The sequence below is a fragment of the Camellia sinensis genome, chromosome 4 (assembly GCF_055761805.1).
Source record: "Camellia sinensis isolate YWXY chromosome 4, ASM5576180v1, whole genome shotgun sequence".
Classification (NCBI taxonomy): domain Eukaryota; kingdom Viridiplantae; phylum Streptophyta; class Magnoliopsida; order Ericales; family Theaceae; genus Camellia; species Camellia sinensis.
Genome location: NC_138964.1, coordinates 194,760,890 through 194,832,978, shown reverse-complemented (window position 1 = coordinate 194,832,978; position 72,089 = coordinate 194,760,890). Strand labels below are relative to the sequence as shown.

The following is a 72,089-nucleotide window of genomic DNA, read 5'->3' as shown; positions in this document are numbered from 1 at the left end:
CAATAAAGCCATTTGAGTAAAAATTTCTCACAGATAGAAGTACATGACAAACTTCAGAAAGAAAGATTACCAGAAGGAGAATCATTATGCAAAGCCGGAGCAACTGAAGGGCTCCTAGCATCAACAAAGTCACTTGGCCGTACAGGGAGCGCCTAATCGATCTCAATGTCTAATGAAGCCTGAACAGTAACAGTTATCCCTGAAGAAAGAAGAAAGGCCGAAGGATGAGAATCACCATAAGTTCCAAAGCGAGTCTCAGAGATTTCTAGCACATCAACTTCCACACCATTCCCAGAGGCGTATCTCATCTCTACATTGCTTCTAGAAGCATGGCCTGTGGCATCAATTTCTATGGTATCAGTCCCTTCAACAATCTCAACATTAGAACGGTGAGCCCCGATAACCTCGTCACCAAGATAGCGCTCCTCCTCGGTTACGATAGGACGGTGACGACACATGCGTGGGATAAGGTCATAAAAATGATCGGAGGACTCAGCCTCATCATCTTCATCATCTATAACTGCTATACGAGGGGTGCGCATATTCACAAGTCTTGCAGACAAATGGAGGGTGTCGTCCAAGTCTGAGTCCGGACTGGTGGAGGCAGCATGGCCAGTAGCCACGGTACTGAGAACGGCAGCAACCGCAGGGTCCTACACAACAGGGAAAAATAAAAAGTGTTCATTTAAGAAGGTATAGTCGCAATAAGGAAAGTAACTTCAAATCAAAAAAAAATTCGGGTACCTGATGGAGCCTTTGGGAAAGGCGAGGAGTGAAAGGACTGGCATCAGAAGCCCTCTTGTGAGCCATCTTCTTAAGGCGGGTCGTCCGAGGACCAAAGGCCTTATTCAAAGGGACTGGCTCTGGAGAAGCAATTGCCAAGCTAGAAGCAGACGCCCGAGCCGGAGGGTCAGTTGGAGCAGATGAAGTGAAAAAACTCTCGTACATGTGATCAGATTTTCGGCTCTCAAGCAGCCGAAGAGAAGAGTCCTTCTTATAAATCAGCGGAGGCAAACATATGGTCGGTCTGCTTTGGACAAATTCAATAAATGCATCAATATTCTTCCGCCAATATCGCCTGAAAGAGGGGGTGAAGCCCCCTACTCGGCTCAAGCCTGGCATCGTCAAAGAGCCGGATATAGGAAGCATGGTGTGTACGAGTCTGCGAGTAAAGTGCCCGTAGCTCTCCGAGAAAGATAATGAAGGAGGTGCTGGCCCCGGGGCACACTGGTCAAACCCGAATTGGCATGCCACTCTGTCAGGTCTCTAGACAGCGCTATCAACACCTTCCTCATGCCATACCAGTAATGAACTTGGACGAATCATTATCAGCATATCAACAAGGCATGCAGAGATACCCTTCGGCAAAGGAAAGGACACTAGGCGGGAGGAACCATGATAGATAAGCGGTGTTGCCACACCCACCGGCGGGCATACATAAGGACGTGCCATAAAGCGCTGGGGATCATCCACCAAAGTATTCAAGGATAAGGTGGAAATGGCACGTGACCAACGTGTGATCAACGGCTGGCAAGACTTCGCTTTCTCAAATGTGCGAGACTCGTCAGTATCAAGCACGGAGATACCATCTTTATCCACTATCTCCCAAAGAACCTCTGCCTCGAATACAGTTGGAGTAGGGGCAAACTTTGGGAACCTCTCGAAGAAAAAACAAAGCAGGAACTGGCTGTAGATGAAGGAGACAATCTCATATCGACCCACGGAATGAACTATGTCTCGATGTAGTAGATACAGTCGGTAATAAAGATTCTCAAGAAATAGTGGAGCCAAAGGAATCTGATCCCCTCTAAAGAGCCTAACTGCCAAGGGGAAGACAAAAGGATTGAGAGAATCCTAAGGTGTGCTCGGAAGACTGAAGAATGAAAGGAAGCAAGCTAGAAATTCCAAAAAATAGAGCCTAGAGCCATACATCGGGCCGACCTCATACTCCCGAGAATCAAGGTTAGCATCTCTAGCCAGGGGCTGAAGATCCTTGAAGAAGTGGCGGATCCATGCGGTATAGGAGGCACGGTTCATCCTTACTCGATTTATCCTCCTCGTTGAACCATCAAATACAGAACTCCACCGGCCATAAGCTTGAAGATTTAGCTTTAGAGATTGGATCAAAGAATCATCCTTGGGGGGTGTCCGCTTAGGGTAGAAGGCATTAGGGCCGATCACTTCTAGACGCAGCAGCATGAACACATCCTCGAGGGTGGGCCCCATCTCATGCTGGCCAAGTATGAAAGTGTGTGTCTCAGTGCTCCACCAAAGAGCCATGGCTTCAAGGATAGCATTGTTGCGGCGGATGGATAGGGATCGAGATATTTTCACTGGGATTAATAGCCGGGCCTCCTGAAGTCGCTGACAGAGGCCCCTGTCCGAGAGGACATCATCGACCCACTCCTGCCAACCAAAAAGAGGGTTTGAGAAGGCCTTGAACTGGGGATAGCAGTATGGAAAGTCCCCTCGCTCAACCCTAAAGTGTAACACCGAAGAAGGAGAAATGAGGGCCTCATGTCCGGAGTCAGTGTCCTCAGTGAGACATAATGGAGCCCCCTTCGGAGATAGAAGAGAAGTGGCAGAGATGTCCGCTCGCCAAAACGGGTCCTTTCTACCAAAATAAGGAGATTTCCTCCACTCGAACGCCGGAGGTACATCCCTCTCTTTCATGAGAGCCGATTCTGATGAACCTGGGACAACAGATTTCTTTTGAGAAGACATATGGCTGAAATAACAGGTATAAATAGCAAGGAGTCGACCGTATTAAAATTCAGAATATTGGAATTGAAGCAACACATTCAAATAAAATTTCAGCATCAACTATTCGTTTCTCAGAGAATCCATGAATTCAACAAATTCTACGAGGAATTTTTTTGCACCAAGAATTCAGGCACGATGTCTACTATTCTAAGGGTCGCAACAATCAGTCATTTGATAATAAGATTTACATGCAACATGATGGCCTTATTAACAAATTTAACCTCGGACGTCATCAACAATTCATTTTCTTGGGTATTCTTCAAGCTCAACAAATTGCAATACCAATGTGTATATCATCAACATACAGATTTCAAGTTTCTATCATCAATAAGAGGTGCAATGTCATAGGCCGTTTTGTGATGAAATTCAAGCGGGTCATTTGCTCAAAATCACCATGTTTCATGTTAAAGATCCAAGTTATACAAGGCTCAAAAAATTTGGATAAAGTGAAATTCAATGGCAAATTTCAGATCCAAATCAGAAGTATTTTATATTTCTCATCCGTAACAAGATTCAGTAAATTGTCCTACAAGTTGCAAGAATGTTCCTCCCAAGTCAATGTTCACAGCTCAAAAATTTCTTCGGCAAGTTTCAACTCAAAAATAAAAATCATTCATAGCATATTCCAAGAATGTAAAGCCCAAACAAGTGTTAACTTATCCAAATTCATGAATTAAAAAAAAAAAAAATTCACCATCGGGCTTAACAATTTCAGCATGAGTGGGATTTAATTTCACAAGCATTATGGCCCAGTAGATCTAAATTCATGAACGCAAAAGTCCATCGAAGCAAGAAGAGAATGTGGATTTGAACAAAGCCAATAGCAGGTTTGAAGCAATAATGGACAAGAAAGAATTTGGGAAATATTACAAACCGAAGCTGGAGCGAGCCGCGGCTAGAGGCAATGACAGAATGATAAATATGAGACAAGCACCCACAAGGCCAACAACAAGATTGAGCTAGGCTGGGCAAGACCACACACGTTGCTTTGAGTGGGCGAACGTGCGTGGTCGACGTCGAACAAGTTAAGGCCAGAGTCAACAATGGTGTCGGAAAGAAGTTGGCAACCACACATGTCGTGTTGAGTGGGCAACATGTGTGGTCGGTGCTGGAATAGTTGAAACTGGTGACGGACTTGCAGCAGAGCGAAGCTAACCGTGTTCAACGCTGGACAGCCGAGGCTGGCGGCATAGATTGCAACAGAGGGAAGCCAATAATGGTAAAACACTGATGGTGAGGTGGAGTCAGCGTCACAGTGACGTTGCAACGACGTTACAGAGGAGCAGTACGTTGCCGTTAGTGGCTCGCGAAAGCTGGAGTTCACAAGTTCGTAATGTTTTAAAGCAAGAGCCTTGTAATATCAAGGATTATTTTTGAAGTAAAGATGTACAGATTCTGAAATTGCGTTTTCCACATAAAGCTTCCACCAAAATAAAAAAAATTAAAAGAGCTTACCCACAGATTTATACCAACAGAGGAAGAGCACGATTGAGTCAGAGTCAATGCATAAAGTAGAAAATAGGCCACATATTGATAAAATCAGCAGCAAGGATAACCGGAATAGATCAACGACAGCACAAACAATAGATGAGAATGAACATGGACGGACCGACGCCGCGTTAAATGGGCGGCGTGGCCGTCACTACTCAGTTACGGTTGACAAATACAACAATGGTGCAAGTGCTGGGCATGAGACGCACAAGCTACACAAGTTGAGGTGGTTGCGTGCAAGATAACGCCAGGGTTGATTCTCACGTAAGCCGACAGTGACACTCGGAGGGTTGAGACGACAATCGACACATAAGCAGAGGTGGATTTCAGCGACTGTGGGAGCGAAACCAAGATCCGGCGTGCCTGAATGTCTGAGCTCACTAAGCTGAAGTGAAGCAGCGATGGTGAGCAGTAGCTTGAATCACACGTCTGCGGCAGTCGTGAAGCTGAAACAAGACAGTGGCTGGGTCGCGACGCTGGGACGGGTTGGCGGCGTTACTTGAAGCCACGATGGAGGTCTGTGCAAACGACAGCAGCTCTGGTTTGTTGAAGAAGAAGGCCGGTCTCTCGATCTAGAGAGAGAGTAGGCTGAGAGATGGGTTTGGCGGCTGAGCAAAAGTTTGTGAGGTTTAGGGTTTGGGCCCTTTCCTTAAATAGAAAAAAAAGGGGGATATTATTCTTTGAATATTCCTATTCCCTCAAATATTCTATATACATGCATATATATGTAATTGGTCTGCTGTGCTTGCCAAAAAAAAAAAAAAAAAAAAAAGGACGTGTGTGAGCCATGTGTTCTCTTTATTAAGAATATAAAAAAAAAATAGGTGCTTTGTTGCTATTCACTTGGATTAAAAAATATATATATATTCTCAGATGTTATAAAAATATATATCAGTGGGACCAAAAAAAAAGTAAAAAAAAAAAAAATTTGCTTGTCAATTTTATTCGTAAATTACAGTGCATCATCAACTTTATCCATAGACTCTGTCAAGACAACATATTTTTGGGACGTGATGCGAAGCAGGGCCGAAGAAATGACAATATGTGCATTCGAGAAATTTAAAATTTCGCATACACGCAAGGGGCAAATGTAAGAGGAGCTAATTTGAGTCCGCTAAATTAATTAGGCCCAATAGCCCAAGATTAGTGGGCCCGAATTTATCGCAAGTCCAAGATTGGTGGGCCCGGATTAATCACCATCAAACGGGCCAAATCGCTCTAAGCCTCGAAAGGGTTCGGATCCACGAACCTAGAGATCTGAAGCACTTGGCTTCGAACGGATTTAGACGCAATCTAGGAGCCACTCCATTAATGAGTCCCACAACACTTGCGGGCTCGGAGCTTTCCGGGACCTACGCACCAGAACCATGGGCGTAATGGAGTTCAAACAAAGGACCCGATCCTGAGGACGATGAGTGGAGATAAATTCACTCCTCAGTTAAACTAGCCTATACCCGGGTCGAGGTGACACGACCCCGGGGGGTCCATGAGACTCGGCAATATTTAGCGGCGGGGGGTCCTCTAAGACTACCTCGACTCTTTGGGATGATTGGGGATCATTGGTTAGGTGTGACTAAGAAGAAGGGTTCGTTGAGAGGTTGATTTCCTCTTCGAGGGTTTTCCTCATCCTCGGAGAGGTCACCTTCTCGGACAAGGTGGTTAGAATATTCCCTATGTGCCTTGCACATGGGCTCCATCCTACATCATGAGGTGCCTATAAATAGTACCCACCCATAGTTTTACAAGGAATGGATTATGGAGAGATAACTCTTGGGAAAGAACTAATTTCCCTTCTCCATTATCAACCTTGAGAGTAAAAGTGGGAGATCCATGGAAGAGCCTTGTCATTATTCTCTTTCTAGCTACTTTGACTTCTTCTTCACTCAATCTCTTATCTCCATCATCTCTTTGCTTTTGTGTTCTTAGTTGAGACTATTGAAGAATCTAAGCCTCTCATCATCTTCTAGAGAATTCGAATTTTCCTTCAAGGATTTTCGAAGATCTTCAAATTTTCCAACAATTTTCTTGAACCCTCTCATACAATGTTACTGAAATTAGAAGTTTGGGAAGACCTACTGTAATATATATATTTTTTATATTTTTTAATCATATTATCTTTTTATTTTTTTATATATTTTTTTATAAAAAATTAAAAAATATAATTATTTTAGCACTTTTCAAATAACTTCTTAAATTATAAAAGAAAGAGAAGCTCGAATGCTTCGCAATTGCTTCAACATCCCCATCAGACAACAAAACGTTAATTTCAGCTCTATCTCTCTCTCACACACACATAAAAACACATTCATACACGCACACAATAACAATATAATAATATTATAAATTCAGATTTAATTATTTAAAAATTATTTAAAATTATCATCTTATAATTTAAATTTATTTACAAATAAACTCCACACTACATAAATTTAATATCTACCACACAAATATTCACTTAAATTTTTTTTGAGTAAATACGTATGATTTCTAGACTTTTCCATAACCATATTATAATGACATCCCCTTCAAAATATTTTTAATATTTTTATTGTTTATTTGTTTTTCAAGTACAGTGAAAAATAATATTTGTTTGGTTCTGGTTTTCAGAAAACAATTTTCAGAAAATTATATTTTTTTCTTTTCCATATTTTAATGTTTTCAATAAATGTTTTTAATATTTGAAGCAATTTTTTTTAGGAAAAATTGGTCTAAGGTCCCTCTTTCAATTTTAGTAATGGAAGAGATCCACAATATTATATTATGATGTCTAAGGTCCCTCAACTTTCACGCCAATATATTACAGAGAAAATTAATTCTCTCAAGTCAATACTTTTTTCTTTTTTTTTCCTATCTGTCTAAACTTTGTCTTCTTCGCGGAGGCAGATCTTGAGTTGGACCGTGCCATGAAGGTGGTCGGAGGGGCGCTTCAAATCCAGGTTGCAGGTGGCACGCTCGCCGAAGCCAACGTCGCGGAGGGGAGGGCGAGCAACAAAATTGAAGAAATCAACAGTTCTCACACATTGCACGTTGAAATCTTCACAATAGTTAGGAATCCATCGATACAGGTTTGGTATACATCTTCATGCTCTGCATGGTCAAATATCACAAAGATAGCAACAATGGTTGGACTCGACATTATAACAAATATATCATGGTCAAGATAGGCTTTAGAATCTGACACAATGAACAGAGCAATTTTCTTGGATTTGTGCAATAGATCAATCCAACGACTTGGGTTCATTTCAGGGAAACTAGCATCTTATTCTAGGGCTATGCAGATCTCATTCTTGAATTTTTGCTCATTTCCCTCTCTTTGGTACACTCAGTGAAATTTACTAATTGTAATTTGTGATTGCTAATTGTAATTTGTGACTTCTATTAATTAGATTTAAATAATTAAAAAAATTGTTGCATGCTACTATTTGTTTTCCGAAGCACTGGAGCACCGAGCCACCTGTAGCATATATGATATAGCCCGCTGTTTCAATAGTACATGATTAGGGATTTATATTCATTTAATTATTAATATTTGATTTTGCATGCTGTTTGGTTCTAGAGAAATTTGAATTTTCTCTAGTTTATAAACGAACCCAAAGAAATTTGAATTTGAATTTGAATCCAGAGAAAATTGGTGAAAATGAACCCAGAGAAATTTGAATTTTCTCTGGGTTGAACCCAGAGAAATTCTTTGGGAAGTCCAGAATTTCTCTGGATGAAATTTCTCTGGATGAGAATTTCTCTGGAGGTGAATTTTTTCTGGACTAATTTTCTCTGGGCCAATTTTCTCTAGACTAATTTTCTCTGGACCAATTTTTTTTGGATCAACTTGAAGGACCTTAGACATTATGAAAATATTGAGTGTCCATTATGCTGTAAAATCTTAATACCAGGGACCTTAAAAAAAAATTTCTTTTTTTTTAATTCTCAGACACACCTAACATAAATATACTTTAAAAGTATAATATTTGTGATTTTTTTTAAAAAAAATACACTAAATACCACAAAATACAACAAAAAATATGAAAATTTAGTATTTTTTTTGGTATTTTTCGATATTTATTAATTTTTTAAAATATTTTTTTACAAATATTTTACTATTTAGATACATTTAAATAAGGTACATTTAAAAAAATTTAAAAAAAAATATTTAAAATTTAAAAAATGTTTACTAAAAATAAAATAAAATAAAAACTCGAAAAATAAAAAATTTGTTTGCACGGTGCATTTGTTTGTTGTCTTGTCACATATGTAACAAATTTGTTTGCTTGGTTTGGACGATTCAAATTCAATTCAATGCTAGGCTGGCTGTCAATTTATTTTCTTTAGCCGTGACTGTTTGTCGGCTCATGTTATAATTATAATAATAAATAAATTAAAAAATTCTATGCTAGTTATGTTTAAATTAATGTTTATTAGAAATTATTATGGACCATAAACAATAAACGAAGCACATAATTTATTGGAAAACTATAAATCAGGACAGTGGTAGAGCCAAGAAATTAAAGGTAAAGGGGTACTTTATAATTTTAATTTTTTTTGGTGATCAATAATAAAATAATAATAATTTTATGAGTTAAATTAAAGTATAAAAAACTAATTATTTATTATTAATAGTAAATAATCAAAATTCTATAATAATGTGGAATAATTTGGACACAATAGTAATGCAAGTATGCAATTTTAGCACAAAAAAATATAAATTAAAATTCTAAATTTTAGAAAATAGAAGCAAATCATTTATAGCACAAATCATTATAAAATTTCTATAATTTTTATTTGATAGAAAAATATTAGAGAGATAGTATTGATAATAAAAGTGTTTTGAATAGAAATTATTAGATAATCTCAGAATATTATGTGGTGTTGATGACGTGGTGTTTTGGATATAAGAAATCAAAACTCACACTAAGTGATTCACCTATTATCTTCCAATTACCTAACAATAATGAGTTACTATGTTTCATTTATAAAATTTGATACTATATTATTGATTTAGACTACCACATAAATAACACCACATGGCGCTGTAAGAGTACTAAATAAACTACATATTGTGTGTGAACAATGCAAAAAAATAAAAACTGAGGAGGGTACGTGACCCTCCTAACCCTGCTGTGACTTCGCCACTGCATCAGAACTTTTATAAAATATTTATAAGTTAATAAAAAAAATAATATAATTGTGGGGCGTGTATGGTAAAATGAATCAAGTAAAGATATTGTATCAACTTTAATTATATTTTTTCATTAATCAAAATATTAAAAAAAAAATTATACTTTTTATTTTACCTAATTTTTTTTAATCTATGTCTTCTAATATTACTATTTATTACATATATGTACTAAAATTATTAAAGAACCTCCTAAGACTTTTCAAAAATATAACTAACCTTTTGTTAACATAATTATTATAAAATAAATAAGTATGTGATACTAATTATAATAACTAGCATGTCTCGATTAAAGAATTCATTAGAAATACTCTCAAATAATATGGAGATAGCAAAGTTAACCCATTGTTTAATTTTAGGCACATCTAAATTCATAAAAATTAATATTTTTTTAAAAATATACTTACTATTTATTTTATTTTTTAAAATATTATGATCATTAAATATTTTTTTAATAAATAATATATATATATATATATTATATAAAATAAACAATTTAAATAAGAAAAAATTGGTAATAAATCCAATTTAGGGAGTGTTTAAGGCATTAGGTCTATATTTTTTTATTGGCAAGAGTTCTACCATTTGTGAAATAGTTTAGTAAGAAATCCTTTCACCTGTTTTGAAGGTCATTTTATTTTCAATTTTACATTTATCTATTGAATTTTTTTATCTGATGATTTTTTTCCTGTTCAAATTATTTTCTATCTATTCAAATTATTTTCAATCTGTTCAAATTTTTCATCTATCTGTTCAAATTATTTTCTATCAGTTCAAATTTTTTATTTATCAGTTCAAATATTTTTTTATGGGGATTTTTTTTTAAGGTCCTTGATATTAAGATTTGGGTGAATTACACTAATAGTCCCTATAGTTTGGGGCTTATGTCACTTTGGTCCTTAACTTTTCAATTGTGACACATTTGACCCTGAATTTTGAATCTTGTTTCAAATAAGGATAATTGAAGATATCATTAGATTTTTCAAGGGTAAAATTGTCAATTTGATAAAATATAAACTAATTTAACAAAAATAAATGTCAAACAAATATTTTTGAATTTTTAAAAATTATTTCTACTTACTAAAAATAAAATTATGTAAAATTGATAAATCTTTTAAACATTTATTTTTTTTTTACCAAATTAATTTTTATTATGTGCTTGGATGATGATCATTTAAAATTAATTTTTAAAAATTAACCATGTAATTTTTATTAATTTTTATCAATTTTACATAATTTTATCATCGGTGGATAAAAATAATTTTTTAAAAATTAAAAATATTTTTTGACATTTATTTTTGTCAAATTAGATTATATTTTATTAAATTGACGATTTTGCCCTTGAAATTAAACAATGGAATCTTCAATTGTTCTTATTTGAAACAAGATTCAAAATTCAGGGTTAAATGTGTTACAATTGAAAAATCAGGGACCAAAGTAACACAAGTCCCAAACTATAGGGACTATTTGTGTAATTTGCCCTTAAGATTTTATAGCATAAAGGACACTAAATATTTTCATAATGATGGGTCGTTGAACACACCAAAAATAATCACTAAACTACACCAAATTCTATCAGAATAATGGCAAGTCCAGGTATCGATCCACAGGGACAAATGTGAAATTAGATTAATTCAATCGCAAAATTTCTAAATTAATTTTGATTAAAAAGATGAGATTGATTTTATACCTAAACAGCAATTAAGTAAAATTGAAGAATTAAATTGACAATTAAAATTAGGGTTTGAGATATTAATTTTCGGGAAAAATCCTAGGGTAGAGAATTCACCACTAACCACATGAATGCGGCTTAACATCAACTACCAATCGCAATTCGGTTTGAACTACCCAATATTTCACAACTACAAGTTTGAAATATTGATCAAGAGGGTTGTTGCATTCAATGTACAGGCACGAATCATCTCGAGTAGTACGAGTCGTTTGCTCTAAACTATGTTAACAAAACGGCCCGTCTCTTATAGCATAACTCGTCTCGTACTTTGAATACAAACACAAAGAATACTAATGTATGGAAAGCATTAAACAATCACAGAGGGTAAAATGCTTAAAGAGATGAACGAAACAATGATTAAAAACTTCTAAAACATCCATACATTCATTCAAACCAATTTACAATTAAAGCTCATGAAAAATTCCATTACATGGCTAGGGTTTCATCAAAACCTTAGAAAAGACGACTAGCCACTGATGGAGGAGTGGAAAGAAGAAGAAGATGAGGAAGAAACCTCCATGGAAGTGTCCTTCAAGCTTTGGTAGAAGCTTCTCTCTTTGGAACCCTAGCCTCTCTCTATTCTGTATTCAATTTTCGAACCCTAGGTCTGACTGATTTTCTGTCTTTTATTCGGAGCAAAACAGACCAAAACGTTCGTGCACGCGTCCTTAAGTGGGCCACTCGTGCAGTGGTGGGCCGCACGTGCGGTGGTCTGGTGGGCTCGAATTTTTTACGTCTCGCTCAGAGAATCTGATTTCGCGCCCCTTTTGATTGAATTTTCATATTTCCTGTCAAATCTGTACAAGTGCACGAAACACATCATCTCCATCAAATAAATAAAATTAAAAGGCTAAAAATGTAACCTAAGTGGCCTAAATGTGGTACCTTTCGGCCTACATCGCACCCCCCAACTTACATTTTGCTAGTCCTCAAGCAAAACAAAAGAAATAAGAAGAGTAAAATACTCTCAGCCACTTTCGTAGGGAACACAATTGCATTTAGCATATGCAACAAGCCTTTAAACCACAAGGTTACCCCAAGTGGACAAGTATAGTCTTGTGAGGGCTTTCAGAAATGATACCCACAAACATCAATATATTCATATCCGCTCAACAACAATTAACCACACTACTCCACACAACAACCAACTTATGTGCCACTATAGTGTGATATTAAGACATGATGAGTCATTGAAGGCATAGTGGACAAGTATGATGGAATCTATTGAGTTTAAACCACAATTCAGTTAATACAAAGGTAGAGTCCCCTGTACTTATAAATGCTAGTAGACACATCATTGGTACCCTCGGTGTAAAGTGCAATCTCCATATTAGTTAACTATCCACTATAATAGCCCAGTGTAACTCATAATAACACTCAACATATACAGAAAAACTAAATTGTTGCAACCAAGCTTCTCAAAATTTTTTTTTTGTTTTTTGAAAGACTGTGCAATGTCCTGATCCATTAAGCTTTCTAGTCAGCCCATGTAACAAGTATTGGGCCAATGACTCCCAAACCAGACGGTTTTAGGGCACTTAGTGTAGAGACGCCCCTACGGGCTTAATAACTCGAGCTGAAAAGGCTACGAATCCGAACCAGTCATTCTCTTTATTTTTCCTTAACTGTGCAATGTCTAGGTCCCTTAAGCTTTCTAATTAACCCATGTAGCAAGTATTGAGCCAATGACTCCCAAACCAGACGGTTTTAGGGCATTAGGTGTAGAGACACCCCTACGGGCTTAATAACTCGAGTTAAAGAGGCTACGAACCCAAATAAGTAAAGGGGTTTTTTTTTTTTTTTTTTTTTTTACAAGAATCTTGGCTACTCATTTATTTTTTTCTGCAACCTCAACCATTATCAATGATGTACACCAAAGATTATAATAAAGAGGTCACTGCTATGATAGTATGTTCATGTGAATTAAGGCATACTCATAACAAGTGTACTAATACCACAAACACAAACAACTATCCTAGTGCAAACATCACAAGTGAGTAATTACTCAATAAACCCTTTTCATACAAGCCCACTAAGTTCCCCAATTAACATATGTTCATATCATTACCATACTGGCACAAAGTAAACATTAAGTGAAGTGGTGCAAATCAAGTGCAGCAAGTACAGACATGAATAGTTATTACAAATACCCTCACCCCCCAACTGGAATATAACATTGTCCTCAATGTAAGCAAGTAGACATGAGATAGTAAAATGAGAAAGAGGATCTTACCAGACAGCATGGGCGCACATCCAGCGAGGCAAGGACACCCAAATGCACTTTTGGGAATTTTTTTTGTTTTTTTGTTTGTTTGTTTGTTTTTTTTTTTTTTGTGTATAGTAGAAAAAAGAAAGAAAAAGAAAATAAAACAAACAAAATGAATAAGGAAAGAAAATAAAAGAAATATACAGAAATCATTGATGGGGATCTGGCGGTGGTGGTGGGAAATGCTGCTCAAATAGGGCATGCATCAGTGTCCGAGTCTCGAACGCCTTGTCATGAACCCTAGTGCCATGCTGATCGAACTGCCGATCAAACTGATCAAACCGCTGATCAAACTTATCAAACCGCTGCTCACTCGAATCTCGGTATGCATAGAAGTCAGTGTGCAGAGAGGTAACTGACTGTTGATACCCATCAAATGCTGCCCGTGAATATCCCGGTCAGCCTGGTAGTCGTTCCGGAGATCAACCATAGATTGCTGAAGGGCGGCTTGATTATCCATAATAGCCTGATATTGCACCATCGTCATACGGAATGGCGGTGGTGCTGGCGCTGGTGCGGCGGCGGGCTCGACTAGGGCATCATTAGGATTTGCCGGGGCCTCGGGAAGAACTAGTGGAGGCGACAGGCGAGCAGTGGTTTGACGCCAGTGAGTTCTACCATAAAATAGGGGCGGCGGAAGCTGAACCTCATTGGCCTACGGTGGGTATGTCCCTTGGGCTTTGATGAGCGTTGTAATGTAGAACTACCTCGAGTATTGCATATTTTGACTTCATTAAAGACTCGGTGCATTTGGTTGTAGATCAAAGTAGGGATGTCCACCCAAAATCCGAAGTCAAAATGATGTAAGGCACGGAGGAAGTCCCTTCGCCGCTCTTCCTTGTGGCCAAGAGGAATAACATTTTTTTTCAATACCACATCGAGGAAGAGAAGGCGGCGTGGTAAATTAGCCCGCCGGATGCTTGTACGGTTGTCATCCTTCTGACGCCCCTCATAAAACTCAGTCATCAGTTTCGGGATAGTGAGTTCCCGAGTGAATACTGGGAACTGTTCTACAGTGATAGGGTCCATGGAACAGTGGAGGACCTCGGCAATTGAAGTTGGAGTGACCACTAACTCCACTCCGTCAACAATGGAGCAAAGAGCTCCCGGGGCCTCGTCGCTAACGTACATATGCTGATAAAAGAGGCGCACAATGCGCGGGTATGCCAATTCAGTGGCGGTGCAGATACCCAGGAGGCCCCGGTCTTCAAGTTGTTGAATACTCCATGTAGTGGTTTGATGGCGACGAAAGAAGTCCACATCAAAGGATGTATCACATGCCACTGGTTTGGTGGCCCAAGCATCTGTTAGCATATCCCTGAATGTAATGTTGGCATTGCGAGGCCGTTTGGGTGCTCGGCGGGATGATGAAGCCATATCTGCACAAAATAGTTCAACCAACACAACCAAAAATTTGGAACTATTATATTAACACTCATCAGAAATAGCATGTATGCATAAATCATTCAAAACCGCATCATCTTCACACCACCGAATTGATTTTATTTATCTACAGACTCACAGTGGAACTACAAATATGAAATAAATAAGAAAATAAAATAAAATTAAACAATCAAAGTTAGTAGAAAAGAAAATAAAATAAAATAAAATAAAATAAACTGAAGTAAAAATACAGAAAATTAAATAAAATAAAAAAATAAAAAACTAAACTACTTAACAATTAAAATAAAAATAAAAATAAAAATCACTAACTAAACAAGCCAAATAAAAATAAAAATAGAAATAAAGATAATCCACTAACTAAATAAACTAAATAAAAATGATCTACTAACTAATTAATCTAGCCAGAATCACTAATGAAACAATTTAAACTAAGCAAATATAGGCAATAAAAAGAAACTAAATTATTATTAGTATTATAAACTTTATTGCTGAGTTTTTTTTTTTTTTTTAAATATATATTTCGGCATGGACTGCACGTGCGCCGGAGAGGGCCGCACGCGCGGCGATGGTGTTCTTGCCCAGATTCGCAATTTTTTTTTTAAGTAAGAACCAGATCTACTAAAAAAACAATAATAAAAAACAAAGGCTCCACAAATATACTCCTATACCTACAAATCTACACAAAGAAGGAAAGGAAAAGAAAATTACTTTGAAAAATTGGAGAAAGAGAGAAAAGGAAGATGATTCGCCGGAAAAAATGGTGGTCGCCGGAGATTCGACGGACGGGAAGGTAATAGGACACCGGCGGTGAGATGGTGGTGGGGAGAAAAGAGGGTGAAAGTTGGTAATGGTGAGGTTGGTGGAGTTTGTGGGAGTGTGTGGGGGGGTATAGAGAGAGAGAGAAAATGAGAAGAATGAAACTGAGATTGGTTTGTGAGAGGGAGTGTGTGTAGATAAGGATGTGTGTGTGTTTTTTTCTTTTTTTTTTCTTTTTTTCAACGAAATAAAATAAATAAAAAATAATAAAAGAAGTTGACAAAATAGAATTTAAATTCTTTTTTTTTTTTCAAAAGGGCCACTCGTGCGGCTTTAGTGGGCCGCTCCTGCGGCGTTTAGACAGTAGCCAATTCGCTTGGGCCGCTCGTGCGGTGAGCCCAACAGCTCGAGCGGTCTGGGCTGCCCCTCTTTTTTTTTTGTTAGGCCGCTCGAGCGCCACCATGGGCCGCTCGTGCGCCGAATTTGGGCAGCTCCAGTGGCGCTAAGCAGTGTGCTTCTCAAGCTGGGCCGCTCGTGCGGCGAGCCCAACCGCTCAAGCGGTCTGGGCTGCTTCCCTTTTTTTTTTTTAAAACAAGTATGACACACACACACACACACACATATATATATATATATATATATTTTAAACACAGAAAATAAACATGAAAATAAACATACATGTGGTTGAATACTTGATTTCCCATATACCACAAAGTAGAAATCAAGGTCTTACCCAGGCTAAGGAGGGTCCCTTCCATGCAATGACCTTTTTCTACTACATTACAGCAGCATAGTTTAACAAAAACAAGAAGCACTCGCAAGCGTACATGCTTCAAGAAAATGGAAAACTAACTCCCAGCACCTAACAAAAGGCACCAGAGTTATGGCATAAAGTTGCCACTTCAGAATCCTCCAGGTAATAAAACCTAGCGTAGTTTATAGCCTTCAGGCTAGTACAACCCAAAGTATACTTAACCATTTCTACCTTCAATTGACATCCGAAATAAATATAGCACTTAAGAAAATAACGGAATACCCACTAAAGGTATAATCTTCACGCAAAAACCATGGGTACTACTTTTCTCCCTAACTGTGTTTGTAACTTTGCCTATTCTCCAACAGGGTGACAGACTAGGTTGATTCGGTATCCAGATGCGCATAAAGTTACCTCAACCTATGGGGCTACCGTACAGAGTTCAAGCCGAGGTAGTTTTGAAACAATCTCCACACTCCTGGGTATTTGAACCAGACTCTAGTCTTGGAAATCCTAAACCTTTGTGTTCTAGGCTTTGCCATTCGAACTCTAGTTTCCACTGTCTCGGTTGGTCTCCTAGGAACTCACTACAAACACGGTTAGGTGGCTATACCAGACCGTCAGATGCCGTTCGGGCACGGCTAACACCAAAGGAATTACACCTTTAGAGGATTTAAAGTCTCCAAGACGCAAGTAAAGCATAACGAGAACAAAGAAAAATAGAATAGCATAGAAGGGAAAGAAAAGAGAACAAGAAATCAATCATAGTAAAATGGGTCCATCAAAGCAATGGACTCAATCATATCCTCATTCCCAATCTCCTCTATATTTGGTTTTAATCTTTGGCCATTCACTTTGAAAGAGTGGCCAGTCTTTAGATCTCACACCTCAACGGCGCCATGAATAAATGCTTCAACAAACTCAAAAGGGCCATCCTATCTTGATCTTAACTTGCCCGGAAAGAGTCCCAATTTTGAATTAAAAAGACACACTTTTTGGCCAGGTTCAAAGGATTTTCTATTAATGTGCTTGTCATGGAATTCTTTAGTCCGAGCTTTAAAAACTCTCGAACTCTCATATGCATCATTCTGGATTTCCTCCAACTCATTGAGTTGCAATTTCCGGTTAAGCCCAGCCGCGACCATATCGAAGTTAAACTTCTTTATGGCCCACAATGCTCGGTGCTCAAGTTCAACCGGGAGATGGCAAGCTTTGCCGAACATTGCTCTATATGGTGACATCCCAATGGGGGTCTTATAAACAGTGCAGTAAGCCCATAATGCATCAATTAACCGTTGCGACCAATCTTTCCTATCCGGCCTCACCGTTTTCTCAATTATGTGCTTTACCTCCTTATTTGAGACTTCCACTTGGCCACTAGTTTGAGGGTGGTATGGAGTGCCAACTTTATGAGTGATAGAGTATTTCTTAACTACCGACTCAAAGAACCGGTTACAAAAATGTGTACCCTAATCACTTATTATGGCTCTAGGAAACCTAAAGCGACTAAAGATGTTTTCATGCAAAAATTTGATTACCACTCTATGATCGTTTGTTCGGGTAGCTATTGCCTCCACCCACTTAGACACATAATTTACTGCCAAGAGAATGTACTCAAACCCGAATGACGACGGGAAAGGGCCCATAAAATCAATCCCCCAAATATCAAATATTTCTACTACAAGAATAGGGGACATTGACATCATGTCACGTCGAGACATCGAACCCATTTGCTGACAACGCAAACAAGCTCTACAAATTTGATGGGCATCTTTAAAAATTGTGGGCCAATAAAACCCGCACTGTAAAATCTTGGCGGCCGTTTTATGCCTACTAAAATGACCGCCACATGCAGAAGAATGACAAAATGTAAGAATGCTATGCACCTCACTCTCCGGCACACACCTTCGGATCACTTGGTCGGAGCAATATTTAAACAACTCCGGATCCTCCCAAAAGTAATACCTGACCTGCGAAAAGAATCGGTCTTTGTCTTGCTTAGACCAATTCTGCGGAATTTGCCCAATGGCCAAGTAATTCATAATATGTGCAAACCACGGGGGGCTCACTTGTGACAACTCAAAGAGTTGTTCGTCCGGAAACGAATCATGCAAAATAAAAGGGTCACTAGTATACTCAATGAGGATTCGGGAAAGATGATCCGCCACCACATTGTCAGATCCTTTCTTATCACGGATGTCTAGGTCAAATTCCTGAAGCAACAAAATCCATCTAATCAACCTAGGTTTGGTCTCTTTCTTAGATAGTAAATACCGCAAAGCGGCATGATCAGTGAAGACTGTGACCTTGAAACCTAGGAGATAAGACCGGAATTTGTCTAAGGCAAAGACTACAGCTAGCAACTCTTTCTCGGTGGTAGTGTAATTCAATTGTGCATCCAAAAGAGTGCGACTAGCATAGTATATAGCAAATGGTGCCTTATTGACCCTTTGGCCCAACACAGCCCCGACAGCATAATCGGAGGCATCATACATGATTTCAAAGGGAAGCGACCAATCTGGTGATTTCATGATTGAGGTGGTGGTCAAGGCCATTCTCAGTGTTTCGAATGCCTTTAAGCATGCTTCATCAAAGACAAAAGGCGCGTCCTTAACCAGTAAACTACACAAAGGACGTGATATCTTACTAAAGTCTTTGATAAACCTACAATAAAAACCTGCATGCCCTAAGAAAGACCTAATTTGACGCATGAAATTGGGTGGAGAAAGGCCTGCAATGAGGTCAACCTTAGCCTTGTCAACCTCTATACCTCGAGGGGACACAATGTGTCCCAACACTATACCCTCCCGAACCATAAAATGGCTCTTTTCCCAACTCAAGATTAGGTTTGCCTCAGTACATCGTTCTAACACTCTAGTCAAGTTCCTAAGGCATTCCTCAAAAGACGGTCCAAACACCGAAAAGTCATCCATAAAAACCTCTAAGAATTTCTCCACCATATCGGAGAAAATGGCCATCATACACCGTTGAAAGGTCGCCGGTGCATTACATAGCCCGAAGGGCATGCGCCTGTAAGCAAAAGTGCCAAAAGGGCATGTGAATGTGGTCTTTTCTTGGTCAGCGGGGTACACCGGGACTTGATTATACCCCGAGTAGCCATCAAGAAAACAATAGAAACCCTGCCCCGCTAACCGCTCTAGGATTTGGTCAATGAAAGGTAAAGGAAAATGATCCTTCCTAGTCGAGGAATTTAGTCTCCTATAATCAATACACACTCGCCACCTAGTAGTGGTTCGTGTGGGGACTAACTCTCCTCTCTCATTCTCAACAACGATGATGCCCAATTTCTTAGGCACCACTTGTGTAGGACTCACCCACTTGCTATCTGAGATGGGGTATATGATACCCGCATCCAACAATTTTAATACCTCCTTCTTCACCATCTCTTTCATATTAGGATTCAGTCTCCGTTGCATTTCGCGAGAAGGTTTGGTGTCCTCCTTTACGTGTATGTAATGCATGCACACAGAGGGATCTATCCCTTTCAAATCAGCCACTAACCATCCTATAGCACTCCGATGTGCAACGAGAACACTCATTAACTGACTCTCCTGCTCTACAGTTAAGTCAGATGCAATAATGACCGGTAAAGTATCTTGGGGCCCTAAAAATGCATACTTGAGTGTGGTCGGGAGTGGCTTCAACTCAAGTGTAGGTGGTGTGACCAAAGATGGTACGACAGGCTCTCTCGACAGAGGAGGAAGTGACTCAAACCAGGCTTTCCATGGAGGAAAATCCGGTGTAGAAGAAGAATTAAGCAAGACATTCACCTCCTCAACTGACCCATCAATATCAAAATTTTCAAACCCAAAATAAGCTAAACAAGACTCTAAAGGGTCCTCTACAAGAATGGAGGGCCAACCCTCCTCAACAATCTCATCCACAATATCCACTAATAAGCACTCCTCTCTCTCATGAGGTTGTTGTGATGCTTGGAAAACATTAAGTTTCACTTGCATGTTACCAAATGAAACTTCCATAACCCCGGTCCGACAATTAATGCATGCATTGGCTGTAGCCAAGAAAGGTTGACCTAAGATCACCGGGATTTGTTTCCTAGAACTGGCTACCGATTCCATATCTAACACCAAAAAGTCAACAGGGAAGTAGAACCTATCAACCTTGACTAGCACATCCTCAATCATGCTACGTGGCACTTTGAGGGTCCGGTCAACCAACTGAAGAGTAACAGTAGTGGGCTTCAACTCGCCAAGCCCAAACTCCTCGTACACAGAGTACGGCAACAAATTGACACTAGCCCTTAAATCTAATAAGGCCTTATCAATGAAATGGTCCCCTATAATGCATGCAATGGTTGGGGCACCTAGGTCCTTAAGCTTAGGAGGTGTGTCATTCAACAAGATAGAGCTTACTTGCTCCGTGAGTAGGACCTTTTGGGACACATGTGTCCTAGATTTACACTTTTGCGTACAAAGGTCCTTCAGAAATTTGGCATATGATGGTACTTGCTTAATCGCATCCAACAGGAGGAGGTTGATTTTTACCTGTTTAAAGACCTTCATCATTGCCTCCATAGATGTCGCATTCTTATTAAAAGGGGAAGGTGTATCGAGGCATTGGAGAAAGGGTGCCTTAGGCACATATGGTGCCTTGGGCTTAAGTGAAGTACTAGGGACTAAGTCATCCCTCTTAAGTGTTTCCCCCTTACCCTTGCTCTCACTAGGTGAGCCACCGTGGTCACCCTTCCTAACTCTAGTTGCATTAGACGCAACTGACTGAGGCTCTAACTCCCTACCACTTCTCAAAGCAACCACCGTCTACACTTGCTCATGTTGCTTTCCATTCCCACCCGAACTCCCTGCCCCGTATTGTCCCTTAGGGTTGGCCACAGTTTGACTTGGTAATTTTCCCTCTTTTCTTCGATTCATGTTGTTAGCCATTTGACCCAATTAGGTCTTTAGCTTGGCAATAGAGTGAGTGTGGGAGTGAACTACCGGTGCTAACCCCTTAAGTTCTGAAAGAACTTCCAACACCTGAGTCTCAAAGGTAGAGTTGCCCTGAGGAACAGGCGGGGATTGTGGTTCCCGGTATGGTTGTGGGGGCCTATAAGGTTGCGGTGGTCGGTAAAATGATTAGTTGGCAAAATTATTGAAATTCTACCTTGGTGGTGGAGGATTGTAAGAAGTGCCTTGTGAAGGGGGTCTCCATGAGAAATTAGGGTGATTTCTCCATCCCGGATTGTATGTGTTGGAGTATGGATCATTACCTAGGTTGGAGAATCCTTGAGCCGCATTCACATGCTCTTGGACTAACTCCGAAAATTGTGATGCCGAAGGGCACTCACTCAAGTCATGAGCAGGGCTCGCACAAATAACACATGCCTCGTGAAATTGAGGTTGATCCTAGGGTTTGAAATTGAGGTTGATCCTAGGGTTTGAGATATTAAATTGAAAATTAAAATTAGGGTTTGAGATATTAATTTTCGAAAAAAATCCTAGGGTAGAGAATTCACCACTAACCACATGAATGAGACTTAACATCAACTACCAATCGCAATTCGGTTTGAACTACCCAATATTTCACAACTACAAGTTTGAAATATTGATCAAGAGGGTTGTTGCATTCAATGTACAGGCACGGATCATCCCGAGTAGTACGAGTCGATTGCTCTAAACTATGTTAGCAAAACGACCCGTCTCTCATAGCATGACTCGTCTCGTACTTTGAATACAAACACAAAGAATGCTAATGTATGGAAAGCATTAAACAATCACAGAGGGTAAAATGCTTAAAGAGATGAACGAAACAATGATTAAAAACTTCTAAAACATCCATACATTCATTCAAACCAATTTACAATTAAAGCTCATGAAAAATTCCATTACATGGCTAGGGTTTTACCAAAACCCTAGAAAAGACGACTAGCCACTCATGGAGGACTGGAAAGAGGAAGAAGATGAGGAAGAAACCTCCATAGAAGTGTCCTTCAAGCTTTGGTAGAAGCTTCTCTCTTTGGAACCCTAGCCTCCCTCTATTCTGTATTCAATTTTCGAACCCTAGGTCTGGCTGATTTTCTGTCTTTTATTCGGAGCAAAACAGACCAAAAAATCTGTGCACGCGTCCCTAGGTGGGCCGTTTGTGCACCTATGTGGGCCGCTCGTGCGGTGGTAGGCCGCACATGCGGTGAAGCTTGGCCGCACGTGCAGTGGTTTGGTGGGCTCGGATTTTTCACGTCTCGCTCGGAGAATCTGATTTCGCGCCCCTTTTGATTGAATTTTCATATTTCCTGTCAATTCTGTACAAATGCACGAAACACATCATCTCCACCAAATAAATAAAATTAAAAGACTAAAAATGTAACCTAAGTGGCCTCAATGTGGTACCTTTCGGCCTACATCAATAATGTCTAAGGTCCCTCAATATTGATCCAAAGAAAATTCGATCTAGAGAAAATTCAATCTAGAGAATTTCTTTGGACAAATCACAGAGAAAATTCCAAATGCTTCTGGACACATCATAGAGAAAATCTCACTAGAGAATTTCTCTGGATTCAAACCAGAGAAATTTTCTTCTCTACCCCAGAGAAATTTACTCAACCCTAGAGAAAATCCCCGCCAACCACAGAAATTCACTTGTATTGTCTGTAGTTTGATAGCTTCAGTGATTTGGATGCATATTTACAGAGAATATCAATGCAAACAAAAAGGCATATGGGTTTTAAGTGAATGGCAGATCAAAGTAGTCAACAAAAATGATTTCCAATTAATGAAATAAGAGGTTCAAAAAGCATTTCAAAGCATGATGAGAATTTCAAATGGGGTTGTTAAATTTTTTAGAAGGTTGTTGAGAATATGGTAAATTCAAGTAGCAGGAAATAGGTTTCTTGGAATAGAACTTGAAGTATGGTATTGAACCCCAACTTGGGCACAAAAACTAGGAAAATTCAAGTAACTAGAAATGTATAATCAATTCAATGTTGCAAAATACCAATAAATTTACTACAAGTAAATCATATAAAAGAGAATATACAACCTCTGAGAGTCAAGATGATCAAACGCTCCAGATAAGGTTCTCTTGAACAAAAAAGCATCAAATGATAACACCAAGCAAGCTATAGAATTGGGTCATAAATAAATCAAACAACAATAGCAAGATCACCAAAATAGGTGATTAGAAATTGCACTATAACATTCATAAACGAATTTGAAGGATTTAGCATAAAACAAGTAATGATTTCAGCAACTGTTGGCAACAACCCAAGAACCAGATGTCTGTTTTGATCAGAGAAAGAGAGAAACCCAAACATGAGAGGGGCTTTTACACTGTGAAATCAAAGCAATTGGGATTAAACACTATGGATCTTCAGAGTGTTATCCACCCAAAAAAATCTTCAGAGACTTCTGGGTTTGTTTACATGGTCCAGAGAAATTCTTTGGTTTAAACTGAATTTTCTTTGATTTGAACTGAATTTTCTCTGGGTTAGTCCAGATAAATTCTCTGGTTTGAACTGAATTTTCTTTAGGTTGGTCTGAATTTTCTCTGGGTTGGTCTAGAGAAATTCTCTAGTTTGGACTAAATTTTCTCTGAGTTGGTCCAGAGAAATTCTCTAGTTTGAATTGAATTTTTTCTAGGTTAGTCCAGAGAAATTCTCTGGTTTGGTCCATAAGAGAAATTTGAACAACCAAAGATATATACCTATCAAAATATATAATCATACACTACATCAGTTTATACACACATACAAGTGTATATATATAATCATAGTTGTATATACATAATTTATACATGTAGCAATTGTATTCCCCAAAACTTTTGATCATATACCTATTCTATTCTTGTTATGTAGTTAACCTTCTATTGAACTGGTGGGCTCTTCATTTTAATTTCCCAGACCTTTTACTAATGACTAATTTAATTACTTGCAGAAGTATCAACCTTATGCCTCAGATCCAAATCTTAGCAGTGCCCTAGCTTTAGTTCCTTGGGAACTCAACCTTCTGTCTAAGCATCATCATCCAACTATTTTAACGCTAGTGTCGACCATTTCAACGTTGAGTAGTGCTCAGAACCAGGTTTATCATTCCAACATGTTGGCGATTATCGAAGGAAAAAGTGACGAAGAGACGTCTTTGGAGTGGCCGACAAAGTGGCTAGTAGTGATGCCGATGGAGAGGTCCGAGAGACGGAGCTCGGAGTCCTAGCTTCCGGAGAGAGCGAACTGGCCGTCGGAAGAAAGGATGATGTCTTCGACGAAGTGAGAGTGGCCAGCAAGCTGGATCGACAAGAGAGAGAGAGAGAAAAGAGCAGCAAAGAGAGAAAGAGAGGGGGAATGAAGGTTTGAAGGTGTAAGATATATCAAATTTATTTGAAGGACCTTAGCCATCATAAAATAATATTGTGGATCTCTTCCATTACTAAAAATGAGAGAGGGACCTTAGACTAATTTTCTTTTTTTTTATTTGTTGAATTTTTTAACCTATTTGTTAGATTTTTTTTTACCTATTTTTGTTTTTGGTTCAAATTCACACCATTTTTAAACTCTCTCTCTGTTCCTCTTTTTTCTCTCTTTTCTCTTTCTATCTATTTCTTCTTTATCTTTTCTCTCTCTCTCTCTCTCTCTCATTTTTTCTCCCTATTTGTTAAAATTTCCCACCACCAATAGTCAAATATAATCCAATACATACACAAATATATCTATTCAAATTTTTGTTTTTATCTGCTAAAAAAATCTCTATTCAATATAGATAGATCAAAACCTTTTATCTATATAATAACAATAACAACAACAACAACAACAACAACAACAACTGCCACTTATCTGTAGTTCGGGGAAAAAAACACAACTATTTGTTCAAAAAACAACACCACAACAACACTTTTACAGACCTAATAGCTAAATCCAACAACTATATCTGGTCAACAAAGAAGAAGAAAAAATCATTTGGGATGATGATGAACAACAACAAAGAAAAAAATCAACACACAAATCTATTTAAAACATGTCCTAATTTTCCTATCTATTGAAATCTGTCTGTTCAAAATTCAACAAATCTCATACAAATTCTTTTAAACCTACATGCTCAAAATTGAACAAATTTGTGCAAATGTTTTTTTTTTCAATAAGTTGCAATATGTTTCATCATAATCATCATCATCAAGAACAACAACAACAACAACAACAACAAAAAATAAGAAAAAAAAATCCAAAAAGATATGAAGCTAAACAAATAAAAATTACCTATTCAAATTATTTTTACTCTACAACTAAAAAAACCTTTATCTGTTCAATTTGTTTTTAATCTATTCAAAATTGAACAGATCATCACCAGATTTCTCAATAGATTATCACCAGATTTTTCAACAGATCATCATCAACAATGACAAGAACAAGAACTAGAGATCAACAACTACCCAAAACAAAAAAAAAAAAAAATGGCACCAAATGAAAATGTTATTCAGAATAGAGATATCAGTAGGAAAGAATTGAAGATTAGTGATCTTCCAAAACTTGATTGGTTTTAAAATCAAAACAGATCTGCCATATATTTTATCCACACATCATATCTGCCACATATATATTATGCACATCAACAATTGTTGGAAAAATGGTTTTTAAACCATGATTTTTGGCCAACTTTGAGCCTAATTTGAGATAGGATCCAGATATCGATTGAGATGTATCCAGTTAGAAACGTGATCTATGTCGGGTGGTGATTCACATTGTATATTTGGTTGATCAAAACCATTTTTCAAGTGAATGTAAAATTGACTTCGAAGAAGGTTTTTGAATTTGTTTTTGGTTTCTTTCAGAAACTCTGAAGCCTTCAGTGGAAATTCAATTTAATTGTAATTTGGTTTCTCTCTTCTTCTTGAGAATTCCAGATGGAGGTGTGATATGGTGTAGGCTAAATTCTTCGCCGAATTTGGTACAGGACACCACGTTTCTCATGACATTGCTCACTACGTTTCTTACAACGGACAGTCGAAATTGGAACAGCATTTGAGGTTGTTAACACATTCCTCACACCACTATTTCAAGTCTATATATATACCTCCTCATCCTTAGTTGTTGGTGAAAGAAATTTGAATCGAATTATAATCAAAATTAGAATCAGAGTTGCATTGAAATTTTTTAGAATTTCATTGCTCTGTTTTCTGTTTCATCTTTATTCAATTTTGTGTCTTTGAGTCAAAGAGAGTGCAACACAAGTTTGGTTCACTATATCTGGGATCGTCGTGCTACTGTCTTGGATTCTAGTCGTTGTATCTTGTAAGGTTGGCGCCGATAATCCGAGCACCTAGGTGGAGGCGAATTAAAACTTAAAGAAATTGTGTCCAACATAAGTCTTGACTAATTTGGTATTGCATTTCGATATTGTATTATTTTATGATTATGGTTTCCAGTTTAATTTCCCAACAACAACAACCAAATTATTTTCATGAAACATATAAACATACACATATACATATATATAGAGAGAGGGAGAGAAACAGAGAAAAGGATAAGAGAGAGGGCGGCGATGAAGGAGGTGTGGCGACAGCAGTGGTGGTTGCGGCAGTGACGAAAGAGGAAGAGGTGATAGCAACGATGTGAGAAGATCGACGACGGAGGGTGAAGAGAAGAGGAAAGGAGAGAGAGAGAGAAAGAGAAAGAGAGGGCGGCGACAGAGGTGGTAGCGGTAGTCACGATGGCAATGGCGGAGGCGATAGAGTCATCGAATTGAGGTGATGATCTCAGATCTAAAGTGGTTGACGCGGCGGTGTAGTGGTGAAGGATTTCTTGACGGTGGCAGAACCTCAATCATGATGATAATGACCTCCAGAAGAGACGAGAACGATGATGTCTTCTTGTCGTCAGAATCTGACGACGTCGACTAATCGTTTCCGCGAAGCTGCTTGTGGTGAATAAGTGACTGTGAGAACTAGAGAGAGAGAGTGTTTTTGATTTTTGTGAACGATGATAGTGTATAATATATATAAAAGGCATTTTAGTCATTTTATTTAAATTTATTTCTTTGAACAAAGTATTTCAACGCTTATATTTTCAAGTAAACAAAATTATAATTTAAACTTTTTCAAGTAAACAAAATTATAATTTAAACTTTTAAACCGAGTGTGCTTTACATAGTCAAAATAGACTCGATGGAATTCACTAACCCATAAATCATGTGAATTTTGTATCCATTATTATATTTGTATCGAATTTTTAACACTAAAAAAAATGTCGAGAGTAATCGGTGGATTCGATGGCACCAACTCGTTGCGAGTGTTTTTGTTTTGTTTTCTTTGGTTGGATTCTGGTTCGTTAATCGTAGTCCTTCCATTACTTCATTGTTTGCGTAAATTGATTCTCCTCCATCCCTTTCTCTCCAACGGTCTTAACCACTCTCTCTCTCTCTCTCTCTCTTAGAGGAGTTCTACTCTCATTGCTTTCTCCTATTTATTTGTTTATATATATATATATTGACGTAGAAGAAGAAGAAGCAGATTCTAGAGAGAGAAAGCCGAACCCTAGGATTTTGTACGCCCAGCAATGGAGGCTGCGAAAGCAAATGGCCCCAAAAAAGAACAAAACCAGCGTCCTGTTATCCCAGGACCGACCAATCCGATGGTGACACCTCTCCTCTCCGATTTCTATCAGTTCACCATGGCCTATTCCTACTGGAAAGCTGCCAAGCATAACGAACGAGCCGTGTGAGTCCATTTTCCTCAATTGTCTCTTGCCATTCTTGTTTCTTCTTCTTTTTTTTTGTACTTTTTTAATGTTGTATGGTGTTTATTTGATAGCATTAGTTGAAATTTTGGTTGTAATTGAAAGTGGGTCGTTGTCCAATAGTCAATTGATGAAACCCGGCCGTTGAATTTAATCCTAATGAAGTTTTGTGAAAAAGTAGCATTTGTGGTGTTCAAGCTATGAACTTTTAGGAAGCTACAGAACAAACAAGGAACCATAGAAAAGGAATCTCATTAACATGGATGTTGTGATTTAGCTGAGAAAATGATGAGCTTGGTTGAATGAATTCGACAAACATAAGAATCTACAGGGTCGTTAATATGTTTGGATTGCCGGATGAGAAAAGAAAAGAAATGATTGTTGTTTCTCTCATATAGGTAAGAAAAAGAAAGAAATGATTATGTTTTCTTACTATCATGTTTGGATGAGTAGGAAAGCAAAGTATGTGATATAGGTATATGGGTGAAATTTCTTTTTCTTTCTTTGCAATGGCCAATCTTGGTATTATAAAAAATCAACTACCAATCAATTTGTTTTTCATTAAATCTCACCACTTATGGTGAGAAATGAAACCTATCATTTGTAACCTTTAACATGATTAGAATTTTCATGGTGATTTCTTCTTGAAATTTCATGTATGCACTGACTTTATATTTTGCTGGTGTGCTTTTCCTCTCGCTTTTGAGCTTCTAACTTTGTTCTTTCCATATTGTGAAGCAATCCTTTATGAGGCCATATATACTTTGGATATTTCTAATATGCCTATCACTTGCAACCTTTAATATGTTTCAGGTTCGATTTATATTTTCGGAAGAATCCCTTCGGCGGTGAATATACAATTTTTGCTGGTCTTGAAGAGTGCATAAGGTTCATTGCTAATTTTAAATTTACAGCTGAGGAGATCGCTTTTATCCGGGCATCATTGCCTAAAACATGTGAGGTAAACTAGTTCATCTTTGCTGTCTATGGATAAATAGTAAAAGCCTTCAGAATTTTTCATATGATGCATACATGCAATTGGGGGAAAGATTTTTCATTTTTGAAATATAAAAGTGAATTGTGTTACGTCATGCATTGTCCTAGGGTTGTGCAAAAAAATTCCTTTTTCTTTTCAATATTTGAGCAATATTTGCACAAGAAGGCTTTGTTGTAGAACATGGATGACTGGATGCCAGTATAGATTTATATTTGTGGGCATATGCCATATATACAGATGAGAATAAGAGGTTGTGACTTGGATCGATGGCAAGTGTTTTTCGCTCCCAACTCTGTGGCACGCATGGCTGTTAAGATTGGAATCCTACGTGGCATCAGTGAGAGGGTCTCGCGGATTGGATTGTGGATTGTAAGATTCCACTTTCTATAAATAAATAAATAAAAAGAAGGTAAAAACAGCGATAAGGATGACACATAGTAAAAATAAGGTGAAAAATCTTAAGACCAAAGATGCTAGTTGTAATCCTACCCATGATCCTACTATGATCCCACACTGTCCCACTTGAGATCCCGCTATAATACCAATTTTACTACAATTTGGACCGTTTTGGCAATTTAATATTGTAGGATCATATGACACAATGATTTGGATCACAAGCCATGGTGGCACATAGTCACATGAATTATCCTCTCTGCAAAATAAAATGTTGTATCCAACACATTGTTCACAACTTTTAATGCGCCTTTTGTGTTTATAGATTACGAGGCAATGTCTAATGTTGTCTGATGTATGTACATGAGCCTAGGGCTACAAATGAACTGAGCTGTTCATGAACAGCTCGAGCTCGACTTGTTTATAGCTCGTTTGAGCTCGGTTCATTTACTAAATAAACGAGCTCGAGTTTGATTTTTAGGCTCATTATGAAGCCAAGCTAGAGTAGCCCCAAGCTCAACTCAATAAGGCTCGCGAACATAAAGAAAATAAATTAATATTTATTTATAATAATAGATCAAATAAATTTTCATTAATTTTATTTTTCTACTGTGTTTGGTGTTATGTGTAAGTTTACGTATTTGATTGATTTTTTTATTAATATATGCCTTCTTGTATATTTTGCTTGTAATTTTTATTTTCTTTTTTTTTAATCTTAATAAGTAAATTAATTTAAGTTTAATCCTTTTTTCAAGATTGAGCTCGGCTCGTTTATGTAGTTGAGTTGCCTCAAGCTGAGCTCGAGTTTCTCAAATATTTGGCTAGCCAAGCTCGAGCTCAACTAATTCTTAGTAAACAAGCTTGAACACTCAAATGCTTGGCTTGGTTCAGCTCGTTTCCTAACACTTGAGAACTTTTTGAAATGACTTGTTCTTGCACAAGGGGCCGTTGCTTTGTGCAGTGGTAAAATGCTCAGACTGCCAAGCATGGGAATGCAGGTTGGAGTCGCATTTAGTTTTAGCCATTTTGTGCATATATGTCAAAGGTTAGGTCCATATCCAATCTACGTTTCCCAGCACCCTTGATTATCGGCTACCAGCATTGGGAATGACCTGTTGACTTGTTCTTGCACTAGGTTGCAGTGGTATCTGATGTACAAAATGAACAAGATTGTAGACCACTTAATCTTTCAGAGTTTTAAATTATAGCAGAGAAATTGCCTGTGTAAATTTTGCTATTAGGGCCTGATGAGTTTATGGAATCATCAAGGGTACACTAAAATTAATGCATATTGGAGCGAGTGAGATGTGGATTTATGAATACAAATGCAACATTACAAGAAGCTAAAACAGTTTCTACTATATGCTAACTCTATAATCTATTTTCATTCTCACCATTGCACACTCTTTTACGAAACCTTTCTCACATTAGAAAATTAAGCAAGTTGTCTACTAATATGAAAGAATTTCACATGGTTATTTTACATTTTTTTGCTACTGGTATATTAAAATTGCAGTTGTTAGATACTATGCCTATGTTCGTACTGTATAGAATAGTGGTTCACTAATTATTATTGATTGATGAAATATAGGATGGTTTCTATGATTATCTTCGAGGAATTGACTGTTCTGATGTTGAAGTACACGCTGTTCCCGAGGGTTCTGTTGCTTTCCCAAAGGTACCTCTCCTGATAGTTGAAGGGCCAATTGCTGTGAGTACCTACATACTGTTTCTTCTAATTTCTGAAATTTTTTTCTCTTTGTCCGGCATTAAATTTATGAAGTTTTTTAATTGCTTACATTATTGAATTGTGATCATAATACACCTTAATACTCTTATTGTTATTCCAGGTAGTTCAATTGCTGGAAACTCCAATTTTGAATCTTATAAATTATGCATCACTAGTATCTACAAATGCAGCAAGGCATCGTTTTGTTGCTGGAAAATCAAAACTTCTTCTTGAGTTTGGGCTTCGTCGTGCACAGGTTGTTGAGATTTTTTCTTTGATTTGAAGAAATTATTAGCATTATTCATTTTCGATAGATTCTATATTTATTTTTTTTAATTTTATTTTTACATTTAGGGGCCGGATGGTGGAATAGGGGCTTCAAAGTACAGCTATATTGGAGGATTTGATGCAACAAGGTGATTCTTTTTTAATATTAAATTATTATTTAAATTTGTGGTTAACAAACTTATGTATTGGGATTGCATATATTTGTTGGAGTCTTTTTACTCTATTGGTCAGATCAGAAACTCAGGTTCAAAACCTGTTGTTCATGTTAAGAATTATTTGGAATAAGTTAATGTTTTAAATTCAAATTGATTGCAGCTTTAAACTAAAGCCACTCTTATTTGAGAGATGGGATTGATTTAGATTCTGCATTTCTCAAATTTTTGGAATATAGGGTTGGTTTTCTTGTAGTAATTTGAGAAAAAAGTATTGCAAATGAAATATTTTTTGTGTAAAACTTTACATTTGTTCATGAAAATATATTGAACTTATTATTACAAAATCCATGGACAATTATAAATATCACGTTGCTGTCTTAGATGGTTGCTACATGTTGCGATATTTACAATGTGATCTGCCCACTTGAACATGTGTCCACCATAACTGTACTTGGAGTTATTCATCATACCTGTCTGTGTGCTATGTTTGAGATAAGGGAAAATGCTGCCATACTATATCTCTTCAGCCAAGGTAATGCTTGCCTTTTGCAACTACACGGCACCAGAGTAGAGGGTTATAAAGCATTTGACGAATATATGAAAGAAAGGGAAGTGAAATTTTTTGAGATAAATGGCCCATTGGTTCACTTATAAGCTCTTCATCTACATATTTCTTTGGTTAATGAGGTTTTAGAATGTGGACATTAGAGGAAATCTTGATGATGAGGGGGGGGGGGGGGGGGGGGGGGGGGGAGGAATTGAAGGCTTCTAAATTTGATCTTATTATGTGAGATGCAAAAAAATTTAGTGCAAGGCCGTACATCTTAAGCTATTGTTGGCCTCACCCCCTTCCTATTAATATGTTTAGTTTTTTTTATGTATTTGTGTGTGTGTGTGTTTATGTGTTTCGAATGTGATTTATGATTTTTTTTTTCTTTTTCCCTTTCAATTTTGATGCCTCACTGGCACTCTACGCAGTATGTTCCTTTTTTAGATAAGTATTGCTCAACTTGCAACCACAAATGAAGTACTACTACAAAGGAGGATACAAGATCACGAGAGAGAAAACACTAGGATTTATTAAGCTCACAACAGGATACAAGCTTATGAACCCAATATGTTACTTGGCAAACATCCATTGCTAATCTTCTACTTTATCACTGTGGAGTATGTTTTAATGTACTTAGAGATTTAAAACCAAAAGGTTAGACATGGAATGACAGAAAGATATATTGTGCATTGCCGTTTTTGAGTGATTTATGAATAACTTGAACTTTACATCCTTACTGTTTTCTAGTAACTTCTTGATGAAAGTAGATTTTGGAGTGGCTCATTTTACTTTTGAGTTGTGTTGACAGCAATGTTGAAGCTGGGAGGTTATTTGGAATACCGCTCCGAGGAACGCATTCCCATGCCTTTGTTAGCTCATTTATGGTTGGTGTAGTTTGCAAGAAATTTCCATACAGAAGCTTGACATTTATTAAGCATATATTATAAACAAATCCTTTGAAGCAGCTCGTTAATTTTGTTTGTACCAAAATGATGGTCCAAAACTATTTTTGTATTTAGTATTTTGCAGTCTTCCCTCCATAACACAGCTTCTTCTTTCAACCATGCGTTTTTATTCGCTTCCCATATGATTAACTTAATGAAATTTGATTTATGATTATGTATATTGAGTTGATTTAGTTGTGGAAAGTTGCAATTTGATGTTAAATAATCTTTTGTATATTGAGTTCATTTTTTTATTTTTTATTTTTTGTTGGAGGAAGTGTTCATTGTGAGAAAAGTTTTTCCTATCTGTTTAGTATTTGCCTGGAATAACTTTAACCAAGTGTGATGTTAAAGTTCTATGAGCATGGAATCACGGGAGATGCCAAAGTCCTAATGACTAAGAGATTAGAAAACCTACATAAATCTTAGGTTGTTGTTGGATCTTGGATTTGAGTAGGGATTCTTGGAGGGAAAGGAAAAGAGAAGTTTGTTACTTTTCCCTTGCGTTTTCCTTTCCATCAACAAATCCCTACACAAATTTAAGATCCAAACACAACCTTATGCAGAAAATAGGTTTCTTCATTTTTACTTATTGATATTTATGGGCATTATGTACTTCCATGGAAACTCGATAAGCCTTATTCCCAATCGCCTGATGTTGGCTAACATGGATCCATTTTCTTCTTGTCCTTTTGCCACTCTCTACTTGTATGATATCACTCCTTATTAGCATTATTTAGATCACATCACTCCTCATTATCATTGCATTATTTGGTCAGTGTCATACATGGTCCAGCCTCTCATTTTATTTTTAAGGGGTTGGCCTAGTGGCAAGGCCTTGGGTCTTGGGGGTGTGCTCCCTCCAAAGTTCAGGGATCAAAACCTCTTAGGTGTTAACAATTCCTTGGGGCCATCGGACTGAGAGAATACCTTTGAATTAATTGTGGTGCAGTTGTGGGAAACTCCTTGTCGAGGGCTTGTGCACCCCTGGGGATTAGTCAAGTTTTGATCCGGATACCCCGGTGCCAATCCCAAAAAAACAAAAACAAAAAATTCACGAAAGTACTTGTTCCTTGCTTCAAATTTTTTTATGACACCATTCATTCATCTCAACATTCTCATTTTGGCAACATCCATTTTTCAAAACGTTCTCCACATATAATGTATTTGGCATTATAGTTCTATAAAACTTTTATTTCAACTTGTCAAAAATTCTAAATGATCACACAATAATATCTTAAGCACTTTTCTATGTCATCCATCCTATTTGAGCAACATTCTCCTCATTTTCATTAAGTTTTACTTGGCTCTCATACTTCTAGTTTTGTTGAACTTACACTCCATATGTTCTATCTTGCTCCAATTTAAACTAAGAGTCCGGATCCTCTACAGCGATTTTTCCTAGAGTGATCTTAGAGTGATTTTTTCTATGGCTGAGATTTTTTTAAAAAGTGACTGTCGATACCATTGTACCCTCAACTTTGGTAGACTTAAATCTCATCCATACAAAAAATACTAAGATCACTCTATAGGATCCAGATTCTTTAACTAAAAGCTCTAGGTTTTAAAGTATTTCTCCACAATGTAGGAAGTTTATCTATATGTAAGGTTAGTCTAGTTTGTCTTTATTAAAAGTGTCTGAAATAATTTGTTCCATGTAACAGAAATTTGGACATAAATTGATGGATTTGGTGAATATTAAGAAAAACAATTATTTGATGGAATAAAGAGAAGAAGAATGTTGGTATAATGCCCAGTGTTAGGAGTGTTATCAAATGTTTTAAAGTAGAAATGACATCTGATTAACTTTGAAATCTAGTTTGGCTCTTGGTGTCAGTGAGTCTACAAACACACAAGAAGTTGCCCTTATCTTGGAATATTGAGTGGATTTTCTACTTTTCAGCTACTTTAAACTTCATATTTTGCTTATGGGAAATGGAGATGATAACCTAAATAATCCTTAGCTTCGCAGGTCGTTAGGTGGTTACTTGTTTCTTTTATCTGTTTGGAGGAGTACGGAAGTTTGTCAATTGCTTGCAAATGCATTAGGATCCTTAAAAGCATACCCAGATCATAAAGCAATAGGAAATTTAAGATGCTTTGGGTTTTCTTATAAGGATATGACTATGCCCTCTTATTTGCTGATGTACGTATTCAGTTCAATCTATCTCATAAACTGAATGTTGTGAATTTCTTGCTCAAATATTTACGATATTCAGCAGCTACAAGGGGGCATGAAATTGTCGAAAGATTGAGTTGTTTGTGTCAGTGTGTACATCTTGATTTGCATTTTTCCTCTTATGTTATCAAATGTTTGGTCTTCTTCTTTTTTCTTATATTTTTTTTCATGTGAACTTCAGTGTGTATGCCACCATGATGCAAGTCATGCTTAAATTTTCCTGCTTTCTATTATCTAGTTCAATTAGTCATTTTCCAAATGTGTCATTGTTGTATTTCTACATATAGGACATCATATTTTCAACAATTTAGAGAAAACGGGAACAACACGTCTTTATCACTCTATTGGGGTACATACTCCCTGTTGCATGAGTTTTTTACTCTCTGTTGCATGAGTTTATTTTTATCTGATTGATTCAGTGATTTGCAGAGCCCTGATGAGATTGTGGAGAAATCACTTAAAAGCCATGATGGTTCAAGTACTTGTGAGGATTTCGTTAGTCTAGCACAGACATGGCTAAGCAAAATAAAGGTGCCCTGATTTTACCCAACTGTTCAATTAATTTCTTGTTCCCTCCTAGATTCACTAATGTTTGGATTGTCCAGCAATTATTGTTCTCACTATTCTTTAATATTCATGTAATATTTTATCTTCAGCTGAAGACACAAGTTAATATGATTTGAGTTACTGTGTGTTTTTGAGCTTAAGATATTTCTGCTTGTCCTTTTCCATTCTGTTCATATGGTTCTGGGTTACTTTTCTGCTTTTGAGACTACCCTTCTGCATATCCACTTCAAATGTAAGTTAGCAGACTGAAGAAACCTTGTTGCGCATGATGAATTTATGCAAGATGCGTAATATGTTTTTTCATGTGGAATGCAAACTATGATAATCATGCACAGTAATTTTGGACCAATGGACCTAAGCGCTGTGAACATTCACACATGACAGCATGAAAATGAGAATTTTCATCTTGTATGATAACACACTGCAATGACTTCATGTAAATATAGTTTGTTTTAGAATAGCTCTTGTGCAGAAAAAGTAGATAGTATGAATGTAACCCTGTCAACTTCGAGTTCTGTTCTCCAACTCGTGTTTCTCATGCCAATTGACCATTTTCTAGTGCATTGGAGTATTCATGAATGCAATCATGTCTGTTCATATATGTTCTAAGATATTCACCCATGGATATCTCCACATCACATACCATTCCAATTTCTGAAAAGTTCCATCTACCATGCTTGTGCAAGAGTTATTTCATCTGATGTAGGACTATTTTGTAAATTTGGCCTAATGACGCTTACAATTGGATTTTTGGTGGGTTCAGGGGTAGGAATAGATTCGAAGGATAGGGTTTTAAGAGCTAAAATTGTTTGGTTATAAAAGTGACAGGTTGCTGGATTTTCTTAACTGAGGCTATTTGAAGGCTTTAACACTGAGTATTTTAGGGTTTCAGTAGTTGAATTGAAGGCTAGTAGGTAGGGGAAGGTGTTAGGTTTGATTTAAGCTTGATTGGATGGGGTTTTTGGGGTTGAAAAGTGCACTTTTTTTTGGGGGGGGGGGGGGGGGGGGCATGAACATTATAAAAAGGAAGAATTAAATTCTCATTAACTCAACTCTCTATTGAAAAGCAAAACCACAGGCATACTTATAGGTTGTTAGAATTCTCCGTTTTGTATAAGAACTTTAACTCACAAATAGGAAACTAATAAACTTTCTCTAATTAGAGTATTCTAGACCTTCTAAAAACCATATAAAATACCCAAAAACATTGCTTGAACCTATAAATTTGTGTAACAACATTCTAACCTACAAAATACATAAAATAAGACTCAAATCGCAGGAATCGGCTTCTCTGCAAAAAGTGGGCGCAAGGCTGCCTACCTACTGCCTTTCTCAGACCCTGCTGTAAGGAGCCTTGTGCACTGGGTATGACCTTTTTTTTTATTATTATTAAATTGACCCTAAGCAGTAATTATATAATGTGCAAAGCATGCTCCATATAAAGTTTCAGATTTACCTCTCTTCTTATTTTTTGATAAGACTTCAATGCTCTATATCATCATCCCCCTCCTCTTCTCTTGCAATTTGAGGTAGGCATGCATTTTAGTGCATTGAATACAAATATGATCAATTTATGTTGATACTCTATACCTTTCTTTCTTTCTTTTTGTTTTGAATTTTAGGATGGCTTTTTGGCATCTGCAATAGGCTTTTTAGTGTTGTATGTGTTTTCTTATCTTTACATGTTTGATTTTTGAATTGTTTTGTTTGTGGATGCTTTTCAGCGATCACATTCATTACATGGCATTTTTGGTGAGACGAATCAGAGTGAGTTAGCAGCCTTCACCTCATATGCCCTAGCATTCCCCAACAGTTTTCTAGCTCTTGTAGACACATATGATGTAAGTATGAGCTTGTTAGATTAACCTTGTATCATGTGGTATAATCTTTCATCTAACCGGCCTTTTTTGTTTATCTTTGTTGTTTATAACCAAACAGATGATTTTATCATATTAGACAAAACATGTATTACAAGATGATTGACCAACAATTTTTTTTTACCTAATCATTATTTTCAGTTTGTTTTATATCTAAAGGGCTGTTAGATAGGGTGCAAAAGATTGTAAATTCATTTTCAAATTTCAATCTCTCTTAGATTGATTCATTAAACTCTAGAGATCTGCTACTTAAATCAGGGTCTTCATCATTTAGTGAGTTCTAGTCATGTGGGGTTGTTTCCTTAAAATGCCCATTCCTCCCAAGATACTTTGTTAACTTGAATAGTTTTAAGCTTTAAGGTTGCCTAGATAAGCCATGGGTACCATATTTTGAATTTGTTACAAATCTCTGAAGCAACTATAAAGATGGAAGACACTCTTCTTAGTTCTTGCTCTTAGTGTCCTTTTCTTCCTTGGGTGCTTTTAGGGGATGCTAATTATGGGGCATAATTGTCATTTTCCAATTTGTTGATATCTTTGGCTTTCTTTGCCTTTTTGTATACCTCCTGTGTTCTTGGTTCTCTCTTCTTTCTTATCTAATGCAATTTTCCTTTATGAAAAAAAGGGAAAAAATTCCCGTTTATAGATATCTTCAAAAAATAACCCTTGAATTTTGGCATTTACAATATGATCTTGATATTTGCATCTCATAATCTACTAGCAACCAATTGCTCACATCGTAACTTGTGGTCATACTTTTAGTAGTAGATTTTACTTTTTCCCGGTTACATGTGCTTTATGTTGCTTCGCATTTGAAGTCAGGTGATATTGCTTCGTTTTGTTTATTCACAAGCATGGTTACTACTTCACTCTTGTGCAAGCCATACTGTCTTACTTTCATATCGGTACATCTACCATTGAGTCAATCAATCTTTGGTTTCCCAACTATAACAAAATTGCGCTCATTTTACCAGGTTATGAGAAGTGGAATTCCTAATTTCTGTGCGGTTGCTCTGGCACTCAATGATTTAGGGTATGTTCAAAAGGTTTACAAGTGTATATACATCTTTGCTTACTATGATTGTTTCTCTTTGTGTGAACGTGGTTTCACTATGATGACCAAAGTTTTCCATTTATCAACCTTTCTCTTCGTTTTTGTGGTATCCTCCCACTTCAATTTAGTTTGACATGTGGATTTTTTCTTCCCCAAATAACAATCTTCTTTACCAAGACCAAATGGTTGCCTTTACACACTTACAATATAGTGATCATGGTGGTGATTAGTGCGATAGTGATATTGAATGGGAGGTATAGTTTAATATATAAGGTTACCAATTAACTATTGTTAAACTATCAGGGCCTTATTACTTATAAAAAGTAAAACATATTATGGAAAATATTTTATTAGACTTGAATGCAAATGTTTTACATTATGGTAGCAATTCCTTCATACATCAGATAAGTTGCTAACGTCTTTTGTGAAGTTTGAATGTCTTGTTCAAATGAAATGTATTTCACTTTCCCACTCCCTGTGGAAAATCTTCAATAGATCGCATAATTTGAGTGACTTTGTACATACGTCTAGAAGAATTAATACAAGAATAATAACAATGTGCTAGATACCAATGCAAACTAATATATGTAATCTTCATAATGTTGTCAGTTTATTTTATAAAAATCTGATTGGATGTGAAAAAATGAATGTGTTGGCATGTGCACAATTTTGCAAAACCTACCACATATACAAATGGTAGATGTTAAAATCCACCTACTCTCCACCTACTTCACCCACTTAAACCTACTCCACTAAACCTAACCCACTACACCACTACCACCTCACCTACTCCACTAAACCTAACCCACTACACCACTACCACCTCCACTTCACCTACTCCTTACCTACTACACACTCACCCTCTTCTATATATAGGAATCATGAATCATTGTAATAGATATATCAATATATCAATCAATAATAATACATACAATTTATTCTCTCTCTTTCTCTATACATTATTTCTTTCATGGTATCAGAGCTGGTTTAAAACCTAGTATTTTCGCTTCCCCGGCGGGCGGCAACCTCACCTTAGCCGCCCGCCGGACCTCAACCTATTCCGCTGATAAAATCAACAAAGATTTGTGCAACTGTAGTCATGTGTGAGGCTGATGGAGAAGAATTCTTCACCTCATATGACGAGACAGTCTGGAACTGGAAACACTGCAACATTCTGCTCTGGAATTCTGCAGCAGCTAGATTATAGCTTGGTTGAGTGCCAAGCTTTGGTTCTTCCACCCACTCTTGAACTTGCCTAGCAAAGTGTGAAGGTTCATGCTTGTGTTGGAGGGACTAGTGTGCGCGAAGATCAGCGCATTCTCTCCAGTGGGGTTCATGTTGTTGTTGGTACTCCTGGTCGTGTGTTTGACATGTTGCGGAGACAATCACTTCGCCCTGTTTACATCAAAATGTTTGTCTTGGATGAAGCTGATGAAATGCTGTCACGAGGTTTTTAAAAATCAGATCTATGATATTTTCCAGTTGCTGCCACCCAAAATCCAGGTTGGGGTGTTCTCAGTTGCTGCCACCCAAAATCCAGGTTGGGGTGTTCTCTGCCACAATGCCACCAGAGGCTCTTGAAATCACCAGGAAATTCATGAATAAGCCTGGAAAGAGAAAAAGCTCATGCTAGGATTTGCGAAGTGATTCGCTGCAGGAATTTTGGCTTTGGATGAAACCCTTACCATACTCCACTCATTCTCTCAAACTGTTCTAACTTTTTATTTTTTTTATTATTATTATTATATCAAATAATCAATGCACTCATGTTCCCCACTAACAGTGTCCACTTTTGACCCAAACCATTTTCAATCCATCATTTCTCCTTCACCTTTTGCACCCCACTCACCGACTCTCTCTCCACTTTATCACATGGGTTTGTCCCTCTCTCTCCTCCATTTGATTTCAAAAATCACTTATTTTTATTTATTTTTTCCAAGTCACTTTTCCTCTTTTTTAAATACCCCACTTTATTTTGAAACAATCGCACTGATGTTTTTCATATAATCCATCTATAAATATTTTTTATCTATTTTCCTTCTCCCTTGTTTTCTTTCATTTTATTTTTATTTTTTCAACAAAACACTCCCAAAACAAAAAAAAAAAAAAAAAAAAAAAAAAAAAAAAAAAAACATTTTACAAACTTGTCATTTCTTCATGCCGGGGATCAACCCCGATCAGCATTTTACACCATAAAAAAAATAAAAATAAAAAAAATAAAAATAAAAAAACACAAAACAAAACAAAACAACAACCACACCCACAGTGGGATTTTTCTTCTCTACTCTGCCGCCGGTCTCTTCTTTTTGCCTCCGTCCTGAGCGGCCCTTGACGGTGCTGCCTCCGTGCTTCCTAGACCACCAAGCAAGTTCACTCCTCCCTGCTCCTCCACTACAGCATATGGCGGCCCTCCAAATCGGAACATAACGGTGGCCTTCCGCTTCAGCTCCTTGTTTTCCGCCTTTAGCACACTTATCTCTGCTCGCGCATCCTTATACATGCGTTGGAGCAGAGCCAGTTGGGCGTTTAACTGCTGCACCTCATTTGTCCTGCTCTGCAGCCGGTGCGATAAGTTTGTGACCGCCGTCATGGTTTCCACACATGACTTCAGAGTATACTGATTGGCCTCAATATCAGTTTGCACCGCCATTTTTTGCTCCACCGACCGCATCGGAAAGTTCAAAGGAGCAAACCCAGAAGTGTTTAGTTGGGGTTCACTGGCCACCGCACCAGTTATTTCTCTTGTGGACTCGTTCAGTTCCGGAAAGAGCGTAAGCAGACCACGGGAAGAGGAGGCCATGTTCTGGGTAGCTGGACGGGAAGAAGAGGCCATGTTATGGTTGCTGAGTGTTTCAGAGATGGGTTGGTTACAGAGTGTTTACAGAGTGTTACCAGTGTATCTCTCTCAGCCCACGAAGAGTTTTTCAGAGGTTTCAGACTGGTTTGATTTCTACATGGTCTCTCAGCCTCCGCCTTCATTTATATAGCACATGACGAAGAGGCCGACACGCGCACTGTCGATCACGTGCATTGCCGCGTGTCTGGCGCGCCTTTTGATGGCACATCTTTTTATGAATTGGGCACGCCTTTTGATGGCACGCCTTTTTATGGATTGGGCACACCTTTTGAGGGTGCGACTTTTTAAGGGTCCGACAAGACTCTGTAAACTGTCCCGACATTGATTCCGGTTAGCTCCTTCATGGGTCCGACAAGACTCTGTAAACTGTCCCGACATTGATTCCGGTTAGCTCCTTTATGGGTCCGACAAGACTCTGTAAACTGTCCCGACATTGATTCCGGTTAGCTCCTTTATGGGTCCGACAAGACTCTGTAAACTGTCCCGACATTGATTCCGGTTAGTTTCTACAAGGGTCCAGCAAGACTCCGTAAACTGTCACAACAACTGTCACAGCATTATCTGCTACAACGGTCCGACATGACCCCATAAACTGTCTTCTACATCGGTATGACACCACCATACAGTGTCCTCTACAACGTTATGACACCACCATCCAGTGTCTTCACCAATGGTCTGACACGACCATACAGTGTCACCTATCCTCTTTTATTTTTATGTATTTTCTTATTTTGTTACTCTCTCCAAACTCAAGTTGGTTAGTTCCTATCCCCCCTTGAGTTTGCGGGGGGCTGTTAAAATCCACCTACTCTCCACCTACTTCACCCACTTAAACCTACTCCACTAAACCTAACCCACTACACCACTACCACCTCACCTACTCCACTAAACCTAACCCACTACACCACTACCACCTCCACTTCACCTACTCCTTACCTACTACACACTCACCCTCTTCTATATATAGGAATCATGAATCATTGTAATAGATATATCAATATATCAATCAATAATAATACATACAATTTATTCTCTCTCTTTCTCTATACATTATTTCTTTCAGTAGACTTTACAAAACCCATGATATAATAATGCTCTTGCGAGTATGATGTCCATCGGTATTTTACAAGTTGTCTATAAGCCTCGGTGCTGCTTTGTGTTGTCATTTTTCTCTGAGAGTTTAGGTGTGTCTTTATGTTATCCTTACTATTTGCCTCATTATATTTCCTATTATCTGCTTATATAAGACAAACGCTTTTTCTTTTTTGTTTTGTTTTTATGAGTTTTAAACTTCATTGCCCAGCTGACATAATGTGCAGGTACAAAGCAGTAGGCATTAGGTTAGACTCTGGTGACCTTGCGTATTTATCTTGTGAAGCCCGCAAGTTCTTTCGCACTATTGAGAAGGAACTCAGAGTGCCAGATTTTGGAAAGATGAGTATTACTGCTAGTAATGACCTCAATGAGGAAACTTTAGATGCTTTAAACAAACAGGTAAGTATATCTCTAATTCAATATTGCCATCATAGTTCCATTTTCTATTTATTGATTGTCAAATTTATATTAAACAATGTTGAAGATTTCATTTATTACAGAAAGAAAGAAAAAGAGAAGATGACTTTATTTATGGACCTAAATATTTGTATTGAGTGATTTTTTTCCTCCACAGGGGCATGAAGTTGATGCATTCGGAATTGGAACTTATCTTGTTACATGTTATGCTCAAGCTGCTTTAGGTTGTGTTTTCAAGCTTGTCGAAATAAATAATCAGCCTCGTATCAAACTTTCTGAAGATGTTTCAAAGGTTTGCTCATGCCGTTAAATATTTTGGTGGCCTTATGGTTTTATATTATGAAGGTTGACCTTGTGGTTTTAGGTCTCTATTCCTTGTAGAAAACGGTGTTTCCGATTGTACGGGAAAGAAGGCTACCCACTTGTAGATATAATGACGGGGGAAAATGAACCACCTCCGAAGGTAGTTCACCTGCATGCTTTGTTCCTATTAATCTCTTTGTTCTTATCCTTTTCTCTTCTGTGCAATTATGTGACATGTTCGCAATAGATTCAAGAAATCTGATGAATTTAACGTAGCACATTAAATTTCATACTTTATCATCTATCCTGCCATAAAATTCCATATTTCCCCATGCAATCTACTTTCTGAATCACTATATTAGAATGAAATATCTAAACATTTGTTAATGAAGAACATAATTAATTTCAGTTCCTGAGAAACTGCCAGTTTTTATTCATCCACCTTCGAAAGTTCGAGTTATTTTTTGTACTAAAACTAAAAAATTTAAGTATAACTATATGCATCAAAAGTTAAAACATGATAAGAATACTACATACAGGTTCATGTTACTTATTCGCTACTGGAACTATTTTCTTATAATGAATCAAAGTGATGTGTCGTCACCCATTTGATGAAGTCAGTCTGTGTTGTTTACCCAGTTTGAATCAAAGCAAATTGTGTGTAGGTATCAGAACGAATTTTGTGTCGTCACCCATTTAGTGAATCAAAGCGAGCATATGTGGTGCCGCAACGTGTTGAGGAGCTTCTAAAGTGTTTCTGGCCTGGCAGCACAGGTGAGAATTTGTAGATACGTAACTTTGATCTTCAAATATAGCCAGCTTGTCAATGCATAATTTTGAGTGTTTATATTAATTTCTGTGTTTCTACATTGAAAATTACCATTTACAGTGCTTTGTTTTGTTCATTCATGTGAGTCATTTAAAAACCAGTTTTAGCCTTTTATTTATCAATCTCAACGTCCTTGTTGTCTTCCACATCTATACATTGTTGAAGTTAAATGAAAAGAAAGTCGTGTTTGAAAAAGGTTTTTCTTCTGTGATTGAGAATTAGGTTTTGCAGTAATAGGTGGACTACATAACTTTCAATATTTTATTGGAAGATCAGAAATTTCTTTAGCATTTCTTAGCAATAAATAATTAAGACTAACTTTGTGTATACAGTTTGTGAAAGATTTTAAATTTTGCTTACAATGTCTGAACTTTGTTTTTTGCTTCTTGAAGACAAAGCAAGAGAAGAACTTCCACCGCTCAAGGACATCAGGGATCGTTGTATTAAACAACTGGAACTAATGCGGTCTGACCACATGAGGAGATTGAATCCGACTCCTTACAAGGTGTTGTACAAATACATCTCTTGATTGCCCGACTCTGCAAATTAAAACATTTTCCTTTGTATATGTTTCGTTATCTGCAAGTACTAAGATATACAATTCCTATCCCCGAGCAGGTCAGTGTAAGTGCAAAGTTGTACGACTTCATCCACTTCCTATGGCTCAACGAGGCGCCTGTTGGCGAGTTGCAGTGAGGATGTACAGACAAGGGTAACGACAGATTTTGCATGCATAATGGGAGGGCATTAGTGATTGAAGTGCTGTTGGAGGAGCTTCTTCAATCAGTCAGTATTTTATACGCGTTTAGGGGTTATTTGAGATGTCCTAAATAAGTGCACTTTTTGTCTTTTTGTCTTTTTGAACTAAAAAATTGAGGTTGAAAATATAGATATTTGGGTTAACTTTTTGACTTTTTATGAAAAAATATGTAATAAAAAATTATAAAAATTGATTTGTAGATAAAAATTCGAATTGAGAGTTGTGTAACCGTAATTGTTGACTTTTGGTGAATAGTATTAATTTTTTAACTTTTTGAATAATTTTTTGACTTTTTAACTTTTTTACAAGTTCTCAAACTTGACCTTAGTTTATATGTTTTTCTTATTGTCAAATAAATAATCTTCTTTCTTGATACGTAGTTTAAATAATAATAATGATTACAATAATAAAAATGTTTGCTTTGAGTTCTTCCACAACTACTAAAGTAGCTGACAGATTTACAGTTGCGAATGAGTAAAACTTATAAGATAATATTTTAAATACGAAATGAAAAAGGAATTTTTATTGATAAGTCCAATTTAAAAGTGTTTTAACTTAAGAAGTTCATCAAGGAATTTTTTAATCTATTTAGTCCCATATATGTATAATTTTATTCTATAAAGTCTATTTTCTTGATTTACACTATTTTCTTGGACACTTATGCCCTTATATTCAATTTTGATACCCTTATAAATATTTTTTGAACAATTAGCAATTTAATGATGCGAACATTCATATTTTAAAATTCACATTGGTAGGAATGTAAAATTGGCCCGTGGGCGGCGCGAAACCCGCCCAGGAGCCAGGGCGGCCCGGCCCGTTGACAATGCGAATATTCACATGGACATGTTAACATTCACATTAATAGGAGTGTAAAATTGGCCCGCGTACCGTGGCGGCGCGAAACCCGCTCGCGGCCCACGGGCGACCCGGGACGAGCCCGGTCCGGCTCATTGACAATGTGAATATTCACATTGACATGTTAACTTTCACATTGATAAGAGTATAAAATTGACCTACAGTCCATGGGCGGCCAAAAGCCCGCCCGCGGCACGGGGAGGGCCCAGCCCGGTCCGTTGACAATATGAATATTCACATTGACATGTTAACATTCACATTGATAGGAGTGTAAAATTAACTCGTGCCTCGTGGCTGTCCGAAACTCGCCCACGACCCGTGGGCGGCCCGGGGCGGGCTCGGCCCGGCCGGTTGACAATGTGAATATTCACATTGATATGTTAACATTCACATTGATAAGAGTATAAAATTGGTCTGTAGCCCAGGGCGGGCTCGATCCGGCCCGGCCCGTTGACAATGTAAATATTCACATTGACATGTTAACATTCACATTAATAGGAGTGTAAAATTGGCCCCCATCCCATGGCGGCGCGAAACCCATCCACGGCCCATGGGAGACCTGGGGCGGGCCCGATCCGGCCCGTTGACAATGTGAATATTCACATTGACATGTTAACATTCACATTGATAAGAGTATAAAATTGGCATGCTGCCCATGGGCGGCCAAAAGCCCGGCCCGGCCCGGCTTGTTAACAATGTGAATATTCACATTAACATGTTAACATTCACATTGATAGGAGTGTAAAATTGGCCCGCAACCCGTGGGCGGCCCGAAGCCAGACCGCAGCCCGAAGCGGGCTTGGCCCGACCCGTGACAATGTAAATATTCACATTGACATGTTAATATTAACATTGATAGGAGTGTAAAATTTGTCTGCTGCCCGAAGCTCGCTCGCGGCCCGCGGTAGGCCCGGACCCAAACCCAGGCCACCCCGGGCCGCCCATGGGACGCGAGTCAATTTTACACTCTTATCAATGTGAATGTTAACATGTCAATGTGAATATTCACATTGTCAACAAGCCGGGCCGGGCCCGCTTCGGGTAGTCCACGGGCCGTGGGCGGGTTTCGGACAGCCACGGGGCACGGGTTAATGTTACACTCTTATCAATGTGAATGTTAACATGTCAATGTGACTATTTACGTTGTCAACGAGCCGGGCCCGCCCGGCCCGGTGCCGGGCTTCCGGCTGCCTATGGGTCACGGGTCAATTTTACACTGTTATCAATGTTAATGTTAATATGTCAATGTGAATATTCACATTGTCAACGAGCCGGGCCGGGCCGCCCTGGGCAGCGAGCGGGCTTCGAGCCGCCCACGGGCCACAGGCCAATTTTACACTCCTATCAATGTGAATGTTAATATGTCAATGTGAATATTCACATTGTCAACGGGCCGGGCCGGGTCGGGCTCGCCCCGGGCCGCCCGCGGGCTTCGGGCCACCCATGGAGCGCAAGTCAATTTTACACTCTTATCAATGTGAATGTTAACATATCAATGTGAATATTCACATTGTCAACAGGCCAGGCCGGGCCCGCCCCCGGCCGCCCACGGGCCGTGGGCTGGTTTCGGGCAGTCACGGGGCGTGGGTTAATTTTATACTCTTATCAATGTGAATGTTAACATGTCAATGTGAATATTCACATTATCAACGGGTCGGGCCGGGCCTGCCCAAGGCAGCCCACGAGCTGCGGGCGGGTTTTGGGCCGGCCACAGGCCACGGGCTAATTTTACACTCCTATCAATGTGAATTTTAACATGTCAATGTGAATATTCACATTGTCAACGGGCCCGGCCCGGGCTTCGGGCTGCCCACGTGTCACGGGCTAATTTTACACTCTTATCAATGCTAATGTTAATATGTTAATGTGAATATTCACATTATGAACGGGCCGGTCCGGGCCCGCCCCGGGCGGCGGGCCAATTTTACACTCCTATCAATGTGAATGTTAACTTGTCAATGTGAATATTCACATTATCAACGAGCCGGGCCGGGCCTATTTTTTTGGCCTGTGGGCTGGCCCGGCCGACTCGAATTTTTCTGGGCACCCACGAGGATCGACATGGGCCGAGCCCCTACACATTGACGATATGAACATTCACATTGACGGTGTGAACATTCACATTAGGGGTATTTTGGTAATTATGTCACCCATAGGACTTATTGAAATGTAAGAAAATAATGTAAACTAAATGGAACATAAGTAGATGAAAAGGGTATTTTGGTCTTCTTATCTCAAATTGGACCTAATGGAATAGTTAAAAAGAATATGGGTTGGATGGAATAAAATTATTAGAAATGAAAAATTATCAATAATGATGATGTATGTTAAAAAAATTATTAAAATCCTAGAAATGATAAAACTTTGATATAGCACATCTTCTATATTAACATATATTGTTGTGTAGCATTTGCTAATAATATTTATTAATATTAATATTAGAGGTAATTCAAATTTTCAATTTTCTTACCAATCAATTTGATTCCAATAATAAATTGAATTCAGTAGCTTTGATGTTAGATACTCTTCCTCCGAAGCTACTTTTCACATTCTTTATACGAGGAGAAACTTCGAAATGGGGCTTGTAGTCAAAATTTTTATACTACCTTAATATTTTAATATGTTTTAGATCTTAGTATAATTCAAATTGTTTGGGCAAATTGGAATGATAATATATTAACATCCTACAATTCCTATCGAAATTCTAGTAACCATTGTCCAATGACAATCTCTCTGCTCCCAACTATAGGAAATCAACAAAGAATCCATAAACCGAAATATATTTTGTGGTGGTTTTTTAATTTATAAGCATGAATTAACATAAGTTTCATAGAGTTTTGAAAGTCATTGTGAATAGAGTTTTACATATTTTATACAATAATTAATGATTTCATAGGTCACAAAGAATTTTAGGTCTAAAAATAATTGAATATAATAGATATAATTCATTAATATTCATGAATTAAATTTATCCTTGAGGGCACAGTAGGATAACTTGAAAAAATAGTATTATTGAAAAGTTAGATAATATCACATATAAGTTAAATTTTATAATTATAATTTTTTAGATTATTAGCTTAAAAGTTTTAAATTAAGTTATAAATCTTTTTTTCTGAGCGTTTCATAGTTTCTATAAATAAATAAAAAATATTTGAATGTGTTTGGTTAATTAAATTGTTTCTTAGTAGTAATTTTGTTGTTCATCCCCAACAAATTTGTGCTTTGGTGACAATTTGAATTAGGTTTTCATGATTTTTTTTTTTTTTGATAATATCCATGATATTAAAATTTATGATCTAAATACAATCCAATATTCCATGTCATCACATAGATTTTGATATTTGTAGTAACAGCCCCTAATTAGGTACTCTCCAATTCAGTAGTAATATTCCCTCGTCATCGCACAGATTGTGATATCGGTAGGTACTCTAAAGTTAGGTTGTTAAATTAATCGTAAAACAAATATTTTATTGGGTAATTGTTTTTTTAAGGAGAATCATATAAAAGATCTCAATTCTAGCATCTTTGGATTTCTTAAGTTACAAACTATTAACAGGGTGATGCTAATACTTAATTTTTTTTGGACCCCATGGCTTTGGCCTCCTACCAATTAATTTTAAATTTTGTAAAAATTCTTTGTAGTACCAAAATTAACCCTCAATTCTACCAAATCCAAACCCTAACTCCACGCACTCATAATCACCGCCTCTAGTACTCACTCCTAGCCCCTCCTTACCTCTAGCAACCACCTCCTAACCCTTACCAACCACCCCTAGCCTCTCTTGTATCTCCTCTCCACCCTCAGCCCATTCCTTCCTCTCTGCAATCTCATCTCACCGCTACAACCCACTTCCACCCTACCCCACTGCACCACACCCCTTATTTTCCTACCGTCACCCCAACTTTCCTTAGCTTCTTGGACACTACTAAAAGAGAGATAAAGAAAGAGGGGTGAAGAAGGAAATAGAGGGTCATGAGAGTGGGTGGTCACGATGGTGGTGGTGATGAGTCAGGGATCACAAAGGTTGGGGTCACATGAGTGCGGGATTAATAGAGTGAGGAAGGGGTGACGATAGAGGCTAGAGAAAATTTGAGGATTGCATAAGGGGTTGGGAAGGGGTTATGGATATAGTGGTGATGGTTGGTGACTAGGGTGGGAGGGTTTGGATGGTAGAAATGAGGATAGATGAAAGGATAGGATTGTAGTAATAAAAAAAAATATTGGGACAATTTGGGAAGATTAGCTTTTTAGTTTTTTTTTAATTTTTTGATTTTTTTGAGTCACACCCCCTCTTTACTTTTTTAGATAAAAAAATTAAAAAAAAGTTAAAAAGTTAACTTTTTATCATTTTCTCAAAATATCACATTATGTGTAATAGGTTGGGAATTGGTGATCACACGTAACAATAGGATCAACCCAAATTGGTAGTTGGGGGTAGGGTAGAATTAAGATTTGAAAAACAAAATAGGATTGTAAAGAGAAATTGAGAGATTAATGATAAGATGAAAGGGGTTATGGGGAGTGTAACAATAAAATAAAAAAGTTCTGCTATTAGGACCACCCTTGTTAAAACCAACTCTAAAAAAATAAAAATTTCCCTATATTATCCTTTGGTAGCCTTGCTTTGCTTGTCAGGATCGATGATAATTCTCATTCTTTCAATGAAAAAAGAAAAAATCATATAAACTTGGAAACAAAGAAGCAGAATCTGGATGAAATATCTACAACAAATCCAAACACCACATGCCTTCTTGCAAGTTGCAACTCCCATTTTCCCCATAAAAAAGAAAGAACTCTTTCAATTACTTCCTCATAAAATAAAAAAACAACCTGTACAATCTGAAATTCTGATCTCTCAGCTCCCAATTAGAACAACCCTTTCAATGATGTCAACACAACCCCCCCTTATAGACAACCCCCTCTAATTAAAATTAAAAATTAAAAATTAAAAATCTTCGAATCCTAATCTAACTGAACTACCTTACGGTGACCCAACTGTCCGTAACAGACCAATCCGGTCTCTCCTCCGTCACCAACCTCCGCAGCCTCTCTGCCGGCGATGGCAAAGGCGTAATAAATGAACAAGACGACTGAACCAACTCCGAATCAAGAAAATCGAACGGTCCTCTCGGCGAGTACGAAGATGATGAAGTAGCGTCGCATGTCTCTTCCAATGCTACTACTCTGGTATTGTAATGATCATGATCATCACCGTGATCAACGACGAAAGGATGGTTTAGAAGCATCTCAGCCGTCCATCTCTTTCTAGGGTCCTTCACGAAGCACTTTCCGAGAAAATCTTTTCCTTCTTCCGACAGCTTTCCGGGAATCTCCGGTACCTCCTCCCCAAACCCAATCCTCATCAGCAGCCCACACACATTCCCCTCCGCCGAGCACCGCCACGGCGGCGTTCCGGCCACCATCTCCGCCACCAAACACCCCAAAGCCCATACGTCCGCAGCCGCCTCCTGCTCTCCGGCCACCACTGTCTCCGGCGGCATATACATCGGCGTACCTCTCAACTCAAAACCCACGATCTTCTCTCCCGATTTCTTTGCCAAACCAAAATCGGCGATCTTCGCGACATCGTTTTGACATAGAAGAACGTTTTGAAGCTTGAGATCACAGTGAACAAACCCATTCTCGTGAATACATTGAAGACCCTTTAGAATCGACTGTGTGTGTCGCCGGACTTCGGATTCCGGCAAGCTCCGGTGAACGGAGTTCTTGAGCTTGTCAGCCAAAGAACCACCCATAGCGTATTCTAAGAACAGATTGTACAATTTCTCGCCGTTTTCGAAGCTGAAATCTCCTCCGAAACACTCGATAATCTGTGGGCAATCTTTGAGTTGTTGTAGAATCGATTTTTCATGATCGAGCAAAGCAGAGTGTGAAGACCCACAAGTTTTCACGGCCATTAATGGAGGAAATTGAAGGCTCTGACTCTTGGGTATTCCTAAATTCACTGTTCCGAAGCTTCCATGGCCGAGTAAATCGCCTCGAACCCACTCCATGGGAGCGAAAATCAGATTGAATTCTGGGTTTTGCTTTGCTTTGCTTTGCTCTTTGTCTCACTCTGTCACAACTAACTCTGTTTTGGGGATTGGTATATATACATATATATATATAAGATCTTGATATTGGTGGCGAAGATTGACGCACGTGATTGTGAACTATATGGAAAGAAACGTGGTTGATTTGATTTGGGAATTATTCTTCAGATTTTGTATTTTTTTTCTTGATTTTGTTTACAGAAGAGTCTCCACGCGGTTTTGATTGTGATAGTTATTAGTGTCCTTAATTGTAGGGTGCAATGAATGAGTTGAATAATCTTCTACCACTCGTGATTTTTGATTCAATGAATTAACCGTTACTTACAAAGATATAATTCAATGAATTAACCGTTACTTAAAAAGATATAATAAATCTTGAATGAATTAATTATTAATCCCCCCATAATAGGTGCACATTTATTTTGAAATTGATGAAAAATATCTTGTGTTTTATCTTTTAACTTTTTAGTGTGTCCTAAATTAGCATTTATTAATAAAATTAAATTTTTATATAAAAGTCTCATGTAAAATAATGTGATACTAACATTTTTATCATTAAATCATTATAATTATAAATTAAAAAGAACATTAGAAAAAATCACATCAATATCAAAATTCAATTTGTGTAATATTAGAGTATCTCCAACAGTGGACTAAATTTTTCACTAAATTTGAGTAAAAAAAAAACTAATTTTCTCAATCTAATATGGCTTGCTTCAACTGTGCATTAAAAGGGAAGAGGTCAACCGGTAAGGCTAATTTTTTTTTTTTTTTACCTGTTTGAAACTTTTTGACCGGTTTGAACCTACCTATTTGAAAGGGAACCGGTCGATCGGTTGGTCAACCGACCGGTTGACCGGTTGCCCCGTCCAACAGTCCAGAACAGTGAAATACTGAAATACAGAACTTGTCCTCAATTTGATGAAATATTTGTTCCATTCTCATTTTAATATCAAATTTGTGAAACCATTAGAACTTGAAAAAATTATTTTTTCATCAAATTTCAAATTTAATGCATGATTTAATGCACTATTAGAGATGGTCTTACTCTACCAAAATATCAACCTTCACCAAATAAGTCTTTTGGGTTTTGATTTTTTGCTGTTTAGAAGTATTTTGTATTATTACATTTCTCTTGTTGGTGACCACAACAACTTCTTCTAGATTTTGATTTGGACGTCTACCAATCACATTGCTTTGATATACTCTCTATCATTGTGACTTTCGAATCACAACATGTTGTTTATGCTACAAGTTGGTGTATATGTATGTAACACATGATTTTTTTTCTATTTTTGCTTTGGAAGAAAAAAAACGCACATCAAAATAACGTCAACACAAAGGTATGAACTCCCACGAGTTTGGGGGAAAAAGAATAACGTCAATATGAAGGTAGGTAGGGAAGGGAAGCACTCCCTCTTGTTTGAAGAAAAACATGAGGTTTAACCTAATGTGGTAAAATCATAACTATAGTTACCAAAAAAATTAAAAATAAAGGAATTATTTAGCAATTGCAATTCATGTAAATTATTTATTAAAAAAAAAAAACACTAAAAAAAAACCCCATATCTCATAAGGCTTAATTGTTGACTTGTTTATATATTTTGAATTTTTTTTCGACCCAATTCCTTATTTACTTAAAAAACAAAAATTAGAATTTGGAACAATATCCAAAACATTAAATTTTATGTTAGATTAATCAAAATATGCTAAAATTAAGCCTTTTGCATTTAGGACAAAAATGCATTTTTCACCCAAAAAGGAGCATCTTACTCTCCATATGTTTTAATGGAAAAATATTTTCCTAGAGCCTATATTTAAGTGTGAAAGTCCCCATTTGAAGGTTTACAATCAATAAACCGATTCATATCTCACCAAATTGACGAATCCAACTCAAGCTCGAAAAATATCTCTTCCGTGCAAACCAAATAAACATTTCGGAGTAAGCCTATTTAAGCACTTTTTGAGTCGCTTCTCTTTCTAAAACTCTTAATGATTCATCTTATAAAAAGTTTATACTCCAATGGTTTGAGGACTTGTGTAGTCTTGCAAGTTGCAATTCTTGTTGATGTAGGGCACTTAAGTCCAATTCCAATACAACTTTGGAACCGACTCAAACAATTGTTAGAAATGGTTTTGAAAAAATCTGGGAAAAAAAAAAAGAAAAAGAATTTTTTCTTAACTTTGATATAATTTTTAGGTGGGACTTGTGCGCCAAAATTTGGCGGGTCAAATTGGTGACGTGTTCTATGCCGCGTTGTGATTCACGTGATATATTTGGTTACTCAAAACCATTATCCGGTGAATGAAAAATTGAAACCAAAGAGAGCTCCATGGAATTGGTATTTTTGGTGAAATTTCCTAAAGATTTGGTTTAAGGCTTGTCCCACATTGATTTAGTGGGCATATTTTGAATGGGTTTATAAGGCTTGAGTTTGGAACTTGGGGTAGGCCCCAAGGGGCACCCAAGTTTTGTAGAGAGGGAGGTTATGGGCTAGACCAAGGTTTTGAAACCCGGACCGGACCGGCCGGTTAAACTCGGTGACCGGATGGGATTCCGGTCCGGTTAGCCCTCTTAAACCGGTCAAGTGCAAAAACTAGGGTACTTATTGAAAATTGGTGAAACCTCGAGTTAAACCGGTGAATCGGTTGACCCGGTCACGGGTTGACCGAACCGGGACGGTTTGCTTGTATATATATATAAAAAAAAAAATTCAGCTCTTATTTTATTTTTGTTTGTTGATCTTCATTCATTTCAGAGAGAGCAGCGGCTAGGGCTTCATTTTTTCACACAGGTATCTCTTCCTCTTCATTTAATTTCGATCCGTCTCTCTATTTTTTTCCGCCATTAACGAATCAAATTGATGGATCTTTGATCTCTATTTTTTTCTTCACTTCTTCACACAGGTATCTCAAATTGAAGGAAAATTTTCAGATCTACTTTTATTTTTTTCCGACAGCCGATCTCAGCCTCCAGCCTCCCCAGGTATTATTTTGATGGATCTTTGATCTCTTTCTTTGTTTTTTAGAAATTTTGGGTCTACACTTGACAGAACCAAAATCAACACTTGAATCTCCGAAGGCTCTGTTTTTTTTCTTCACTTGAATCAACACACAGGTATCTCAAATTGAAGAAGAAGGCTCTGTTTTTACAAATCAACTTTTGATAAAAAAAAAATAATAATAATAAAACACTTGAAGAATGCTCTGTTTAGGAATTATGAACACTGTTGATGAATTATATATATATATATATATATAATTGTCTCTTAAGATGATTTAGATCAATATTATTTATTTTTTGATTGTAGCTAGCTTGTATTGGTACGGAAGGATTAAATGAACATATTGAATTAGTGTTTTGAAATTTTTTAAGGGAAAATTACTATTCAGAGGTGTCAATAAAAATATATTACAAATTACAATTTTTTTTTTAAGTATAGAAAAATATCACTAAAAATATTTAAGAATTTTTTTTAAAAAAAAATCGAAAATTTAATATTTAAATTATTAATTTATATTTTTTAAAAAATTATTTATGACGTCACGGTTCGATCCGGTTCAACCCACCGGTTGAACCGGTGACCCATCCTCCCGATCATTTTTTCGGTTCGTTCACCGGTCCAGTTTTTAAAACCTTGGGCTAGACCCATTGGACCCAAAAATTACCGCGCACACGGCCGCTGTCCGTCCGGTCGGTCAGGCGGGCATAGGCGCAGGTGTGAGGTTGGGTTGGGGCCAAAAACATTTGAGTTTAATTTTTTTTCTTGGTAAAATAAAATTTGTCTTCAATTTTTGAATTCAAATCTGTTTGCACCTCTTCAAATTTTGTACAGTTCAATTCAAATCTGTCCTGTGAACAGTTTCATATCTGTCCAACAGATCCGAATCTGTTCAAACCCAAAACAGTTTTATCTGTTTGAAAATCAAACCAGATTTGTCCGAACAGGTATCATACATGTTCATTCAAATCTGTACAACCACCACTCCATCTATAAATAGGCATCCCTCATTTGATATTTTTACTCCAATTTTCGTTCTTGTCTGCTGCAATTCATCTCTGCATTTTGCTGTATTAATTCCATAAATTTTCTGTGAGAAAGAATGTATACACTAAGTGTGTTCATTGTACGAAAAATTTGTAGTGCTGTAATTTTTCGTTAATTGATCATTTTATTCTGGGGGATAGACGTCCATATTCTGAAAGCACCGTGGAGAGGACGAATATGTCTTGAGGACGAATATGTCTTAAGGACATAGTGTTAAACACTGGACTTGATTAGACAATTTGTTCAATAAATTAATCAATTTAATTTTTGTAATCAAACATTCTTTCTCATTTCCTTTATTTTTTTGGTTTGTTGTTAAGTACACAAACTTAATTTATTCGGTATACAGTGAAGATAGTCCAACGATCTTAAGACAGATCCTTTTTTTGGTATCTTCATTGTATTTAATTTTCTATGTTTTCACAAAATGATATTCTAGTTGGAAAATACAAATAGTAGTAATATACTGTTTGACAAATAATAGTAATATACTGTTTATTTTTTTTGACAACTAGTAGTAATATACTTGTGTCATTAACAATTGCAGAATATTAATTTGTGTTACAGAAAATTATTGTGGTATTTTATTTTTCTAGTTTTAGTAACAAGAAAAGTAAAATTATTTTGTGTTATAATTTATTTTCTGGTTTTAGTAACTAGAAAATTAATTTGTGTTTTGGTTTTTTCTGATTTTTGTAATCAGATATTATAGCTACTGCAACTAAAGCTGCAACTAAAAGTGGTACTCCAATTGTTACATCGACTCTGGTCCCTATCCAGAACCATGTTCAAGTTCTAATAAATTATGAAGAAAAACTAGAAAAATTTAATGGTACTGAGTTTAAGAGATGGCAGTAGAAAGTGTTATTTTATCTTACAACTCTAAATCTGGCCTGGTTTCTCCGTGAAGAGCCTCTAGTACTTAAAGAGGGTGAAAGTGATCGGCAAGTTATTACCGCTATAGATGCTTGGAAACATTCTGATTTCCTATACAAAAACTACATTCTCAATGGCCTTGACAATATGCTGTATAATGTTTATAGCCCTCTGAAAACAGGAAAAGAATTATGGGATTCTTTGGAGAAAAAATACAAGACAGAGGATGCCGACACAAAGAAATTTGTTGTCGATAAATTTCTGGATTTCGTTATGGTAGACTCTCAAACGGTAATTTCTCAAGTTTAAAATTTTTAAATAATTTTGCATGATATTCATTTGGAAGGTGTGTCTCTTAGTGAGTCTTTCCAAGTCGCTGCTTTGGTGGAAAAGTTACCACCGGCTTGGAAAGATTTCAAAAATTATTTAAAATATAAACGCAAGGAAATGACCATAGATGAATTGATTGTAAGACTAAGAATTGAGGAAGATAACCGAAAGGCTGAAAAGAGGAATTGTAAAAATCCCATTGAGTCCAAGGCTAATGTGGTTGAATAAGTGCAGAAACCACATAACAAAAAGAGGAAGTTTACTGGAGATGGTCCTAAACAAAGCGACAACAATGGCAATAAAAAGTTTAAAGGTAAATGCTATAACTGTGGCAAGACCGGACATCGAGCTTTAAATTGCCGCCACCCTAAGAAGGATCTCGGAAGAACAAGCAAGAAGACCACCAATCAAGCCAATGTGACAGAATTAGATTACATCTTTGACAAGGTAAATGACATCAACCTCTCTGCTGTGGTGTCTGAGGCTAATTTGGTTGGAAATCCTAAGGAATGGTGGGTCGACACTGGGGCAACTCATCACATATGTGCGGACAAGAAGATATTTACTATTTACAATGAAGATGCAAATGATAAACAACTTTTTATGGGAAATTCTTCTACTTTTATTGTGGCTGGACAAGGAAATGTGATCTTGAAGATGACATCAGGGAACGAACTTACCCTCAACAACGTACTGCATGTACCAGATATCCGGAAGAATTTAGTTTCTAGTTCTTTGTTAAGTAAAAATGGTTTTAGGCTTGTATTTGAGTCTGATAAATTTGTATTATCAAAGAGTGGTATGTATGTTGGTAAGAGATACATGAGTGATGGTCTCTTCAAGTTGAATGTAATGACAGTTATACCAAAACTTGCTATTAATGAGAATAACACATTTTTTGCTTATATTCTTGAGTCGAATTTATGGCATGGTAAATTAGGACATGTAAATTTTGATACTTTGTGTAGATTAATTGGTTTAGATTATATACCAAAGTTTAAAATTGATCCTAATAACAAATATGAGATTTGTGTAGAAGCGAAACTAACTAAGGCTCCATTTGAATCGGTTGAAAGAAAAACCAAACCTCTAGAATTAATTCACATTGATGTATGTGATCTTAAATTTATTCAAACTAGAGGAGGCAAAAAGTATTTCATAACATTTATCGATGATTGCACAAGCTATTGTTATATGTACTTACTTAGAAGTAAAGATGAAGCCTTAGAAATATTTAAATTCTACAAAAATAAAGTTGAAAATCAACTTGATAAAACCATTAAAATGGTTAAAAGTGATAAGGGTGGTAAATATGATGCACCATTAAATAAATTTTGTGCACAACATGGCATTATTCACCAAACTACACCACCCTATTCTCCATAGCAAAATGGAATTGCTGAAAGAAAAAAAAAGAACCCTTAAAGAAATGATGAATGACATGTTACTAAGTTCAAGCTTACCGCAAAACTTGTGACGGGAAGTAATATTGTCTGCTAATTATGTTCTTAATAAAATACCCCATAAAAAAACCAACAACACTTCTTATAAATTGTGAAAAGGTTGACCGCCTTCCTACAAATACTTGAAAGTGTGGGGGTGTTTGGCAAAAGTTGAAGTTCCTGTTTCTAAAAAGACTAAGATAGGACCAAAAACAGTGAATTGTGTGTTTATTGGTTATGCTCAGAATAGTAATGCATATTGGTTTCTGACTTATAAATCAGAAATACCTGATATAAATGTGAACACTATTATAAAGTCAAGGAATGCTGTGTTTTTTGAACATGTCTTTTCTTACAAGAAAGGACATGAATTAAGTTTACAGAAAATAACTTATGATTGTACACAAAGTCAAGAGACTAATGGCAATCAAACACAAGCGACTAGTAATGGTCTCGACCAACAGGATTTAACTGATGATGAACCAAGAGAGCAACAACATCAAAATCTTTTGGCCCAGATTTTCTGACATACTTGTTAGAAAATGAACCTCAAAACTTTAAGGAAGCAATGACAGGTCCTGAAGCACCTTCGTGGAAAGAAGCTGTTAATAATGAAATTGAATCCGTTATGCAAAATCATACTTGGGAATTGGTGGATATTCCACCTAGTTCTAAACCTCTTGGATATAAGTGGATATTCAAGAGAAAAATGAAAGCAGATAGTTCAATAGACAAGCATAAATCAAGACTTGTAGTAAAAAGTTACAGACAAAAAGAAGGTCTGGACTATTTTGACACATATTTCCCTGTGACAAGAATAACATCCATTCGGATGCTTATTACAGCGTTGTATAATTTAGAAATACATCAAATGGATGTTAAGGAAGCTTTCTTAAACGGTGATCTAAATGAAGAGGTCTATATGGAGCAACCCGAAGGGTTTGTAGTGCCGGGGCAAGAAAAGAAAGTTTGTCGGCTTGTAACATCTCTTTATGGATTAAAACAAGCGCTTAAGTAATGGCATGAAAAATTTGATCATGCTATGCTTACTAATGGGTTTAAGATAAACGAATGTGACAAGTGCGTCTATGTTAAAAACACTGACCAAAGATATGTCATAGTTTGTCTTTATGTGGATGACATGCTTATCATTAGAAGCAGTCGAAATATGATCAAATCAACTAAGCAAATACTGAATAGAAGATTTGATATGAAAGATATGGGGGTCACAAATGTAATATTAGGAATAAAAATTAATAAAACATTTGATGGATATGCATTATCTCAATCAAATTATATTAAGAAAATTCTTGATAAATTTATCAAGAATGATATGAATGTAGCTAGAACACCTATAGACATCAGTCTTTATTTATTGAAAAAAAAAAGTGATGCTTTGTTTCAATTAAAATACTCCTAAATCATTGGAAGCCTAATATACCTAATGAATTGTACTCGTCCTGATATAGTTCATGATGTTAGTAACTTGAGTAGGTACACTAGTAACCCCGGAGAAGACTATTGGAAAGCGGTCATTCGGGTTCTTAGATATCTAAGACTTACCTGTGATCATGGTTTGAACTTTACTCGATATCCAGCAGTACTCGAAGGTTATTGTGATGCCAATTGGATATCAGATACTAAAGATTCAAAATCCACTAGTGGATATGTCTTTACTCTGGAAGGCACTGCTGTTTCTTAGAAATCCACGAAACAAACATGCATCGCAAGATCCACAATAGAATCAGAGTTCATTGCTTTAGACAAAGCAGGAGAAGAAGCAAAATGGCTTCGCCACTTCTTAGAAGACATTCCAATGTGGTCAAAACCTGTGCCAGCTATCTGCATTTATTGTAATAGTCAATCTGCAATAGGCAGGGCACAAAATCATATGTATAATGGTAAGTCACGACATATTCGTCGTCGACATAATATTGTAAGACAATTACTCTCAAATGGAATAATCTCAATAGATTATATAAAATCTAAAGAGAATATTGCGGATCCATTAACAAAAAGTTTGACAAAAGAGCAAGTGTATAGTTCATCGAAGGGAATGAGATTAAAGCCTATTATATAAGAGTCATCATAATGGTAATCCTACTTATATAACTAGAGATCCCAAGAACTAAGTTCAAAGGGACAACTAAGTTATGTATTGCTCGCTAGAAATTACCAAGGGATTAAAATTCTCTACCCATTCCTATGGCGAGAGTGATATCTGCAACATGTGTTGTATACAGCGGTCTAAGAATAAGCTTAGCTTTTAATGATTACTTATAACTTGATTTAGGCATAAAATAAAGACGAGTATAAGAGATACTCACAATAAGAATCACATATATGAGTGTCGAACTGGGGTCGGTTCTATGAGAATGAAGAGGTTAAATTCTCGAGAAGTACTCATGAATAACCAGGAGCGTTTAAGGCTAAAATGAACACAACTGTGACAACCACGATGTGCTAGAAGATATTTTGTGTGAAATCTATTGTCTTGGCTTACACAAACGGCTGAACAATTCAAGGCATCGCGTCCATTGGTTAGCTAATAAGTCTGATAGGCTATTACTAGGGAAGGTTCAAGGCCGAAAGCTACCTATCCTGATGCAAGATATTTTCGATTTATACTCTTTCGACAAATTCTGCATATTGTTGCATTTCCGTTATCATCAAATTCCATTCATGCAGGGGACTCTTAGAAATGGTTTTGAAAAAATCTGGGGAAAAAAAAAATAGAATTTTTTCTAAACTTTGGTCTAATTTTTTAGTGGGACCCGTGCATCAAATTTGGCAGGTCAAATTGGTAACACGTTCTATGCCGCGTGGTGATTCACGTGATATATTTGGTTGTTCAAAACCATTATCGGGTGAATGGGAAATTGAAGCTAAAGAGAGCTCCATGAAAATAATGTTTTTGGTGAAATTTCCTAGAGGTTTGGTTTAAGGCTTGTCCCACATTGATTTGGTGGGCATATTTTGAATGGGTTTATAAGTCTTGAGTTTGGAACTTGGGGTAGGCCTCAAGGGGCACCCAAGTTTTGTAGAGATTGAGGTTATGGGCAAAATGGGCTAGACCCATTGGACCCAAAAATTACCACATGCGCGTGCACCGCCGCCGTCTGGGCGGGATGGCGAGCTGGCTGGTTGGGCTTGGGCGCGGGTGCGTAGTGTGAGGTTAGGTTAGGCTTGCCCGACCCAATACTTATCTTTTTGGACAAAAAATATTTGAATTTAATTTTATTTTTTGGTAAAATAAAATTGTAGACATCCCATTTTTGGCCGACCTTAAGACTCAGACGCCATCGATAGAGCGCTCGGTGATAGTGCATGTCGTGCTCGTTTCGAGGTTTCGGAGTTTTGGCTGAGAGCCTTGCCTCCGGACCTCTGAACACTTTGTGCTTTGGCTCGGTTTGTGGATCGAACCTTGTTCTCTTCCCTGGAAGGAGGGAGAGGTCTTGTAGACCACCTCTTTGTGGTCGTAGACCACTTTTCGCAGTCGTAGACTACTTTTCTCGTTTGGAGGCCAGTTTCTGGTTTTCAGAGCCTTTGGCTGCGCGCCTTGACTAGGGACCGCTTAACATTCTCCGTTTGGCATGGCTTTTGAACCACATCTTATTGCCTCTGCCTAGAGGGACACTTTGGTCTGGGAGACCACTTTTGTGGTCGTAAACCACTTTTGGTGCCCGTAGACTAGTTTTCGAGACTTTCGGCTGCGCGCTTTGTCTCCCGAACTTTCGTCTTGCATCCTTTTTGGTTTGTTTTTGGTACAAACCTTGTTTTCCTTGTTTGGAAGGTGGTACAAGGGTGGGAGATTAGTTCTTCCCCTTGGAGACCACTTTTCTTCTCACCAGCCAGTTTTCTGGTCTGCCAACTGGTCTCCTTGGTCTTTGGGCCATTTTTTCTGGTCGGCCACCGCACCACTGCATTGTTTTCATGCTCTGGACCTTCTCCCACCATGGCCGACCACTTGTTGTCTTGGGAGACCACTTGTGGTGGTCGGCCGACCACTTCAAGTAGCTGGCCAACCACCTCAAGTGGTCGGTTGCTTTTTGTCATTTTTTTGGAGATATTTTCATCCAGCTGGCACACCTGGAAGACACCAGAACCATCCTCCATACATGTGTATGGAGGGATGGCCTTGGACCCTAAGCTTGTTCGACAAGCTTGAGCATTGGTTCTCTATAAGAGAGAACCTCCTCCTCCCTCCTCTAAGTTCAGATTTTGTGCCTTGAATTATATATATACATCTTTGTATCTATATTGCTCTTGTTCTTCATTTTGTGCTTCAAAAGTGTAGTTTTATCATACTTTAACACACAAACACACACTCAAACACCATCATTTTGTCGCTGAGGTGCTTAGGAGCTGGTTTTGGTGTTGTTGTATTGGTTTGAGCTTGGAAAACCTACTGGAGTTGTGGTTTTGAAGGTGTTCATCAAAGGTGAACTTTTGACACTACAACAAGTTGGGTCTTGAATGTCGAAATTTTGTTGTCTCGAAAGAGCTAATTTTGTCACTATAAATATTTGTGACGAAATATTTTCGTCACCAGCTTTGTCATTGAATGTTTGTCACTAAAAACCACCATGACGAAAAATAATTTCGTCACCAATGAAATTAGTTCAATGACGAAATTTTTTGTCACCAATAAAACAAGATTTTGTCGCAAAAAATTCTCATTTTTGTCACCAAATAATTATTCAATACCACATTTATAATTTTAGTTGACGAATAAATTTGTCACAAATGTTGATCATTGATGAGGAAATAATTTCGTCACAGTAAGATGTAAAGGTGACGAAATTTTTCGTCTCCAAAAGTCATACATGGGTGACGAAATATATTTCGTCGCAAATATATTTATATACGTGACGAAATATATTTCGTTTCGTCACCAAACAACAAAATCAATGAAAATTTCCATATATGCGCTGCAATAAATTTTGTCACAAAAAATGTTTATTAATGACGAATAATCACTTTGTCATGATAACAAGTACAAATGACGAAACAAATTCGTCACTAAACCTGTTCCATATTTTATATTTCAATTTCAATTATTATTTTCCAAATATCCCTGCTCATATCCTAATAGCCTTTTAATTGTACTAAGAAATCACTAGCTATTATACATCACTCTACAAAAAAAATCAATAAACAATTTATATTATATATCAAAATATATCCATCAAACAACTTTAATAATATAAATCATTAAGTATAACAAAAAAACCACCAAAGCAAATCCCAAAATGAACTAACGTAGAATTCACAAAAAAAAAATCAACACTCAATCTTGATTTGCAACTACAACTAAGTATCAGTTCAGGAAACAAAATGATGGAAAAAATGATTTTTTGGTGACTTTAATTAAATATTAAAGTGGGTCCCAACCATCTATTGTGTTGGATCCAAGTGGGTCTAGATACTTTGCAATGAGATCTTTACACCACAAATAGTATAGTCAAAACCATTGAAAAGTGAATGAGAATTGCCCATGAAGTTAGCTTCATGAAAGAGTTAATGGGGTTTGTAACTTCTGCCTTTATTGCAGCGTTTAATAGTGCATTAATGGGGTTTGTAACTTCTGCCTTTATTGCAGAGTTTAATAGTGCATTAATGGGGTTTGTAACTCCTGCCTTTATTACAGAGTTTAATAGTGCATTAATGGGGTTTGTAACTCCTGCCTTTATTGCAAAGGTTAATGGTGCATTAGTGACCAGCCATAAAGGCTGGAGGCTTCTCCTCTCTCCCCTATATATGTATAAATTGAGACCCTCTTGTCAAGTCTCCAACACAGAAATTGTTTCTTCCATTCTTTAGTCAGTTTGCCAGAAAGTTTCTACTGTGAGAGAGTGCTGCCACTGTTTTTGTTCACTAAGCTAAACAGAGAGTGCTTCTGTCGTAGCTGGTTTTTGACCGTCGTATCCTGAGAGACAGACGCTGGGATTCCTCAAGCACTCGACCCTTGAGGCGGCAAAATCTATTTTAAGAAAACTGCTACCGTGCAGGCTTCGGTTTGGTTTCTTTATCATTTTATTGTTTTGTGTATTTCTGTTGAAATTTAGTTGTAATTATCAGTATATGTTTTTGGTATATAATTTTGATTTCTTCATAAATCTATTTAATTAATTTTACAATTTGAACAACAAGCTTAAAACAGATTTCTATATATATATTTTTTATGAAATTGATCGAATAGATTTATATAGACACTTATATAATGTTACTAGGAACTGTTGCGGAATTGCTCCCTATTTCAATTATTGTAAATTATGCAATGTGATTCTCTAATTGCTTAGTTTAATTAGAATGCTCTATCATAATTTGTATACTTAATTGTATTAATCTGATCTTATTTTATGCGTATGGTTCATCATTCCCCTTCTATGATTTGCATGAATTTTAAGGTTGTAAAATATAATTTATGGATTTTATAATTTTGACATGCTAATTCTATTTTAGGTTTTAATTTGTTACATGCTTATTATTTTCTAAACTAGATTACATGATTTAATCTTTAGAATTTTTTGCATGTTAATTGTTAAATGGTTATATACTTGAAGTGCTTGGTTATTAGTTTATTACATATAAACAATTCAATTTTTTTAAATAAACTGCATGCTACTTATTTGGTTTCATCCTGTTTGACTAATGTTGCATATGTATATTTTGGTTTTGCATGCTTCTAGCTTTACTAACTAATTTGCATTTGAAATTCCTTCTAGTTTTCTGGAGTTATACACATAAGTTATTTCCATGTTTATTATTTAATAATTCTTATATAATTTTTAAGATTTGTAATGTGTGGTTTTATTTCCATGAATAGTGTGTGATTTAATTTGACGAATTAAAGTTTGAATTAAATGTAGTTCTTTGGAGTTATAAAATTTGTGTAACTTGCCTATATTTATTTACATGGTTATTGTGAATTAAATTCTTATATAATTTATGACAATTAATTTTTAATTTAATGTAGAAATTATAAGGTTTTGTAACTTGTATAGTATCTTAATTCCTTAGTTATTTTGCTATTCTATGATTTGCTAGAAGGTTAAATAATATTTGATTGTACGTACAATTGTTTTAGATTAGTTGCTTTATATTATGTTGTCGTTTGTTACTAACTCTCTTTGTAGGCATACCTAAGCAAGGAAAGGCTTTTGGACTAAATAAAATCCTTATGGATTGGCTATTTTATTTAAATGTTTGAAGCATGTTTGCTTGAGATGTAGTTGGTTTGTTTACCAATTTGTAGTAGCAAGTTTTATTTGCTTATATTGTTGTAGCAATTATTTTACATTGCTTGTAAAAGTTTTGGACCTTGGTTTGTTTTAACCTAGTTCATCCCTAAGAAAATTTAATTCTTAAAATTGTTTATCACGGACTAAGAATCAACATGCTCTTAAAAGTTTTGTCAAAAGGTTAACTAGGTTTTAAGTGGGACCGTTGTGACCCATCCAGTCTTCCTGGGAACTTTCTTGACCATGCTCGATTCTAGGTTTTTGTGGTGAGACTAATTTTGAATTAACTTTTCATCTAAAGGATTTTCTAAGGGTTAAGTTTAATTTCTGGAACACAGAAGCGATATTCTGGTGTAATTTTCAGAAATGACAACTATCACTGATGCTGCTGCTACTGCTAATGTTGGTGGGGATCTGAACCCCGGGGCAACTGGGTTGCCAACCCCTACTGTTGTGACCTCTGTGGTCAACCCTGGCGTTACTCCGACTGTTCCGGGAGGACCGCTTAGTCACCATGAACGCCCAGAAAAGTTTACTGGGGAAAACTTTAAAAGATGGCAGCATAAGATGCTGTTTTACTTAACCACGCTAGACCTTGCAAAGGTTCTGAACGAGGATCCTCCAGCCGTGGCAGAGAATGAGCCTGACAGGCAGAAAGTCATGGCGCTTGACACATGAAAGCAGACAGACTATCTTTGCCAGAACTATGTGTTTAACAGCTTGGCAGACTCACTCTATAGTGTGTTTTGCTCCAAGAGCTCAGCAAAAGGGTTATGGGAATCTCTGGATAAAAAGTACAAGACTGAGGATGCCGGGGCAATGAAATTTGTGGTTAGCCAATTCCTTGATTTTAAAATGATAGATTCAAAAACTGTGATGAGCCAAGTCTAGGAGTTTCAAGTGATCTTGCATGAAATTCATGCTGAGGGGATGCCTTTGAACGAGTCATTCCAAGTTGCTGTGATCATTGAGAAACTTTCCAATGGTTGGAAGGATTTCAAGAACTACTTAAAGCACAAGCGCAAGGAAATGCCAGTTGAAGAGCTGGTTGTCCGACTCCGGATTGAGGAGGATAATAGAAAGAAATGAGGGAGTACCTTCTTAGTAAAAGCCAATGTCATTGAGCATGGTAAATCTTCTGAGATAAGAAAGAAGCCCCATGTGAACAAGGGCTCTAAGTTGGGGCCTAGAGGTGGTGTTGTAAAGAAGTCGGCTTACAAGCCACCGGAACCAAGTTATCGATTCTTTGGGAAGTGTTATAACTGTGGTAGTGAGGGGCATTGGGCTAATGACTGCCGCAAGCAGAAGAAGCCATACAAGACTAAACCTTGTGCTCATATGGCAGATTTACAAGAGCACTCCCATGAGGAGGATGATATGCACTTGTCTGCCGTTGTCTCTGAGGTGAATCTGGTGGGTTCAAACCCAAGAGAATGGTGGATTGATACTGGGGCTACACGCCACATCTGCTCCGAGAAGAAGCTGTTTACAACTTTCGAGCCGGTTACAAACGGTGAGAAGTTGTTTATGGGAAACTCTGCTACCTCGATTGTTGAGGGAAAAGGAAAGGTGGTCTTGAAGTTGACGTCAGGAAAGGAGCTAACCTTGAACGAAGTCCTGTATGTTCCGGACATTCGTAAGAATCTTGTCTCAGGGTCTCTTCTCAGCAAACATGATTTTCGCATTGTTTTTTAGTCAGACAAGGTCGTTTTGACCAAGAGTAGAGTGTATGTGGGTAAGGATTATATGTTGGGGGGTATGTTCAAACTCAATGTAATAACTGTTATCCCAAAGATGAATAAAGATGCATCTTCTTCTGCTTACATGCTTGAGTCTTCCAATTTGTGGCATGGTAGACTAGGATATGTGAACTTTGAATCTTTACGTAGATTAATCAAGTTAGATCACATACCATCTTTTAAGAATAATCCAAAACACAAGTGTGAGACTTGTGTTGAAGCGAAGTTGACAAGATCTTCGTTTCATTCTATTGAAAGAAGTTCAGAGCCATTGGACTTAGTGCATAGTGATATGTGTGACTTAAAGTTTATACAATCACGTGGTGGCAATAAATACTTCATCACTTTGGTTGATGATTGCACTAAGTATTGTTATGTCTATTTGCTCAAAAGCAAAGATGAGGCTATTGACAAGTTTATTCTTTATAAGAATGAAGTTGAGAATCAATTAGGCCGCAAGATTAAGGCTTTAAGAAGTGATCGTGGTGGTGAGTATGAATCACCGTTTATTGAGATTTGTGCTCAATCTGGGATTATCCACCAAACCACGGCGCTTTATTCTCCTCAATCAAATGGGGTTGCTGAGCGGAAGAATAGGACGCTAAAGGAAATGATGAATGCAATGTTGATAAGTTCTGGATTGCCACAGAACATGTGGGGGGAAGCAATTCTCTCTGCAAATTACATTCTGAATAAAGTACCTCGGAAGAAGGTGGACAAGACGCCATATGAGTTATGGAAAGGTGTCAAGCCTTCGTATAAATTCTTACGAATGTGGGGGTGTCTTGCAAAAGTGGCAATTCCTACACCCAAACGGGTTAGGATAGGCCCGAAATCCGTAGATTGTATATTATTGGTTATGCACATAATAGTAGTACATATCAGTTTCTTGTACATAAGTCTGAAATTCCAGACATACACAGGGATACCATCATGGAGTCAAGGAATGCATGTTTCTTTGAAGACATTTTTCCTTGCCAAACCCATGAAGGGGTTCCAAGGTCTTTGGAACAATTTGATGAGCTTGCTAGTGATGATGATCATGTTGATGATCAAGGTGATGATCAAATTGAGGTTTTAGATGAGCCTAGAAGGAGTAAAAGGGCTAGGATATCCAAATCTTTTGGTCCAGACTTCTTGACTTATATGGTTGAGAACGAACCTCAAACTTTTCACGAAGCTGTGACTTCTCCTGAGAGTCCTTTATGGAAAGAAGCAATCAAAAGTGAGATTGACTCCATCTTACAGAACCACACCTGGGAATTGGTAGATTTACCTCCAAGTTGCAAGCCTCTAGGTTGCAAATGGATTTTTAAAAGAAAGATGAAGGCCGATGGGTCAATTGACAAGTATAAGGCGAGGCTCGTTATCAAAGGGTACATGCAATGAGAAGGCCTAGATTACTTTGATACGTACTCACCTGTAACTAGGATAACATCCATTCGCATGGTGATTGCGATAGCAGCATTGCGTAATCTAGAAATACACCATGTAAAGACAGCTTTCTTAAATGGGGATTTGAATGAAGAAATCTACATGGAGCAACCAGAAGGGTTTTCAGCTCCAGGGAAAAGCAAGAAAGTCTGTAAACTTGTCAAATCTTTGTACGGTTTGAAGCAAGCGCTTAAACAACGGCATGAGAAGTTTGACAACGTAATGTTGTCAAATGGGTTTAGAATCAACGAATGTGACAAATGTATTTATGTCAAAGATACTGACAGAGGTTATGTCATTTTGTGTCTATATGTTGATGATATGCTCATTATAGGTAGTAACGATGATATGATCAAAACTACCAAGAAGTTGTTAAACTCTAAGTTTGACATGAAGGATATGGGCATTGCAGATGTTATTCTGGGAATTAAGATTACTAGAATCTCTGGCGGAATTGTACTATCTCAATCTCATTATGTTGATAAGATACTTGAGAAGTTTAGTAGATCAGATACGAGTGTGTCATCGACACCTGTAGACTTAAGTCTACATTTTACCAAGAATAATAAAGAAAGTGTCTCTCAGTTAGAATATTCTCGGGTAATTGGAAGTTTAATGTATCTGATGAGTTGTACCAGGCCAGATATAGCTTACTCAGTTAGCAGGCTTAGTAGATACACAAGTAATCCCGATGCTTCTCATTGGAAGGGCATTGTGCGGGTGCTAAGGTATTTACGCTACACTCAGGATTATGGGCTGCATTATACTCGATATCCAGCAGTGCCTGAAGGCTATAGTGATGCAAATTGGATATTAGATATAAAGGACTCAAAGTCCACTAGTGGATATGTGTTCACTCTTGGTGGGCAGTCGTGTCTTGGAAATCTTCCAAGCAAACGTGTATATCTAGATCAACGATGGAATCAGAGTTTATTGCTTTAGATAAAGCAACAGAAGAAGCTGAATGGCTACGCCATTTCTTTGAAGATATTCTACGTTGGTCTAAACCTGTGTCAGCTATTTGTATTTATTGTGATAGTCAATCTGCAATTGGTAAGGCACAGAGTAATATGTATAATGGAAAGTCTAGACATATCCGTCGTAGACATAATTCCATACGATAACTACTCTCGAATGGAGTTGTCTCTTTAGACTTTGTAAAGTCTAAGGACAACATTGCGGATCCGCTAACCAAAGGGTTAAATCGAGTGTTAGTCGAAACATCGTCAAAAGGAATGGGGTTAAGGCCTTTGGAAGTTACCAGAATGGAAACCCAACCTAGTTGACTGCAGATCCCAAGATCTAGGTTCAATGGGACAACCTAATTGCGTGTAACGGTGGTATGTCACTGAGGAGGTTAAACCTCCAGCCATTCCTTCTATCAGTGATACCTACAAGTGTAGAGGTTAAGTTGAGCTTTTAATGACTTTAGTGTGTTAAGCTGTTGAGCTGAGTATAGCAGGATACTCAAGTAGAGTCACCTATGTGAGTTTGAAGTGGGGCCGCTTCTAGAAGAATTGGGCAGGCTAAGATTCTTTGAAACCACTCGCTGAACCAAGCTAGTGCCCAGGGCCACACAGGGCACACCAGTAAGAACAGAATGGTGGTAGGAGTAATTCCCGTGTGAGATCTATTGTCTCAGTTTACATAAACGGCAGAGTAGTTCAAGATGTCTTATTCACTGATCAGCCAGTAAACTCGATAGGTTTTCACTGGGAGAGGTTCAAAGCCAAAAGCTACCTTCTCTGATGTCGGGGTTAGTTTGTTGCACTCTCTCTTCGAGTCATTATTGTTGAACGATGCCCGTTTGTTGAGTCTTTCGGTCAATTTTTATTCATGTGGGGGATTGTTGGAAAAAATAGTTTTTTGGTGACTTTAATTAAATATTAAAGTGGGTCCCAACCATCTATTGTGTTGGGTCCAAGTGGGTCTAGATACTTTGCAATGAGATCTTTACACCACAAATAGTAGAGCCAAAACCATTGAAAAGTGAATGGGAAATTGCCCCATGAAGTTAGCTTCATGAAAGAGTTAATGGGGTTTGTAACTTCTGCCTTTATTGCAGAGTTTAATAGTGCATTAATGGGGTTTGTAACTCCGGCCTTTATTGCAGAGTTTAATAGTGCATTAATGGGGTTTGTAACTCCTGCCTTTATTGCAGAGGTTAATGGTGCATTAGTGACCAGCCATAAAGGCTGGAGGCTTCTCCTCTCTCCCCTATACATGTATAAATTGAGACCCTCCTGTCAAGTCTCCAACACAGAAATTGTTTCTTCCATTCTTTAGTCAGCTTGCCAGAAAGTTCTTATTGTGAGAGAGTGCTGTCACTGTTTTTGTTCGCTAAGCTAGACAGAGAGTGCTTCTGCCGTAGCTGGTTTTTGACCGTCGTATCCTGGGAGACAGACGCCGAGATTCCTTAAGCACTCGACCCGTGAGGCGGCGAAATCTGTTTTAAGGAAACTGCTACAGTGCAGGCTTCGGTTTGGTTTCTTTATCATTTTATTGTTTTGTGTATTTCTGTTGAAATTTAGTTGTAATTATCAGTATATGTTTTTGGTATATAATTTTGATTTCTTCATAAATCTATTTAATTAATTTCACAATTTGAACAACAAAAAATTCAACAGTTGATCTTCATTTGCAAGTATACTTCCAAACGTTATCAAAATCCAATCTGCAAAGAAAATAGACAAAGAAAACATTAATACATTATCAATTACATCTAAACTCATATATAAATAATTTTATTTTATAAACCAATTTAGTAGAAATGCATCTAACAATTCAGAACTTCAAAGAGTTGAGATGATCCTTGATGATAAAGCAACACGGATAACATAAGATGCCAAAAGATTGCAAGAATACCATATATCACTATCACTAATGGCAGAATATATATATATATATATATATAATAGCTCCAAAATATAACGTAGCATTGAGGTACATTTGATTCACGACAATGGGTTTTTCATGCATGTTGGGTTCTAATCTTTGAAAACAACCACCAAATCTAATTCTCTCTCACAAGTTAAAAA

General features: G+C 37.2%; 2 protein-coding genes across 2 annotated transcripts; one reads left to right on the top strand and one right to left on the bottom strand.

Moving 5' to 3' along the window:
• The first annotated feature begins 27,409 nt into the window (after positions 1-27,409).
• LOC114260483 (nicotinate phosphoribosyltransferase 2) lies at positions 27,410-45,300 on the top strand. The gene is made up of 15 exons (XM_028200626.2): positions 27,410-28,012; positions 28,845-28,992; positions 31,013-31,132; positions 31,272-31,406; positions 31,505-31,566; positions 32,952-33,027; positions 35,696-35,797; positions 37,558-37,674; positions 38,685-38,743; positions 42,941-43,115; positions 43,291-43,425; positions 43,498-43,596; positions 44,102-44,210; positions 44,658-44,770; positions 44,884-45,300. Exons 1-15 carry the CDS (start codon positions 27,852-27,854, stop codon positions 44,959-44,961), a joined length of 1,689 nt encoding a protein of 562 aa, XP_028056427.2. The 5' UTR covers positions 27,410-27,851; the 3' UTR covers positions 44,962-45,300.
• Positions 45,301-50,654: 5,354 nt separating this feature from the next.
• LOC114260484 (mitogen-activated protein kinase kinase kinase 20) lies at positions 50,655-52,162 on the bottom strand. Its single transcript, XM_028200628.2, has one exon. The coding sequence runs from the start codon at positions 51,896-51,898 to the stop codon at positions 50,861-50,863; it is 1,038 nt and encodes a 345-aa protein (XP_028056429.2). The 5' UTR covers positions 51,899-52,162; the 3' UTR covers positions 50,655-50,860.
• Positions 52,163-72,089: the final 19,927 nt, after the last annotated feature.

Bases quoted from the DNA above. Each gene is read 5' to 3' on its own strand.
- LOC114260483 (XM_028200626.2), top strand. From the start codon at position 27,852: ATGGAGGCTGCGAAAGCAAATGGCCCCAAAAAAGAACAAAACCAGCGT. The intron at 31,133-31,271 runs GTGAGTACCTAC...TTGTTATTCCAG, and splicing joins TAGTTGAAGGGCCAATTGCT to GTAGTTCAATTGCTGGAAAC. The intron at 37,675-38,684 runs GTAAGTATGAGC...TCATTTTACCAG, and splicing joins CTCTTGTAGACACATATGAT to GTTATGAGAAGTGGAATTCC.
- LOC114260484 (XM_028200628.2), bottom strand. From the start codon at position 51,898: ATGGAGTGGGTTCGAGGCGATTTACTCGGCCATGGAAGCTTCGGAACA.